Here is a 67,824-nt window from a genome sequence, read left to right on the forward strand (position 1 = left end):
GCATTAATTACTTAATAGTATTGTCCCTTTAAAATCCCACAAAAAGTTTCTCGCAGGAGACGCATTCTAAGCGGAGACATTGCTTATCTCAAGGATAAATTTATCAGCTAACTTAAAGTGTAACAAAAGTATGTGCAGGAGATGAGTGCTTAGTCAGATTGTCCTTCAAACCACCGGCATGGTTTCTTAACAGACAGGTCCCTCAAATGAACAAAAGCTTTGCCGTTATCATATTAAGTAGCAAAAAAGCTAAATATCATGTTATGATTTCTTGACATCAGTTTAGTATCTCATGGATTAATTAGGTTGTGAAGAACTGCCGGCATGTGATATTTAAAAAAAAAAAAAAAAAAAAAGAGCGAAGCAATTGGATGCGCTGGATCAGGTACTGTTTTATAAACTGTGGGAAAGAAGGTAGATAAAATTTTGACCATTCATCCAGCAAAGTTGGCAGTATACTACACTCCTATTAGACTGATTTCAGTTCTCGCCATCTTTTCATACATCTATCATATTTTATTATATGTTTTTATTTAAATTAGTAAAATTGTTTCTTGCTTTTATGTTACATTGTATTACATTTGACCGCAACAGAAATAAGCGACAGTATATCCATATTTATTCTGCATGTTGTATCCCTGATGGTTTTTTTCAGGTTTAAAGGCAAGTGCTCGTGTTTAAAGGTTGTGGTGAAGAATCATTGTCTCAGGCTGCTTCTTCACTAGAAAAATCTGCCAACCTCAGAGATGTGAACTACATGCAGGACATTTGCATAATCTGAATGTGAAGCCCAGAAAATTTACTTAAGTAGCTGCTAAACCTGACTCTGAATACGAGGAACTTTTCTTGAATAAATATTGACATAACCTTTCGATTACAGCCCTGATTTACTAATTATTATGTGAATATGAGGAAAACGCTTTCTCAAGACCAGCAGGTCTCATCTTGGTTATACAGTATATACAGTGCCCTCCACTAATATTTAACCATGGGCATGAGGTACTTTTCCATATGGCTACCTCTCTGTGTGCGCCAAAACCACCTCTGGTGTTTATTGCCAAGAAGTTCTATTTTGGTTTCATCTGACAATAGAAGCCGATCCCATTTGAAGTTCCAGTAGTGTCTGGCAAACTGAAGATGCTTGAGTTTGTTTTTGGATGAGAGGAAAGGCTTTTTTTCCTGAAACCCTTCCAAACAACTTGTGGTGATGTAGGTGACTTCGGATTGTAGTTTTGAAGACTTTCTGACCCCAAGACACTCCAGCTGTGATCCTTGGAGTTTTTTTGGCCACTCGAACCATCCTCTTCACAGTGCGTTTAGACAGTATAGACACACATCCTCTTCTAGGTTGATTCATAACATTTCCAGTTGACTGGAACGTCTTAATGATTGCCCTAGTGGTGGAAATGGGCATTTTTTATGCTTGTGCTATTTTCTTATAGCCACTTGACATTTTGTGAAGCTCAACAACCTTTTGCTGCAAATCACAGCTATATTCCTTGGTCTTCCCCATAGGTATGAATGACTAAGGGAATTTGGCCTATGTGTTACCTCATATTTATACCAATAAATATGTCATGGTTGAACAGTGTCCTGTTTCTAGTCACCCAGGTATACTAAAAAAATGTCAAATATCAATAGGAATATACTTCAAATATATTTTTCTCATATGACTTCATAGGGGTGCCAATAATTGTTGCACACCTATATTTAACCATTTTATTAAATATAAATCTGTGTTGTGTTTGTAATTGTTTGATATCCATAAGCGCAGAAGGTTTTTGTGATTTTTTTTTTAACAAAACGTCAAAAGGTTCAACAATAAAGACAACTTTTCACAGCCTTCTTTGCTCATATTTACAAGGGTGCCAATATTAGTGGAGGGCACTGTACATGTATATTTAAATATACTTTAGCTGCAGAAATTTGTGTAGAGATCTATGACGTCTGTAATAAATGAAATTTTGTAAAAAATCAGTGGATCATAAAGTGAGTTACAGATGTTCAGACCTACATCTCACCATACATTAGATGTGTATTGGCTTACAATCACCTCTGGACCTTTCTAATATGGCGTACACGTTGACATTATTCCAGAAGCTAGCAAGATTGGCTAATTTCCTATACCTATGTTTTACAATGTGTGCAAACAGGAACAATGCGACTGCAAAGCATTATTTATTAAAATGCAGCAACGATACAGTTTTGCAATCCGATAGAAATCACAAATTCCAAAGGGTACACCAAGGTGGCATTTTCTTCACAGGCGTAAGGTGACCGATCAAACGACGGACTGGACCAACACTGAACACACACGTGACAGCAGAACATACAAAAAAAATTATAATAAACCTACACACACATGGAAACAGAGGGCATCTCAAAGTCAAAGGTAATATTGTGCTCCTGAAAAAAAAATTGTTTAATCCATGCATTAGTATGAAGAAGGAGAAAACGTCAGCAGTGTCCTTGAGGGTTTTAGTGACAGATGTGAGCTCAGAGCTGCTATAGGGCGTGTCTTTGTGCATAGAGATTGATTTGACCTTTGACCTATGGCATGTCCTGCTTTTTGTCCTTTAATGTGAACGTCCACATGTACACAAACACATATAGACATGCATAACGAAAATTATCCATATACATGGAAAGACAATTATCCATACACTGGAAAGACAGAGAAACATATAATCTCACTCCCCCCCCCCCCCACTCACACACACACGCACGCACACATCTCAACAGTTCCATTATTATGCTATCCAAAGCAAACAAATGCAGCACATGGGTAAATGTCACAAAAATGTCCCCCTTTTTTCTTGCTTAAGTCTTTAGTTTACTAAAAGTTCTGTGTGTATTAAAACACATGCAAACTCGATAAAACAAAAAGAAAAATGTGCAAACTGATACAGTATACTAACAAGCTTTACGGCGATTTGTGTCTTTCACAAAATAGCATGTGCTGTCCGGTTTTGCGCGCTTGCCTTAACAAATATGCGATTTGGGACGTTTTTACTTAAAAGTGCTAAATACAGGGCGCGGTCGATGCAAAGAAATGAATTTATCACATGCAGTGTGATTTACTAAACCTGAAAATCCCTTCCCAAACAGTGATTGGATGTGCAAATTAATACGCGTGAAGGGCAAGTAATAAAGTGGCAGAAGTCCATTTCCGGCAGATGAAGACAAAATCATAGGTTTATCAAGCTCCAGTATCTCAAAATGATTAAAAAGTTTCTTAAAATAACAGCAAAAGTTAGTTTAATATCGAATATTCACCGTATGTTCCTATACCTCCTATGCCACCATATGTTCCTATGCCGACAATATTTGAAACAGTTTTTTGACACATTACAATGAATTTACATTCTATTGGACAAGAAATTATATATACGTGAGACAAGGGTTCGTTTCAGTTCCACTTTTCTGAGAGATCGGTACTCGTCACGGCTATCAGACTCAAAAACCTGATGTAAATATTGTTTTCTACCCCGTTTTCGCACGTGATGTAATTCACGCAATTAATCTTCAGAAATCATCCAAAAAACATCACAAATTGATGCTCGTTATTTTGGATCTTAGTAAATCAGAACCACAGTTTATCTTCATACCCGAGATGAGATAAATTTCTGATTAATTTCTAATAACTTGCAAAAGTCTATGGATCTCCCCCAAATTTATATTTATTTTTAAATTATGTGACATTTTATTCAAAGGTATCCTGTTGTCACAGAATTTCTCTCTTGTAGTTTAAAATTATGAATAAAGTAAGCTAACTTCAATGCTACGGAAACAACGCTATTGAAACAAGTTTTTTTTAAAGTTTTTTTTTTTAAGTTCAGTAAATTTGTAATCCTTTCCACCAAATATCGCACCACACATTTCCATTCTTATACATTATGAATCATTTTGTCCATTTTCTTCACATCATGGAAATTTTCCAGCCCTAATAGCGTGGCAAAGCATGAACACTATTGAAGTGGATTGATAGAAAGTTTTCCCATCCTCCTGATTTTTCGTGGTGTGTCTAAACAGACACGAGTGGAAATTGTATTTTTTTTAAACAGTTAGACACAGTATGGAGTGTAAAGTGAGGATTTATCTATACATAGTGACGGCTGGTGGTGATATTAGACGAGAGATCAAATGTAATATCTGTCAATATCTCAACAGATCGAGCAATCTAGGGGGTATGTCAGTCTATATAAACACCTGACATGACTGACACTGATTGGCTACGTGAATCTACAGCCTGAGCTAGAAAGAAATCAGCCCTAGCCTCGCTTCACACTTCTTCATAACAGTGTGTGTTTTTCTTACGACCATTGGTGGTGCCGTTGCGCTCGGTTCCACAAATATACTAAATAATCCGCTTATGTTTTTGTAAAGAGCGAATAATCTGACGTAGATGTCAAAAATGAAACATTATATTGATGTCTTTATAGCTGTCAGAGAGGGCTTAGTAATGCTAGCACGTTTCCACAAGCTGTTCCTGATCAAAACTTCCATCTTACAGAAATCATGTGCACGCTATATCACGATATGCTCTTTTATATATTGATTACAACATTTAGAAAACATTAAAACAAGCTCTTGCTTGTCCATCATTTCTTTTGTTTAGGGACCGTAATCATGTTATGCTCGAAACAGAATCAAGATGTACGATTGTTAGGGCTGATTTATACTTCTGCAAAGATGCATGGACTGTATGTAAATATTTTTGTGTCAAGACACAAAGAAGTGGATTGTGGAAAAGCAGAACTTATTGGTTGAGCAGGAAGGTGTATCTAGTAACAATATAACATGAGAGCAAAAACTCAGACCCAAACCAGAATCAGAAGCAGTACAAAAACAAAATGGAGGATCACTGAACGGCCAACATCGTTAATGAATAGATCATGGAAGCCAAACTGAAAAAAAAAAACATACGTTGACCACAAAACCCTAGCATATGTCAGTGGATGAGTCGGCTAATTATTTTTTTCCAGGAAGAAAATGGCAACATAAAAGTCCAGTCCAGTGCTACATACTAATAATAAGCAGCTCCTCCATTTTTACAGACACAAAAAGAACCCAAAGCCCCACCCACATGTTTTCTATTGGCTCCCAGACTCGTGAAGAGTCTTGTGATATATAGAAAATAATCGCTATCAGAAGCAAATGCACGTCTTTCTCGTCCCACGTTCCCTTCCACTGCTTTTTTGCTGGGGGGAATTTTTAGTTGAATATTTGAATATCAGGAAAAAAAGCAGAAAAGGGTCATTTTCAGGTCTCTCCCGTATCACCTTAGAAAGGATTTCGTGTTCGTAAATGCTACAGCTGAACCGGAAATAACAGCACCTCTGTGGAGTGAAAAGTACTTCACTTCTCTCAGCTCTACACTCTCCACAGCAGTACATTCTGGAGTTTGTATATGCGACACTGGCCCCTAGTGTACATGTTTATATTACATGTAAATATAATGTCAGATGCAGAAGCGTAAATCAGCCCTCATGTTCAAGTGCAACACATAAAAAAACCTCCACATAAACACACGTCAGAGATATGAGATAAAACAGTAACACTGAACTGGCACACGGCTGTGCTTATTCAGAGATTTTTTTCCATAGTCCAAGTGCATCTATGGTTCTCCACCGGATACTAGCTTCATGTCCTGAAATGCCCCAGGATCATGCACGGAAAAAAGTGATGAGTCTACTGAGTCTCTGAGGAAATCTGAGCTTTAAAAGGTGCAGTCGCTGGGGTCTGAGGTGAAGCCGGAGGTCACACCTCCTCTGCCCTTCTGGTAAACCGCAGAGGCTGATTTGGCTCTGCTGGGTCCAGCGTTGTGGTTCTGACCTCCAGGACACTTGTTGTTGTTCACTTCAGCATCCAGCGTGTCCGTGGTGATGACCCAAGTTGCCGGACGCCACTTTTTCAGAGCGTAGGGAGTCTTCACTCGTTTTTTAATCTTGTCTCCTGATTCCTCCTTCCCATCGTAGTCTGAGTGGCCTCCTGAAAGAAAGAGAGCGAGAGGGAGAATAGTTGCGTAAATTATGTCAGGTGAAAAGCATTAAATATTTAAAAGAGATTTTTGCGTTTTAATTGTCCGTAAGTCTTCCTCACCCAATAAGGGCAGCGTGGTGATGGAAAGGTCCAGTGAGTTCGGTCTCACGGGTCTGCGTCCACGGTTCTGTCTGAGCAGCGCCTCCCCCTGAGTCAGTGCCATGGGCATGGGTTCGGGCATGGACATGGGCGGGGCATGGAGGACAGGTGGGCATGGAGGAGGCGGTGCAGGAGGTTCTGTTACAGATGATGAGGAAGTCTCTCCGACTGGTGCAGTGCTCTCGCCGGTCTCTCCTCCCTCTCCGGCTCCTCCCTCACTCTCTCCTTCTCCCTCGCCGTCTCCACTGTTATTATTGCTGTTGTTGTTGTTGGTGTTGTTTTCCAGTTGCGTGTCTCTCCTCAGCAGAGGCTCCTGCTCGTCCGGACTCGTGGTCAGGATTCCGAAGCTCATCTCATCTGAGCTCTCACCGTCTTTACCCTGAGATTTAGCGGCGCTCACAGTGCCCCCTGGTGGCACCTGCGTGGTTAAATTCGACATTATTGACGAGACTGCATTGTTGGCGACAACCTTAACCGGGCATGGCTCAGGAGCGGATTTAGTTCTGGCCACGCCCACATCGGCTTTCTTCAGATTGCTTTTGCTCAGCTTGCCGAACTTCATCCTGAGAGATGAAGCCGCAGCAGGTTTAGAGTGCAGACTCAGACTGCTGGGTCTCTTCGGGACGTTTTGCTGCTTGGGCAGGACAGGCGTGGGCGTGGCAACCTGCGACCCCGTGATGTCAGAAGTCATGTCGGCGACCGGGTAGAAGGGACTGTGTGAGCTTGCCGTTTCACCAGAGCTGAACTGTTTTTGCGAGTGCTCCATCAGGCTCTCGTCGGAGCTCTCGCGCAGGTTTCGCTGCACCTCACTCAGGTCGAGTTTAGGGGTTTCCAGGTCCTCCTGGGTGAGCTGGGCATGGGGGGGATGGCCGCTACCCAAAACTGGGACAGGTATAGAGAGAGGGACGGACGTGGCACCGTCAAGCCCTGAAGTCCCAAATTGGGCCTGTTGACGCTCGTAGTTGATGCAGTTCCTGTTCTTCTCTGCAGCTCCTCCCATCAGCACAGGTTCTGTAGATGCAACACTGTGAGGAGGTTTAGCTCCGCCTTCTCTTTCCTCAACAACAGCTGCAGACAAGGTTTCTGAGTAGGTGCTGGTCTTTGGTGCTTGATGTCCATGTGACAAGTTCCTGAGTTCAAAAAATATTTATGATCGATACATATGGAGTCACTTTTACCAGAAGTATTAAATAAAATGTCAAGATCTACAAAATTTCAACATCTAAAGTAGATCAAATATAAAAAATAGCAAGAATTAAATATGTTGAAATCAAACTTAATTTAAAAAAAATGTACTTGCCTCATTATCTACTTTCGTTTCAGTAAATCGTTTATTGATTGATTTATTCAATCCATAAAGTTTTTTTTTGCTTATAGAATATTTTATTGCTTCTGAATTCTTGTTTATTTCTTGTAGAATCTTGAAGAAACGTCTGGAATATTTTAATGCTCCCAAATATTTTTTTTCTCGTTTTGCTTAAGGAATCATTTATTGCTTCTGATTATTTTGTTTGCTTGTTTGTTTGCTTATTAAATCTTTTAGTGCTGAATCTTTCTATGTATTTTTTTTTAAGCAGGCCACACCCACTCAGTGACTCAACATGGTCGACTGTTCTAGACTAAGCAGTTATATCCAACTGGATTCAGACATTAAAGACGTGCTGCAGTCACATGATTGTGTCGCAAATCATAAGTTATTTTTCTGAACAAAATAATTTGAGTGAATTATGATCCAAGTGTGAATGAATTAATATGTGTGAATTAGTCGTGACTGTACTTAGGTGATTTTGTTTATTAATATCCATTATAGATTACCTATGATTGTGCAGGGCTGTGCTAATGTTTACAGCAGGGCTTGTGGATTTTTCTCGTTCCCAGAGGATAAGCAGTTCAGCCAACCGCTCCTCTGCACACTGAGCCGTGAGCCGAGCCTCGGCGTCCTGATCCCAGCAGTCCTCCATCGTCTCCTTCAGAGAGCGCACGGCCTGTACACACACACACACACACACACACACACACACACGGTTATAAACACCAGCGCTAAAGTCAAAAGTACTCTAAATATCATCCAAAAGCATTACACTACTCGGATAAATCACGTAGATAGCAATTAGCTTAAGATCAATGTTTTTAGTAATGTGTGTGTGAGCTAATATTTTGGCACAGCTGTATCTAATTTAACAACAGATTTTCACAGCAAGTATTATGAGTGTACTTGTATTTGAAGTACATTAAATTATTAAATTAATGTGTGTGTGTGTGTGTTGTGCCCTGCGATGGATTGGCACCCCATCCAGGGTGTACTCCGCCTTGTTCCCGATGCGCCCCGCGACCCTGTAGGATAAGCGGTATAGAAAATGGATGGATGGATGGATGGATGTGTGTGTGTTTTTTTTTACCAGACTGTTCTCCTTCCAGGCTTCAGGAAATGTGGGTCTCTGTTTATGGCGGGACACCAGCACCTGCATTTCCTCTATGGTCGGATGATTCCCCGCCTCAGCCTGGAAGGCCAGCTGGAACGTGGGCACAGATTCGCCTGAAAGAGTAGGAGTAGGTCAGAGCAGATTTATGGATATGGAATGGTTACGACACACAATCTTATCATTAGCCGCTTTTAACAGAGCAGTACCTGGGAAGAGATCAGCACAGCGCATGAAGCTTTCCCAGTACAGCAGACCAAGAGCATAAACATCCACTTGTTTTAGTGCAGCCTCGCAGTCTCGCAGATTCACGGCTCCCTCCAGCACCTCCGGAGACATATACCGCACAGTGCCCACCTAACAACAGACACACACACACACACACACACTATATTCATAAAAAGAAATCTCTCTTTTATATCTCCTCATATATCTTCTCAATAGAGAACCAATAGAGAACACTGAATCAAGCAGAATCACTGAATCAGACTGAATCACTGAAATAATGAATCAAACTGAATCACTGAACGAAGCTAAATTCACTGATTTATGATGTATCATTGATCCAAGCCATTTCAGTCTGAACTACTCAAGCAAACTAAATCACTGAATCAATTTGACTCACTGACTCATGTTGTATCACTGAATCAAGCAGAATCACAGAATCGAGTTAAGCCACTGAAACAAACTGATTATTCAGTATGAATCACATTCGAACTACTGAATCACTCGATCAACCCAAATCTCTGAATCAACCTGTATTAGTGTATCAAACTGAATGACTGAAACAATCTGAATAAATGAATCACACTGTATCATTGAATCAAGTTGACTCACTGAATCACGATGTATAACTAAAGCAGAATCACTGAATTAGGTTGAGGCAAAGAAACATCTGATTATACAGTATGAATCACATTGAACTACTGAATCACTCAATTAAACCAAATCACTGAATCATCCTGTATTACTGAATCAATCTAAATAAATGCATCAAACTAAATTACCAAATCACTCAATCAAACAGAATCAATGATTCAAGCTGTATCACTGAATCAGTCAGAATTACTGAATGAAGCTGCATCTCTGAATCAATTTGAATAACTGGAACAATCTGAATAAGTAAATCAATCTGAATCACTTAATCAAACCGAATCACTGAATCAAGCTAACTCACTGAAGTATGCTATATTGCGGAAACAAACTATATCATTGAATTCCTCCGAATCACTGAATAAAGCTGTTAACCAGAACCTAGCTGTTAACACCAAGGACCTAAAATAAAAGAAAGCATTATTTAAATGTAATTAATAAATAATAATAATAATAATAATAATAATACTTTAACTTTTCACCTGGAAGCATTTTCAGAACCCAGAAACCTTTTCAAGGACCACAGAACCTATTCAGAAACGTTTTTGAAACTCATGCAACGTTTCAATAATTAAGAAATGTTTTCAGTGACTCGGGAATGTTTTTAGGATTCTAGAAACCTTTCTGGAACCCAGGATCATTTTCAGTAACTCATCCAGGAAATGCGACTTGCGCTGACCTCACTGATGGCCGTGTTGTCCTCCTCCACATGACCTGACTGTCTCTTTCCCGTCAGAGCCATGGAGAGGCCGAAATCACTGATCACACAGCAGCCGTCTGGTTTCACCAACACGTTCCTGCTGTTCAGGTCTCTGTGGGAGACAGCAGGCTTGTACACGTCTGAAAGAGAAAACATAGAGAAAGAACAAGAGAGAGAGAGAGAGATGAATATCAATGTTTCAGCTAAAGAACACCAGAGTACACTGCAGGATCTCTCTCTCTCTCTCTCTGTATGTGTGTGTGTGTGTGTGTGTGTGTGTGGGGCGGGGGGGGGGGGGGGGATGGAGGGAGGATATACTAGATCAGGGCCCAGGGGACTCAAGCCCAAGCTGCAGGGAGACCGTACTGACGGAAAGGAAAATCAACAAACGCTCTGTCGTTCTCTAACGGAGGAGAGAGGAAAGAGAGAATCTCACCATATTTATATCACTTCATCCTCTCACTTTCTCTGCACTTCAAAGTAACACACACTCCCCTCGGCATCCCTCAGATTTATGTGCACACACGAGCACATAATATTACATTAAATATTCAATGTATTTCACTGTGACTTCTGAGATCTTAAAAACGCCTGATGTGAGTAGAACCCGGAACTGTCAGAACCAATTTCATTGATCAAATAGTATTATTTTTATAATTCAAATAGTGATTTTCAGAGCTAGAGAACATATATCCTTTATCAGGAGACAGGCAACATTTTCAGGAACCAAGAAACATTTTCAGAAACTAAGAAACATCTTCAGGAACCAAGAAACATTTTCAGGATCCAAGAAACATCTTCAGGAACCAAGAAACATCTTCAGGAAACAATAAACATTTTCAGAAACTAAGAAACATTTTCAGGAACCAAGAAACATTTTCAGGAACCAAGAAACATTTTCAGAAACTAAGAAACATCTTCAGGAACAAACAAACATTTTCAGGAACCAAGAAACCTTTTCAGAAACTAAGAAACATCTTCAGGAACCAAGAAACTTTTTCATTAACTAAGAAACATCTTCAGGAACCAAGAAACATTTTCAGGATCCAAGAAAGCTTTTCAAAAACTAAGAAACATTTTCAGGAACCAAGAAACATTTTCAGTAACCAAAAAACCTTTTCAGAAATTATGAAACATCTTTAGGAACTAAGAAATATTTTCAGGAACCAACAAACATTTTCAGGAACCAAGAAACATTTTCAGGAACCAACAAACCTTTTCAGGAACCAACAAACATTTTCAGCAACCAAGAATCCATTTCAGGGACTAAGAAACTTTTTCAAGAAGCAAGATAACTATTCAGGAACCAAGAAACCTCTATACAAACCAAGAAAACTCTTTTCAGAAAGCCAGTAACTTTTTCAGGAACTCAGACATCTTTTCAGTGACCAGGACACCTTTGAAGGGATCAAGAAATCCTTCCGTGAACCAAAGAACCTTTACAGTCTCCCAGCAAACTTTTTACAAACCAAAAAAATTTTTAGGAACCAAAGGACATTTTCAGGATAACAGGAAGCTTATAATTATTTAAAATTTTTTACCATAGTCACGTATATGAGTATATTGAAACACACAACACACATGTCTTAAACTCTTTGGCTGAAGAGTTCTGAATAAATACATATTCATTTTTTTCTAATTAAATCTAAAACATTTTAGTAAATATTTTATAATTAAATATGAACAAACAAGTCACAGGAGACCATTTGGGATTCAACCTTAATGTATGTTACATATAAATATGGTAAACTAGGAATTGTTTACTGCATGCGTCACCAACCCATCCCCACAGTGAAGCATGGTGGTGGTAGCATCATGTTGAGTGTTACCCTCTTTTTTATTATATTTTCTTAATAAATGTTCACCTTCCATGGTTCCACAAAAGACACTGCGATTACTCCTTTCAAGTAATAAAAATTGGAACTTGATTTTTAAAGGACTAACTCACCTCCTCTCACCAGCTCCGTGTGAAGGTAAGCCAGTCCTCTGGTGACAGACATGACCAGACGGCAGCAGCTCAACCAGTCGACCATCCTCGTGCTCAGATACGTGCAGAGAGAACCCTGAGGAACACAGATACAGAGGAATAACACTGACCTGAATACAACACATGCAACACACAGAGAGAGAGAGAGAGAGAGAGAGAGAGAGAGAGAGAGAGAGAGAGAGAGAGACACTCTCATCTGTTCACACTCTCTCCTGGTGACCTGAAAAGCCTTTCAGGAACCACCCTGATCATGGGATGTCATCGCTATGGCAACACAGTCGGCACTAAGCTGCAGTAAGTGTAGATTGATGGAGTGATGAGCCCAAAGTAGTGAATAATTAAAAACTTTGCAGCTCATACAGAATTATACCACTTCCATACTTGTGTGTGTGTGTGTGTGTTTAGAAATAGGTCAGGCACAGAGGAGACTGAGACTGCACACAAATTTGTTAGGTCATACATTATCTCAACAGGAAGAGAAAGTTGGGACAGCAAGAATGAAAGAGAGATGATGAGAGAGAGACTGCAACAGCAAGATATAGGAATAGAGAGACAGACATAGAGAGACAGAAAGAAACAGGGTTGGAGAAAAGAGTGAGAGAGAGAGAGCAAGAGAGAGAGAGAGACAGTGTTATAGAAAAAGAGAGATATACAGAGACAACAGTATATACAAAGACAGACAGAAAGAGAGAGACAGAAAAAGAGAAACAGAGAGAGAGAGAGACTGAAAGATCAACTGGGAGAGACAGATGAGAATTGGAGAAAAGACAGAGAAAAGAAAGAGTGAGACAGACAGATAGATGGAGAAAGACACAGAGAAAGAGAGCGATATAGAAAAAGAGAACGAGAGAGAGAGAGAGCGAGAGAGAGAGAGCGAGGAGAAAACAGAGAGGCTTTCAGATGTTCAATCTCAATCATAGGGATAAATATATAAATATATGAGCAGAAATCTGAACTCTTCCTCCTCAGGAAGTGGCTCAGTGGAAAAATCCGACATGACACCAGATCCCTCACATAGATTCTTCCAAATATAACCCAGCACAGATTTAATCTCATTTAGTGAGTCACTCATATAAAGGAAGCAAGCGAAAGCCAAGCAGAGAAATGGAAAGCAGCAATACTGCAGAAGTTCAGCTGATAACACTCTATCTACCTCTACACCAGGTTTTAATGAGATGATAAAATATCGTGTTGATAAATGTAAATCAGCAAAACGCATTCTCCGTGCAGCTGATACACTGTACATTTAGCCATACCCACAACACTCCATAAAAGGCAGAGCTGAAAATGACAAAATGGCAACAAAATGGTGAGCGAGCGCACCGTAAGAGCAGCGTGCGCTAAATCTGCATCCGAATATCTCATCATATTTCGATATTACATGATATAACATATCATATTCCTTGTGTTAAGTCTCCTGATAATGATTTTCCGAATAAATCTGTGCGATAAACGACGCAAGGAGTTTAAAGTGTGAAAATATCCTTCCAAAGTCAGTGTGTTTTCAGAGATGCTCACATGCGGGTAGAAGTCCATGATCAGCAGGTACTCGGGCTGTCCATCGGTTCCGACTCGCTCCTCCGTCTCGAAGAAGTGTGTGATGTTGTCGTGGTCCAGCAGGAGCCGGTAGATGGAGCGCTCGTTAACAAACGGCTGCCGGTTGACGCTGGAGAACACTTTAACCGCCACGGAACGCTCGTCCAGGGAGCCACGGTACACCGCCCCGTACCGGCCACGCCCGATCAGCTGCAAGGAACAGACAATATCTCTTATCAGGTTCTTAAATAAGCGAAACGATACAGCGTACATTTAATTAGTTTATAGTTACATTTACTGTTCCACAAAACAAGTGCGTTCCTCTTCTCATTTAAGGTATCGATTCCCTCACTGGCCTCTCTCTCTTTTTTTTTTATTTTAAAATAAGAAAGAAAGCGAGAAACGGTAAAGGCGTATACACTCCTCTGTCCTGAAAATTTTGACTGTTACAAAGCGCTGACACTGCAGACTCCTTCCATAAATGTTAAATAATGTCTCTTTACAGAAAACCTTACCAGATCAATGATTACACACGTTTTTTAAATCTGTTTATTCAGAGCATCCGTCATGAATGTCATGTTGCTATAGAAACGATCATGTATTCATTTACAGCTGTGCTACGGTCAGAGCTGGTGTTATATCAAATTAATCAACAGCTTCTGAGCAATCAAAATCCAGAATTCGAAAGAATTTCGCTACAGTGTGAATTGTATTGAAAGATGCCTGGATTTTAATTCATTAAGAAAACCTAGACAGGGAATTATAATTTTACACGATGTTCTTCTTCTTCTTCTTCTTCTTCGAGTTTATTGGCAGAGTTGTAAAGCAGCTGTAGAAGTGTGACATCATGGATTTGGAAAGAAATTAGATTACTGACTGCCTCAGTGTAAACTGGGAGTTTTCCGAAGATCACTTTACTTAAGTGCACATAAACGCGTTGATTAAATTATTCCCAAAATCCATCAAAGCAGATGGAAGGAAACGCCGCTAGTGTGAGACGAGCTCACCTCCAGGAGCTTGAGATTGTCCAGGTCCAGCGATGGAGGAGAGAAAGCCGCCTCCAACATGTTCAGGTTATGGAGACTCTGTTTACCACGTCCTGTATCGTCCACACACACACACACATGGATAGACACAAAATTGTAATGTGTACACTAAATGTTTTAGAGTTATTCTGAGTGCTCTTATCGCTATGGCCACTCACCTCTCAGTACACGGAGGCAAAAAAAGAGCAGCACAATCAGGACAGCTACCATGGAGACAGTTGCCAAGGCAATCAAGATGGCCTCCTCTCGGTAGAGATGGCGAGTGGCTGGTCAAAGAGAAATGGAGGAAGTAAGAAAACGAGAAGGATTGACCTTCATCTCTGGAATATCGAGAATAATGTGTGTGTGTATGAGGTTGACTGAGCACGATGTCCTACGCACACACACACATCTCCAGAGTTTCAGCATGTAATGTAAAAAACCTTTTGTCACCCTTTCCTCAAATATAAAGCATGATATTTCAAATCGCATGATATTTCTTCTTCATGTTGATGAAATGTTATTCAGAGGATAAAGTACTTTATCTTGAACCCCCGCACACACACACACACACATACTCACGCTCACGGACTGGCGGTGTGAGGGTGGATCTGGGTGGGGGAAAGTCCTCGGTGAAGTTCAGGTTGCACATGTCTTTGCTACAACAGCAGAAACGGTAGGTGCCATTTTGGTTTTGGGAGGTTGGTTCCGTCACCTGGCAACGGTCGTCATGGCAGATCCGCTGGCTACCCTGGAACCCCCAGCAACCTGCATAAAAAAAATTTTAAAAAACAGTGTAAAATTATGAATGAAATATATTAAGTAATGCATAATATTTACAATTATGCTATAATTAAAAATATATTTTTAAATATATTGTTATGTGTCTATGTGATATGGTGTTTACATAAAAACATATGTAAAGTTAGTTATGACTCAATATATGACATATTTATAAAAAATAAAAAAAAATGAATAAGATATAAAAAAATAATTGAACAATAAAATGGGTATCGAGGAGACCATCTTGAGTTCCCAAGTAAGAATTCAGATTTGAGGGAGCGTTTTCATTGTTTTTTCATGGTCAGAAGTCAGGAATTACGAGTTATGGCCCCTAGTCAAATGTAGCAATCGTCACAGAGATGGGCGAGTCTTCACGGTGTACGCATGCTCGTCATGCTACTGCACACACCTCATTTTAATACAAACTGTTTGTTTTGACCTTTATTTTCGCTGTTTGTTTAGTCATTAGTACTGTAGGTCACATGACCATGACATGATATAATGCAGGCTGTACCTGCGCTAGGAAGCAGTAGCTTACCTAAATATCCCCAGAAGCATCACTTCACTGATACGCCATTTTTACTGTTCTGTGATTTAAACTCGAATTGGTTTTTGGTTTGGTTTCAGTGGAAGAGAGAGCACTTCCTGAGGTGTCTTTATACTGAAGAGAAATCTCTTTTCCAATGAAATTCATACAAACATTTCAGTTCAGATGGGATATATATGCTCTGTAGCTTGTACCTTGTTTGACCAGATGCACGCCGTTCTGCTTTTTCTCCCACAATCCATAGCACCGCCAACCCTGGCTACAGCGAATGGTGTTGTTTTCCAGGAAGACACGCCCTTCTCCTCCTCCATCAATGCGCTTGGACAGATCCTGCTGCTCCGCATATGCACACTCCCTCTCTTCACTCTGAGCGGCTACGGAGGAAGAAGGCAAACACAGATTCTCGATTCTCATAAAAATGTCTCTTTCATTTTTATTAATAACTCACACTGAGGTCGAGCCTCATTTACAACTAACGGGCAAAAAACAGCAGAGGCGACAAATGAAATTCTAAAAGAAAGAAGCAAAATAAACATAAGGGAATCAGAAAATGTCAAAGACAAACAATGATTTGTGCTGTTCTGGGAAAATAATCAACAACAGGGTGGGTGTGGTGAAGTGGATTCACTATTACCGTCCTGAAGTTTAGTATTTTCCAGTCTCAAAATGTTTTATTCCTTTTATATGAATGACAAATCATCATTTAAAAAAAAAAAATCCATTTATAGTTACATTTAATGCTGTGAAAGGATTCAACAGCTGTATTGTATATTAAACTAGGTATGAGCACAGTTTTCGTCTAGTGTGTTATTATTCTGTCTCTCGCTCTCTCTCTCTCTCTCTCTCAAGGCTGAAGCTGAATAGCTGCTGGGTTTCAGCGTAGGAGAATGTAAACACTGATAATGGCTCAACCTTGCCCTCTTATACACACACACACACACACACACACACACACACACACCAAACCACCATGACTCACACACACAAATATTCAGCCCAGAATATATAAACAACAAAACAACACATTAAAATAGCCTGAATATGCAATTATTAAAGATAATCAGAAAATTTAAAAAAGAATAACAGTAATTTCAAATAATAATAATAATAATAATAATAATAATAATAATAATGCCTGAAAATTACCATAATGGCTTCTAAACCTTTAAATGATTATCTTCATTAAACACAGCAAGATTTAACACTGTACACTGTATGAAGATGAATGAATCAACCTTCTGACCAATCAGATTTAAGAATAGGTACTGTAGCTCACACTAACAGGATCGCAACCTTTCCTGAAATTAATCGGAACACTTTAACCATGTCAACACACACTGTCATGTCTATAACTAGCTATGAGGACACTAGACGAGGAAATAGACGATGTATTGATGGTAAGATCTCTTTGTTTTTTAATATGAATAAATGAAATGCTCTGTACAAAATAGAGACATGTCCTCAATGTTGACGACACTTAATTTCAATAAGTTGACAAAATAAACGGTATATATTCCGGGCTATTTCTTTGTACAAGTGGTATCAATGTTCACGTAGGGATCCTGGACCACCAGGGGGCCCCATGATTTGTAAAATAGATATGTGGGGAAAAACATTAGCAGGGGTGGGCAATCTTATCCGGAAAGGGCCAGTGTGGTGCAGGTTTTCATTCCAACCAAGCAGAAGCCACACCTGAATCTATTGAAAGCCAAGATCAACTGATTAAACAGGTGGAATCAGGTGTGCCTCCTGCTTGGTTGGAATGAAAACCTGCACCCACACCGGCCCTTTCCGGATAAGACTGCACACCCCTGAACATTAGTATCATTTGGTGAAAGTATTTATGCATCAGCCAGTCGCAAAGGGGCCCTTTTGTGGTGTGAAAAGAATAGAAACTTGTGTAATTCAATAATTAAGTAAATACATTAGGTAAATAACTTTACTAACATCAGATCATGAAGAAACGGCAGTCATGAAGTGTTTGTGTCTATCTGGAGCAGAAAAAGAATCCAATAATGCTGGTAAGAAATGAATGCTGATTCATTAGGTTTAGTGTATTTGTCTGCTTTCTTGCTTCCACTTAAAGTAGTAACTCAAATGAAAAAAGTGGCTAGCTAGTAACTGGTGTAAAAAATTTTAGACTTGTTAACTTAACACATGGTAATTTTCTAGGTTATTACTATTAGCTATGACAACAATAGCCTGTTTAAAGATCTTTAAGTAACCTTTAGAGATAATTAGCATTTAGGAAGTTGAATCGTCAATCACCTAAAGTTCTTGAAATTTCTCAGAAATGATTTTCCTGAGTTCAAACTTTTCACCATGTGAAGTAGCCTAATGGGCTTATGGTCATTTTTAAGATGCTATAAGGAAATATTTCGGGCTGTCAGTGATGCAGATATACTATATTTTCAAAATAATAGGATTGGTGTTTGTGGGTGGGGCCCCTGAATATATTGTCTCTTAGGGCCAGCAAAATGTTCAGCCCTTTATGAAATTCATATACAATGTGCTCCTTTAATATAAAGTCAATTCACTGTGCCAGTGTGTCATTTTTAAGATTTACGAAAGAAAACTTCAGAAAAAGACACGGTGGAATTTCTTATTGTGGGAGGCTGAAATCATAAAGTAACTAACAGCTCTAACTGTGATGAGTGATGTGTATTTTCCTCCTCAAGACTGTGAACTGTAGAGTCAGTGTCACAGATTTAACAAGCGAATGTGTCTGTATGTTGATTGATCTAAAGCTAATAGTTCTATATACTTGCATATATAAAGGCAATTTTGTTTACGCTGTGCGCAGCCATGTTGATTTTTCATCATGTGCTGAACTCGGGGTTGAGGAGGCCATCCTGACTTTCCTAGTTCAGAGGGAGTTTTATTGGGAGTTTTTTGTTCCAAAAATACAAGTTTCAGTCAGCGTTCTATCACTTACAGGATGAATAATCTTAGATAACGAAATAACCCCTTAGCAGTTCTAAGATCCCGAGGTGATTCTTGATCCCGAGATTCATATCGTTTTTTTTTTTTACACCTTTACATCACGCCAAGATTGCGAAATTGTGTTTCCAGCAAACATTAAAAACATGATACCATGATACTCAATAATCATTTAGCTTTATTATAGCCTATACATGCTTCTGCTATCTAATTCGTAGATTTGTATCAACCGTCACAGATTTGTAGCTATTTCCTTACTGATTGTACATATATTAGTTAAATCTTTTCAATAGATATCTAAATTAGTTTTTTTTCTATTGTTGCTGTTATTATTATTATTATTATTATTATTATTATATGATGTATTAATAGTATTCCACTGAAGCTGAATTTAAATCATGGTGCAACACGACCGCAAATTTAATGAGGCATGCTGCTGAAATGAGTGATTAATGATTAATTATTTATGCTCTTCCTGTAGTTCACACTGCAACAGAGCAAAGGAACTTCAAGCCAACTCGCTAATCTGTCCATCCATCCATACTTTCATCCATCTGCTGTGCTCGGCCAAGCTACAGCACATCCAAACTCAGAGAAAACATTGTGTATGTGTGTGTGTGTGTGTGTGTGTGTGTGTGTGTGTGTGTGTGTGTGTCTCTGTGTGTGTATGAAAGAGAGAGTGGTTTCATCTTCACAATGAAGCTGGAAATATAAAAGCTTTGTGACTCATGACTTCATATGAGGTAGAACTGACGTTTCTATGGTAACAAACATTTTATAAGTGTGCAAAGATTTGTGCGATGAACAGAGTCTGTGGTCCTTCATGACAGCACACACACACACACACACACACACACACACACACAGTCACACACTCACACACACACACAGATTAACTGATGCTGAAGAAAACTGCATTGTAAATCAGAGGCGAGCCAGCCAGGAGGCACGATTCAACATTCAGAACAGGAGTTTTCTATCATTTTTCCCACCTTTATCTCAAAGCTACTCAGTACATACAGGACTGTCTGGTGTTTTTAAAGTCTTCTGTCCTCTGCAGATCTAGGTGCAAAATTATTAGCACCACATCTTCCCAGGAACTAAACATTTTAGGCCAATAAAAAAGGAGCCGTCAAATATCAGTCTCACAAGAAGCCGGTTTCTTAAAACATGTGGTCATAATGGACTTCATATCGAGGCTACAGCCAGTTACGGTTGCTGCTTGAAAGACAGCATGATTCATTGGAGTGATAACCATCCTAAATATAATAAGGATTCAGCCCCTGCTGAATTCTTAAACCACTTTGTGCCAAATCTGTCACAGCACTGTTCCAAAAAAGCACTAATGTGCCATTAGATTAATGGCAAACAATTTAGATTAATAACTTTTACACCACAGCAACGGCATGTACAAACATATCCTTTGGTTTCTGATCACATAAGCTGCAAAGAGGTTTTTAGTGAAACAATAAAAGCCATTTTTATTACCTTTTGCGCTATAATTTCACTGCACAAGTCAATCCAGTGGCTGATCAGACATACACAAATGGTATTTTAAAAGCTGAGGTGAGCCAGACAGGAGGCATTGTTTAAGTTTCAAGACGTACCTTTTTCAGTAATCCCATTGCAACTGTTATAAGCAATCAATCGTCAATCAAACATTTGATTAGTTGTTGACTGATCTAACCAATTGTGGGTACCTGTTAGTATGTGGAAGAGGGCAGATTTCACTTCCGAGTGTGTAAGCATGAGCATCAGTTAGAAAAGATGCAGTTGCCTGCCTTCATGTGTCTGGAAGGACACACGTGTTAGCCTTCTGCTTTCTTGTTTGATAGCTGTCACTTGATAGTGGGTGAAAAATCCCAGAAAAAAAAACTGACAACCCTTTTATTAATCTAAGCAGATTGTGAGTAAACAAATAATTATTCTACATATGCATACTTCAGAGATCGCTCTTTTACAAACCAGCAAATTACATTTCAGATGGTGTGATACAAATTCTAAATAATAGCATTCAAATTCAAATTTTTGCATTTAAAGTAGAATTTCTGATTCTACCTCAATAAAAACAAACCTACTTCATTTGAAAGCTACTTGAACAAACCGATGAAATTCTATACAACCAAAAAAAGTGGTGACTCAAAAGATAGGCAAATGCTGCGAGAAAGCAAAGACCTGTCTGCCTGTATTGTCCCTCTTTACATACATCTAATATCGTTATAATATCGAAAACCATACTGATGTATTAGGCGAGTATGGAAGCTGATTGTAGACACAATAAGCACACTGCAGCACCAAATAAAGACCTCTTGCTCTGCTTACCGTGCAGATCTCCAACTATTTCCGTCACGTCTCACACACACACACACACACACACTTCATTCCTTTCCTGTCCACAAGGGAGGTCAGTGCTGAGACTATTTGCATGGCGAACAATGCCAGGCCTTCTTGCACCTCCTTCTGGAAGTACTGTGTGTGTGTGTGTGTGTGTGTGTGTGTGTGTGTGTGTTTGTGTGTATGTGGTGTGTGTGTGGTGGGTGTGGGAATAGCAGGTCCTCTTATTTTCTGTACAGTAACATCCTTTCACATCAGAACCCACAAACACACAGCTTATACGGTTAAAAAGTGACATTGCAGAGAATAAGAGCTGAACGACACGACAATGTGATGTCATAATATCGACATTAATTATGAAACCACAATACGTTTTTATAAGATATAATCATACTTTTATACCTCTGACTAAGTTTTATAGCTTTGTTAATTCTTATGAGAAGCATTTTATATATTTTTTGATATAATCTATCAGTAGTAATATCGTGTACTTCCTGTTTGACTTTTCCATCTTTTTTATTCATGTTAAATTACTATTGTATGTAATATTGTACTATTGAGTATCATCAAACTCACAGTTATGTTTTAACAATATTTAATACTGCTTTGTCATTAGACCTGAAGTAGGCCTATATCATGACAAATATTTTCCTTTTTTTCAATATTACAATTTCACACCCATACTGAGAATAATTTTTATAAACAGAGTTGTGTGTCTATTATTATTATTATTATTATCATTACTATTAATATTATTATTATCATTATTATTATATTATCATTATTATTATTGGACATTGTCGGTTGAATATTTATGATATTGTTATGTTATTATTAGCTTTTTATTACATCTTTTTATTTCATACAGGAACTATTTAAGAACAAGGACTTACCAGTAACAGGACTGAGCAGAACCAAAGCAAAAAGGCCCACATGGAGGACTGTCATGTCTCCTGACCGTTTTTTATCCATCTTCATAGAATAAAAAATATATATTTAAAAAAAAATTCAGGTTGTTTAAATTCTTTCACAGTAAACACTGAAGTTTCGGGAACATGTTCAGAATGTTTCATGGATTTATTTCTTTTCTTTTCTTTTTTAAACCCACTTCATTGTGAATAATATGCGCTATTATTGATTAATTGTTAAGGTTAAGATGAAGTGGTGGTCAAGTTTAAATAACGGCCCAATGATGCAGGCTGGTTTTGTGAGTCAAGAAAAAAAGAAAAAGAAGAAGAAGAAAAAAAGATCACATGTAGGTGTAATTCTTTCACGCAAATCGATGCAAAAACACAACTTTGCCGTTTACATTTGTTCCCGATAAATGATTTCGACACACAGTGTAAGACATGAAAGTATCCGTAAAGCCGGAATCATCTGGAAATGATTTCCACAATCCAGGATCCTCCTTCTTCATCCCCGCTTTAAGAAAAATAAAAAATATATATATATAAAAAATAAAATAAATAATAATAATAATAATAATAATGACTCCGATTAAAAAGAAACAGCTGGGAAAAAAGAATCCTGTCCGGCAGACACGGGTCTGTGCTTCATCCTGGCCGCAATCCGCCCGTTTTCATCCTCATGTTGGAGATTTAAAGCGTTAAGGCGCTGCATGGCTGCTCTGCGCTCATCATGTCGTCGGTCACGTCGGAAAAGCAGGAGAGCAGAGGAAAGAGCTGAGCTGAGTGCTGTCGGGAGATCCGGAGTCCAGACGGCGGCTGGAAACGCCTCGATCATCCCGTAGAGTCTCCAGAGAGCCGATTGTTCACGCTATGCTATTACAGTACGCAGACTGTAGTGACAGCCCTGCAGTGGCGCCGTCTACCGGCACAGTCCTGACATTACCACAAACAACTGAGCTCCGACTTGTAAATCAGGGGCTGTCCAATCTTCTTCACAAACAGCCTGGTGTGACAGCAGGCTGTCATCCCAGCCAAATTAGAAACGCACTTGATAATTGATTGGAGACTGATTAAACAGGTGGAATCAAGTGTGACTTGATTGAAGATTGAAGACATTTGTTTTAAGGACTAAAAGGTTATGGGTGCGTCTCAATCAGCTCCCTAGGTGGTGAATCAGTAGGCTATATTGTGTACACGAGTTCGGGCACTGTACACTACACACCGGGACACTGACTATAAGTTTACATGGACAGCAGTAATTGAATTATTTACCTTTTCTGAATAAGACAATATTGTGATTAAGGTGTTTACATGAGTTGTTTGTAGAATATTCCTTTCATGTCCCTGTTTTACATGTTATAGAACATAGAGCGATTAACGGCACACGTCATTACGTCCCCACGCTACACCGTCCGACGTTCCCTCCAGAATGTCACGTATTAACATACAGTTTGTCTTCGTTATGGTACCGTATACAGTTTTGGCTGTATACGGTAAAGTTCTTGTTACCGCGTACTTACCTACTATATAGTATACAGAAATACGTGTATTTCGCCTACTATATAGGAGGTAAGTACGCGGTTTCGGACACAGTTGTGCGCTCTCCTTTGCCGTCAAACGGGTGAGCACTGCCATGTGTGTACGTGTCCTGTCACAAAATGCGGTGAAAACTATCACACAATGTTAATAGGGTGATTAAGGTGTGTACATGTCTATAATTCAGGTCGATAACGCGACTAAAACAGGAGTACTCTACATGTCTTAATTCGTTTTGTGTTTACTTCGAGTATGACTTTAGTCAGATTAAGGTCATCAATAATCAATTTTTATATGGTAGTTTCTTTATCAGAGTATTGTCTTAATCGGGTCAATATCACATTATTGTTGTCCATGTAAACGTGCTGAGTGACTATGATTACATGGACAGCAGTAATCTAATTACTGACGTTATTCTGAATAAGACAGCATTGTGATTAAGGTGTTTACATGAGTCACTTTTTAGAATATTCCTTTCTGTTATTCATCTTAAAGTGTATCTTTCATTTACTACTATGAATTATTCAGTAAGTAGCCTACAGTCTTACAAAATTAACCTTAATAGATCATTTGGGTGAACATCATGTCAAAGCCTCTTTTTTTTTGGAAACTAAGACTCTGTAATTATACAAAAGAACATTTAAAGAACCTTTTTTAAGAGTGTACAATAAAACCAGTAGGAAATGTAGGCCTATTTATCCCTATGTAGTGAATAACAAGAATAAGAATGTTTATAAAATAAACAGAGTGTAAAAGTTTGCACACCCCACTTTATTATTAAAAATAATAAGAAAGTTCATGCAAGTCATCATACAGATGAATATTCATCATCACAAGTAACAAAATTAGTCAAAACTCTGGGTTTTTTTTTTTTAAAGAAAGGAATAATAAATTTAGTGTGTTTTGAATGTGATATAAGTGCTGGGTAGTTTGGGATTGTTTAGAATTTCTTTCTTCCATTTTACGTCGTGTACATTTTACAGAGATGGGAAAGAATTGAAAAAGACATTTCACAGTTCTTATTTTGCCTTCTGGTTTGTAAACACGAGTTATTCCGGGTCTGATGTGTCTGCTTCCGCCCCCTGCTGGTGATATTTAGTACTACACCATGTACAGGAGTAAACAAATACAAGACGATGCAGGAATTTAGGTGTGTATTAGCAGTCAGGATGATAAATATCCTTCTATCTTTCAGTCCCCAGGGATAGAAAATATTACACGTCGTTCTGTAATAAATAAAATGATGCAATCACTCACTTTTAGTAAGCATTTTATTCTGGTCAGAGTGGCGGAAGATTAGGAGTTTATCCCAGGAACGCTGGGCATGAGGTGGGAGGTATCCAGGGAATACATCCTGGATAGAACACCAGCATGTTTTTGGAAGGTGGGCAGGAACTAGAGAATCCTGAGGAAACCTGGTGATCATGCAAGAAAACCCCATACAGAACACGAAGTAACCCGAGCTCCAGATCAAAGCAGGAACGATGGAGCTGTGATACAGTGGCACTGCCATTGTTGATTCATTTTATATAACAGCACACACTGTTTTTATGCAGTGTATAAAAACATCCATCCATACAAACATTTTCCATACTGCTTATCTTACACAGGGTCATGGGGGACCCTGGAGCCTACCCGGGGAAGTCAGGGCACAAGGCGGGGGACACCCTGGACAGGGTTCCAACCCACCACAGGGAACAATCGCACTCACATTCAGTACGTTTACATGGACAACAATAATCCGATATTAACCCGGTTAAGACAATACTCTGATTAAGAAACTAGCATGTAAAAAGCGATTATTGACTACGTTTACATGGACAGCAGTGATCTAATTATTGACCTTATTCTAAGTAAGACAATATTGTGATTAAGGTGTTTACATGAGTTGCTTTTAGGATACTCGTTTCATGTTCCCGTTTTACATGTTATAGCACATAGTTTGATTAACAGCACACATCATTACGTCCCCACACCACACCGTCCGACGTTCCCTCCAGAATTTCACATATCAACATACAGTTCATCTTCATTATGGAACCGTATACAGTTTTGGGTGTTTTTATTTAAAATTTTTATGAACGCTTCAAGCGCAGTTAATTATTTGTCATGCTGTACGTGCAAATAAACGACTGCATGAAGCCATGGGCTGCGTCCCAAACCGCTTACTTACCTTCTATACAGTAGTCAAGATACATGTATTTCGTCTACTACAGGCCTATAGTTGGTAAGTAAGCGGTTTGGGACGCAATCGTGCTCGCTTGTTTGCCGTAAAACGGTTTGTATACATGTTTGTAATACATGTCGATAATGCGACTAAAACAGGAATGCTCCACGTCTTAATTCGATTTGTGTTTACTTCGAGTATGATCTTAGTCGAATTAAGGTAATTAAAAATTGCTGTTTACATAGTAGTTTCTTAATCAGAGTATTGTCTTAATAGGGTTAATATTGGATTATTGTTGTCCATGTAAACGTACTGAATGATGACCTTAATCCGGCTAAAGTCATACTCGAAGTAAACACAAATCAAATTAAGACAAGTGGAGTATTCCTGTTTTAGTCGCATTATCGACATGTATTACAGACATGTACACATCTTAATCACATTATTAACGTCGTGTGGGAGTTTTCACCGCATGTTGCGACAGGACACATAAACTCACGGCAGTGCTCAACCGTTTGGCAGCAAAGAAGAGGGCACGGCTGCGTCCAAAACCGTGTACTTACCTACTATACAGTAGGTGAAATACAATACTATATAGTAAGTACGCAGTTTCAGACGCATCCCATGGCTTCAAGCAGTCATCTATTTGCACATATAGCACGGCAAATAATTAACTGCACTTGAAGCTTTGGTAAAATTAAAAATTAAATACCGAAAAGTATACAGTTCCATAACGAAGACGAACTGTATGTTGATACGTGAAATTCTGGTGGGACGTTGGACGTCGTGGAGTGGGGACGTAATGACGTGTGTATGTTCTATAACATGTAAAACATGTACATGAAAGGAATATTCTAAAAGCAACTCATGTAAACACCTTAATCACAATATTGTCTAATTCAGAATGAGGTCAATAATTCGATTATTGCTGTCAAAGTAAACGTAGTCAATCACACACTATGGACAATTTGGAAATGCTAATCAGCCTTCAACGCATGTCTTTGGACTGGGGGAGGAAACCGGAATACCAGGAGGAAAATCCCCAAGGCACATGCAAACTCTGCGCATGCAGGACAGAGGCGGGATTCAAACCCCCAACCCCAAACATCAAGTATATTTAACAGTGACGTTAAGTTGAACTGATCACAAAACCAGTAGGATTGTGCTTCACTTATTTGGACAACATCACAATTTTGTTCCCCACTCTACAGCTTTAAAAAAAAAAAAAAAAAAAAAAAAAAAAAATAGCACAGACAGTATACAATCTGTCCAATCTGGCAACACAACACATCCCAAAACAACACAACACCGCACAGCGCATCCGCGTCACTTTAATGCGCATCAGCAGCGCGGCGACGCCCATAGCAACCCGCTCACATCCTCCTCCTCCTCCTCATCCTCCTCCTCCTCCCTGTTTTTCTCCCAGCAGCTGCTTACGACCGATTAATCCCTCTACATATTAGCGATCTCCGTTAGCTGCATCCTGTCTTCCTTTCAGCATTGCGCTGTTTTTAGCCTATGTCTTCACAGCGCCATGAACATTTCCGCCGCATCTGTAAAAGGTAAGATCTAATCCTTTATTAGCTATAATCCTTCATTATCCTTCTTCATTATTTATTCTGCTAGCCTATAACAAATCTATCATTGTTGTTATTTCGGATATTATTGTCACTTAATATATATATTTTTATCTGTATTCCATGATTTGGGGATGATGCATTTCATTTGCGCTTGTTTTTATGTATTTCATTTGCGCTTGTTTTTAGTGTGTGTGTGTGTGTGTATGTGTGTGTGTGTGTTATTTTTTTCATGCATATGGCGGCTCGTGCTGCAGAGATGTCACCGATGCAAATATCTCTCTTCACGCTACACTAAAATTCATTTATTTACATGCTTATATTCTTTACACACTGCTCACAACACTCTACAACCTCATTTTCCATCCTTTGCGTTTCATTATTAGCGCTTTTTATTCCTATAGCCTATAGACGACCATAATACGAATTTATTATAAGGAGCTGCAGCATCCGTGTGCGGCAGCGGACTGAACCATTAACGCCTCTGACAGGGGTGCGTTGTTTTTCTCAACTGTAACATTCAGTTTTCTAGTTGGTTTCAGTTCGTTTATATATTACTCTAATAGTGTACTGGTTGTTGATGCCACGAAAGTAAGCAACAAAAGTAAGTATTTTCGTATTTTCAGTATTTAAGTCGGTAGTCTTGTAATCTGTTTCCCCCCGTACTCCTGCGTTATTCATGTTTACAGGCAGTAAAGCTGGTGTATAAATCCGCGATTTTGCTCAAAATAGTGTCACAGTTGCTGCTGATGGCAGGAGTTTTATTATCCCTTCTGGATATAGGCTAATCATCATCATCATCAAGTTTCTGTTATTGATGTTATTTGCCCTTCATATAACCAGCTATAAAAATCTATTTATTATTATTATTATTATTATTATTATTATTATTATTATTTTACATGTGAGGCAACACCATATAAGATATTAAAAGGTTTACCATTAAGACATCACTGCAGGACAATTAATGACACACCGAGTCACATTTGATGAAATTAGTCGTCCAAATTTTGGCGGCATTTGAACACTTTGCCAAACTCAGATCCTACCAATCCATTTTCCATACCGCATATCCTGGAGCCTATCCCAAGCACAAGGCCACCCCTGGAAGGGGTGCCAACCCATTGCAGGGCACAATCGCACATACATTCACACACTATGGACAATTTGGAAATGCTGATCTTTCATTTAAAAGCACACACTGTAAAAAACATTGGGTTAAAAAACAACCCAAATTGGGTTATTTTTAGCCCAATGGCTGGGTATTTACCTTATATTTATAAGACAGAACACATTTTGGGTTAAACTAACCCATCAAGTTGAGTTGTTCATTTTAACCCAGCAAATCGGTTGTTTTTCAACCCAAAGGATGGTTTCATTTTATTTCATAAATGGGTTTATATTTTCATTTGAAAATGTCAAATATACCACATTATAATCAAATATGTCAACATGGTATCTCCTTTATTTATACACAGGAAAGTGTTCAGAAATGTATTGCTAGAGCTGCTAAAGTGGTGCTTACAGTATATATAGACTTTGAAGTAAATTACTCAAATAAGTCATATATTTAAGATGGAAATGTCAAATTTTTATCAAAAGGAGACGTTTAAAACATCCAAAAAAACAACAACTGAATAACCAACTTATGATCCAGTGGGCATTACAAACAAGTAAGCCAAAGCTAACGAAGACATCGGTACATTTAATGTCATGTAAACTGGACTGTTATCGCACATTTTTGCTTTTTCTAGTGTACACTAATGGTTTTATGAATAAATATATTGATAAGAACCTTCACTCAATCATGTGTTAATTTTTAACACACCTGCGTGTCTAGTTCAGGACAACACATTTTGTGTCGCAATTAACACTATCAGTGTGTTAGTACATTACCACATAAAGATGTGTTAAAAAATAACATAAAAATAACCCAGATCTTTTGTTTCTATGTTTTTCCCAACAGTTATCCTAAAATGCAATTTATTTTCATTCTGATTTCATATGAAATTCAGGTGACATTTATTAAAATAATTAAAAAATTTGACAGATGTAAGAATTGGAGTTGATGCGTCTTCTTAGAAATCCCCCTGCCATCTGGGAAGACAGGAGTCCCACTCCCTTCCATTTGAAAATCTGTAAAAGAGCAAAAAGAGTGTTGGTTAATTGTTAGCTTCAAAATATGGACAAATGCCTTTGGGCTTTAACTGAGAAATTACGTTATAAAATCCCAAATTGTGTAATTTTGGAAATGTGACCTCCACTCTTCTAATGAACAAAATGGCACTGTAGACTCACCAGGAAAATCTAGCTAACTTGAGAATATTTATTTTCCAGCCTTTAGCACCACACGGCCAATTTTTTTGCACAACCTAATCAAGTCATCCAACATTACAGAGATAGTGGAATGCATTACAACCTACTGTAAACCTCATCCTCTCTTTTTGTCACGTTAACTTTTGTGAAGAACTTGGCCTCGACATTACTGAGCTAGCTAAGTTCCTTTAGCCACTGACTGTCTGCACCTGTTAAACAGCATTAACCTTCACTGAATACATGAAGAAACACCTAACTCATCCTCCTAATGCTAATTACTACAGCTTGCCTTGTCCAAAACACTTGCTAAACGTAGTTAATGTTAACCCACTCTCTGTATTACATCATGGTGAATAGCTGTAATGCTACGTTATCATTAACTTTCAAAAAGGTAAAGGGAATGTCTAACATTACGGCGAGCTGTAGGCTAAAGTAATGTTATCAGCTCAGTTGAGCATCTAGGTTAGCATCACTCATCCCTACTGGTGAAAGCATCCAGCTAGTTAACCTTAACTCTGAGCCTCAGAATAGATGTAGACCCAGAGAATTATAACCTCAGTCCATATTTCACAGTGAACCTAAACACATGATACTAGTAGTGTAACGCCAACACAAAGGAAGCAGTACATGATATTCACCGTTGAAGCCGTTGCGATAGGTAAAGTTAATTATCACTTGCTGATTTACTGTTTTCCAATGAATACATTTTCGAGAGCTCCCTGCCTAAATATCACAAACTCGGCCAGGCATTTTCAGCAGCATTAATGCTAAATAGCAATGAACGCTAACTTAACGGTGGTTAAGGGCCACAGGACTCCGACTCCGCGGTCACATTCAAAAGGTCATAGCAACAAACATTAACTTTGAGGGGAGTTCAGAGTTGGATGATGACATCGGCAGCGCAGTCCGCAACGTGACTGGACAGTAATTTAACACATGTTGTGTTGGTCACTCGTGTGATATTTTTTCTTCTTTTTTTTTAAAAACCCATTTATTGGATAATTGAATACATCATTTGTTGAAATAGTGTGCAGGATATTAACACATACTTTCTGTTTGTGTTTCTCCAAATAAATCTAACGGTCTGTCCGTGTGAAAACCGCCACCTCCACCTGCGGCGAATTCAAACAGTATGCGCTGAGTTGTTTTGTCCCAAGGAACTGGGCTAATGTGTCGGGGTGGGGGAGGGGTGCATTGACTCAACTTTCAGTGAAAATGATCCAGCCACTAAAACAGGGATTGGGGTACACAAAACTACCCAAAACTGAGAAAATAACCCAATTAAACATCCCAAAAGGCTCGACACAACTTTTTGGGTAGAAGAAAATAACCCAGTATTTTTTAGAATGCATGTCTTTGAACTGAGGGAGGAAACTGGAGTACATAACTTTAACAATTTTTTTTCTTTCTGGCAAGAGAAAGAACTCAACAACTTACTGGTGTTATTATTATCGTTGCTATAAAAAGATGATTATAGTGATATATTCAGCTGAGATTACAATAAAGACTTAGCAGAAATAAATAAAGTGTCTCACACCAGAGGGGTTTATCAGCTGTAAACAGTCGTTTCCTCACCATCCTGTCTTTTTACTCTCTTGAAGTTAATACAACAAAAACAAAGTGCAGCTTGTCATGCTACCGAGAAACCACAAAAGCAAAAGTGTAAACTCCTCTGTCCTGAATATGTCAGAAAACTTAAAGTTACAGCTTTACCTTTGACTGTTACAAAGCGCTGACACTGGAGACCCCTTCCATAAATGTTAAACGTCTCTTTACAAAAAGCATTCATCATAACAATGATTACAGACATTTTCCAGTCTGTTTATGTGGAGGGTCTGCTGTACTATAAATGAGCTCAGATCAACAAGAATAAACAACCAGAATAATCTTAAGTGTCCAAATACAGTATGTCTATTATTTTCATATTTTTAAACATAATCTATTTTTTTGGGGCAGAAATGGTTTGCTTGAAAAGTGTGCTCGGGGTATCTTTACTTAAAATAAATGCCACTTGATGTGTTGTTTTCTAATGCAGTGAAATTCATACAAAGAAAACATTAGAATCCCCAGTGCTGAATTAACACCCTACAGTGTTTATATATATGTCCAGTGGGACACAAATGAACTCTGAATGTGTTAACACTCTGGGTGTTAATTTGTAAACGTCGTTTAAGTGTCCATATATTTTTTGGGGCCACTGTATTAGTATTATTAGTATTAGTGAACAATCAGAATCCAGAATTCCACAGCGCTGTGGTTTAACACTCTCTCTTTCTCTGTACTTTAGCCACACCCCATTTTCACAGTCCTGAGTCTAGCTGAAAGAAAGGCCACACCCCCCATCTGGACTCACCTGACCGATCAGGGAACTGGCAGCTCCGCCCACTCCGCCCTCTCGATGAGGGACAAAGCCACCCAGGTAGGCTGTAATGTTTATGACACTGTTTATATGTTCATGTCATTAATTCAAGCTCACAGAGAAACAGTTCATGTTTTTATATTATATATATATATATATATATATATATATATATATATATATATATATATATATATATATATATATGTATGTATGTATGTATGTATATGTGATGTTAATTCCTATGTATTGTTCACCATCTCTCACCTGTAGACCCCCAGGGCCTGGGTAGATGAGCGCAGGAGGGGCTCCCACAAGCGATCGGCATCCTGCGGCAGCACCGATCAGCTAAAGGAGGTAAAGCCAAAATCGATTCCTCCAGGCATCAAGATTCTCTTCTGAACGATTCTGCATTAATCGCCGCAGTCACACTTTTATATTTTCATGCATTATTATGCATGCATGCAGTTTTTATTTAATTAAATATCTATTTTTCAAACATTGCCATGCTATATATTATCAAAGGGCTGTCATATTGTGTAAGTACTGTGTTAATACACTATCAAAACTCCAATTACAATTAATACAGTATATGAACACACTACTTACATTACATGGCTAAAAGAAGAACATGTGAATTAATTGTGGATTACCTTTTATTTTGCCTCTGAATAATGTTATGGATAAACACAGAGGGAATTTGAACAGAAATGCTTTATTTTATTGCATGATGGATGGAGATGATGATATACAGGGTGCCCGAAAAAAAAACAAAAAAATACCAAGAAGCACCATCTCTACCCTTTCATCCAATGTTAATGCCATTTTTCACCTGGAAAGACAAAAATAAATATGAAAATAAGTATAAGTAAATAAATAAATAGATAAATACAAAACAACATGTATATGTAGTTTACCTCCAATTGGTTCTGGACACCCTGTATATAATACCGTATATAATGTTCATGGTTTGAAATCAGCAAAAGGTTTAACAAGAAAAACAATGTTGTCTTTGACAAATAAATAATAATTTTATCCAAAGATATTTCAACTCCAATTTTCTGCTGCTCTTTTTTATTTTATGCATTTCATCGTATCTTTTTATCTTTTTTTTTTTTTTGCCGCTCCTAGATAGCAAAATTGCGGCAGCAGCTGCAGCGCAGCAAACGCAGCAGTCGCCATCGACGCGATAAGGAGCGCAAATCTCCCTTCAATGGCAACCATGCTATTATCCAATCACAGGTGAGTGTGAGTGTGAGTGTGTGTGTGTGATTGTGTGATTGTGAGTACCCCCAATAATGACCTGACTATTATAATCTATCTGGCTGATGTATAGTTGAGGTCATAAGATTACATACGCCTTGCAGAATCTGTAGAATGTTACTAATTTAAGTTTAATTTCAATTTAATAATTTAAAAACTAAAAAGATGATAAAAATTGCATACACTTTTTTTATTTAGTGCTGCCCTGAATAAGCTATTTAACATAACAGATGTTTACATATAGTCCACAAGACACAATAATAACTGAATTTACTCAAATGATCCAGTTCAAAAGTTTACACACACTTGATTCTTAATACTGTGTGTCGTTACCTGGTGATCCACGACTGTGTTTATGTTTTGTGATACTTATTCATGAGTCCCTTGTTTGTCCTGAGCAGTTAAACTGCCCACTGTTCTTCAGAAATATCCTCCAGGTCCTACACATTCTTTACTTTTCCAGTATCTTCTTCATATTTGAGCCCTTTCCAACAGTGGCTATATGATGTTGAGGTTCATCTTTTCACACTGAGGACAACTGAGGGACTCGTACACAACTATTACATAAGGTGCAAACGTTCACTGATGCTCAAGAAGGCAATACGATACATTAAGAACCAGGGGGGTGTAAACTTTTGAAAAGGATGATTGGTGAAAATGATTATTTTGTCTTCTGGAAAACATTTAAATATCTTATGTAGATTCTGAAGGGCAGTACTAAATGAAAAAGAAGATCTTTAAACAAACTAATAACAATTTACACCTATCACCTTGTTCAGAAGTTTACACCCCCTGGCTCTTTATGTAGTCTGTTGCCTTATTGAGCATTAGTGAATGTTTGCACTTTTTGTAATAGTTGTGTATGAGTCAACAACTATCACAAAACATAAAAAGTGTTGATCATCCAGGTAACAGCACACAGTTTTAACAATCACGGGTATGTAAACTTTTGAACTGGTTCATTTGTGTAAATTCAATTATGTCATTTTCTCTTGTGGACTATATGTAAACATCTGTTATGTGAAATAGAGTATTCAGGGCAGCACTAAATAAAAAAAACAAACTAAATACAATTTTTAGGTGAAACATCTGTCGAGTTTTCTGACGCCCCACTTTCCTGAGCATTTGTCCTACTTACACATCTCCTCTGAAACCTTCAGCGCAACATCTCCGAGGACAGCAGCCTCGTTTAAAATGTGTCATGACGTCTAAAGTCATCAGCGCCTGATGAGTGACTGATGAGCTTTCGAGCCCTACTCAGTCAACAATACTACAGAAACGATAACATATTAGAATAATATAAAGCTGCGATTTGCCGGCTGCACTATTGTTACAGAAAATTTGGCAACCGTCATTTCTTTAATCCTTCAATCATTAATCTGTCTGTCTTTCTCTCTCTTCGCACAGTCTCAGATGCCTAAAACTATCCTGATCCCCATCCCCATCTCCAAGTCCACTCCTCCTCGCTTCCGCAACAGCATTGAGGGCCTCAACCAGGAGATCGAGCGCATCATCATACGAGACACGCCAGAGCGCGATGAGGTCATCATTGTGAGTCACCTTGCTTTCTGGCAGACACTCGATGATGCTTTACATTGAGTTACATTGTTTACATGATTACGCTTTGGTTACGATGATGTAAATGAGTAAGAGCAATGATGATGAGTGAGTGAACGTGTGTGTGTGTGTTAGCCGCAGGATGTTCCTGACGGACACCGTGCGCCCCCGCCCCTCCCTCAACGCAGCAGCAGCACACGCAGCATCGACACACAGACACCCTCAGGAAGAAGCCTGGGTGGTAACCGTAGCAACAGCAGCAGCCGGGCGGACTCGGTGTCCCCGTCGTACCTCAGCATCCTGAACGATGCGATGGGAAACAGTCCCCTAAATAACGATGACACACTCAACGAGAGCAGGGAAAGAGGTGACACACACACACACGCGCACACACACGCGCGCGCACACACACACACGCACACACACGCACACACACAGAAACGATGGCACGGTTGAAGAATGTCATCTCTCATTCTTTTTTGCATCACGTTGTTGCTGGTGTGAAAGCAGGGTATCACATATACATATCTGTAAAAGTGAGAAAATGAAGAACTTTCCTCCATGTCTGTAGATCTGGGGCTGTACTCACCCCTGCCCAAGTACGCGTCCTCTCCCAAACCCAACAACAGCTACATGTTCAAGCGGGAGCCTCCTGAGGGCTGTGAAAGAGTCAAGGTCTTCGAGGAGAACCAGTGAGTAACATTTCACACTGCAGCCTCACTGGGTAAAGAAAACATTTATTTAATTAAATCTTATTCTATTGGCAGATGCTTCTTTCTAGAAAGTAATCCTTAAAACCTAATACTAGATACATTTAACTATAAGGTACATTAATAACTATTATTAAAATACTTACGTAGTAATAGCATAAGTAGCATTACTACTATTAGTAGTAATAGTAGTGTAAAGTAGTAATAGTCATATTAGTATTCACAGTAGTAACAATAGTCATATAAATACTAGTAATAGTAGTAGTAGTAGTGTAAAGTAATCATCATAATGGGAATAATATTAGCAGTAGTACTAATAGTACTAATAGTACTAATAGTGGGGGCAGTGGTGGCTTGATGGTTAAGGCTCTGGGTTACTGAGCAGAAGGTCGGGGGTTCAAGCCCCAGCACTGCCAAGCTGCCACTGTTTTGCCACTGAGCAAGGCCCTTAACCCTCTCTGCTTGAGGGGTGCCGTATCATGGCTGACCCTGCACTCTGACCCCAACTTCCTGACATGCTGGGGTATGCGAAGAAAACAATTTCACTGTGCTGTCATGTATATGTGATCAATAAAGACTCATTATCATTAGTAGGAGCAATAGCAGTAGTGGGACTAGTCCTACTAGTAGTAATAGGAGTACATTTACATTTATTCACTTAGCAGACGCTTTTATCCAAAGCGACTAAAAAATGAGAAAAGTACAAGCAAAATAGAGGTAGTAATAGCAGCAGTAGTAGTAATAGGGGTAATAGTCCTTGTAGTAATACTGTTACTTGTAGAAACAAGAGTAATAGCAGTAATAATAGCAATAGTGATTGGAAAAGTAATAGTAATAATAGCAGTAGTAGTAACAGTAGTCATAGTAATAGGAGTAATAGAGGTAGTAATACTACTAGTGGTAGTAAAAGGAGTAATAGCAGCAGAAATTGGAGCAATAGTAATAGAAGTAATAGCAGCAGCAGTATTAATAGGGGCGGCTGTGGATCAGGTGGTAGAGCGGGTTGTCCACTAATCGTAGGGTTGGCGGTGACTCCACATGCCGAAGTGTCCTTGGGCAAGACACTGAACCCCAAGTTGCTCCCGATGGCAAGTTAGTGCCTTGCATGGTGTGTGAGTGGGTGTGTGAATGGGTGAATGAGACACAGTGTAAAGCACTTTGGATAAATTTAATAGGAGTAATAGTAGTTGTAGTAGTAATACTGTTAGTTGTAGAAACAAGAGTAATAGCAGTAATAATAGCAGCAGTGCTAGGAAAAGTAATAGTAATAATAACAGAAGTAATAGCAGTAGTAATTGCAGTATTAACAGCTGCTTAATTTCAGGGCCCTCTGCACTACAGTGAAAACATTGTATCTGTGGATGGAGCTAATTTCTAGGCTAACAAACACAAGATAAAGAAATTAGCCAGAACAGTTGCATGATCATGTTGTGAATCTTTGAAACGATATGATTATTCTACCGCTTTAGTGTGATTTGATTCGCTGCATAAGCTAATTGTTCTGTGTGTTTGTTCAGGCCCAGGCCTCTGCAGGAGATCCCTCCGTACCTGTGTCCAGACCGGAACAAGGTGAACTTCATCCCCAAGAGTGGCTCGGCGTTTTGCCTTGTCAGCATCCTGAAGCCTCTGCTGCCCACACAGGAGCTGAGCTTCCGCGGCGGTATGACTTACCGCAGTCTCTCTCCCTCACTCGTCCCTCTGAGCGGGGTCGGGGTGCGCAGCCTGTCCCCTTCCCTCGGCCCCGTCCTGACACGAGGACGCCAGTCCCCTTGCCTCCCACGCCATCTGGAGGAACCTGAGGGTTAGATTTCCTCCAGGATCTCCACCAGTTGAGGAATTTCATAGCCTGCATCATTTCCAAACAGACTCGTTTCCTCATTCGATCCAAAATCTCAAAGCTGTGACCGCATCAGGGCTCGATTTGTTGCACCGATCCAAATCGCTAGCTGAAGCTTGAATGTGAGATCGTTAACATGATGCTACTGTGTCTTTCTTTTACTGTCAGCCAGGGATTCGGATGAGGTGGTGAAGTGTACGTGTGTAGTGTTTTTTTCTCCTTCTTCTTTTACTTACTTTTGTGTTTTATCACAGTTGACCATCAAAGCCTTTGAAGAGCCAAGGTTCCTTGTACATATCCCTCTAACTTTTTTTTGGACTGTCAGAAGAATGTGGGACTCCAGTGTGTTGTGTGTATGTACAGTATGTGTGTGTTATGAGTAGTTAACATGCACAGAGGAAAAAAAAAATGTAGCTAATAACAGGGACGGACGGAAAAAAAAAATCCCGATCCCATGCCTGATACTCACTGTCTGTAGCAGCATAATACCTCTCCAGGGGTCTCATTTATTACATTCATTATACATTCAAGAGTGTATAAAAGTCTTTCTGAATTTATTACAAAAACTAGTATTTATAATAAAAAAACAAAACTTTGCATACAGTTATACCCGATGAATGAGAACAAATATCAATACCCTGTATATTGCTCCACTTGAGCACAGCCATGTTTGCATAAAAAAACGCCCCCCGCCCAATTTACCATATATGGTAAACAACTTCCTTGAGCTAAAGCATTCTGTCAAAAACAAACAAACTCCAGATGATGTGAAAATACAATTCTGTTAAACAAAAAAGAGTCTGGACCACCAGATCAGAGAGGGTAGTTTTGTTTTTTAAATTAATTTTAACTTTTGTGTAGACCGAACAAAACTAGATGAATTTGAATGAAATTAAAAAAAAAAGACTTTTTTTAAATTTATTCTTTTTAAACGATTCGGCAGGTTTGCGATCTCAAATGTTTGACCACAGCTCTGTCGAATTCCTTTGGTAAGGTGACATTTTCTGTAAGGAGACGTTTATCTAATATTTACGGAAGGAACAGTCAGGTAAATCTGTAAAGTTTACGCTTTGTGGTTTCGTAGTAACACGATAAGCTACGTTGGGTTGGGTTTTTTTTGGTCAACTTCAAGACAGAGAAAAAGAAGGTCATGACTCTTTACAGCTGCTACGACATAAGTGATAACAGGACTAGAAACAGATTAAAAGTATGATGCGGTCTATCTTTAACAAAGGAAAATTATAGTTGCTGTGGAATAAGAGGAATAAAATTCTTCAGTACACACGCCATGCACTGTCTGCATGCACCATCTGTAAATGAGACCCCTGGTTCCTGATTTACTCCACAGTGTATAAAAAAAAATTGTCACTTTTCCCTTCCTCGATCATACGCTTTATATGAAGCTGCAGGTGAAACAGGAGGATCTGGTGCTATGTAATGTTAATTGTACTGTTCTTGTTTTGGGCTGAAATGGAAGAGAGCGGATTTTATGATCAGTGTTGAGTGGATACAATTTGACAAATATGGCAGAGGAGAAAGAAAGAAAGAAAAAGATGTTTCCATTCAAATGTTTTGCAAAATTGTTGGAAAGTAACTAATGTAACATCATTTTTTAGGACATAGTACTTAGCTCATTTTTGTGTACAATTAGAGAGACTAAATTTAAACATAATTAGGAATAAAGTACATTATAAATAACGTGCAATGATCTATAGACAGTGTTTGGATACCAGTTACTGGAACAAGAACTTTGAGAATGCTGATTTGTTTTTCATTTAAATTATATTCTTTTTTTTAAAAAAATGGAGTGAAGCTCAGAAATATATATTACATGATGGATGAACGTATGTTTTAAAACCAGAAGGTGGTTTTCCTAGACAAAAATTCAGTAGAGTTGGAAACGTGGATGGAAACGGCACTAAACGGCATCTCTGGAGATGTTCTGAGAGGAACCGTAGCATTTATACTGTAAATGAATTCACGCATCATACTGTGAAGCTCACCTTTCTTCCTTTAACAAGAGTCAGATACGAGAGGGAAAAACATGTGTACTGCCTTAAAAATACCTAAATATTTAAATTAGAATATTCAATTTAAGTGGCTGTTCTTACCACACAAACGAGCCAAATGATGCCTCTAGCACTGTTTCTGTGTGTGGATCGTCTTCGGGATCAAAAGCTACGTCCTAAAAGCCTTCCATCAGGAAAATGACTTCCTGAAAAATTTGTAAAATATACAAACAAACAAAAACACACCAAAAAAACAAACAAAACAAAAATGAAACATCTGAACCAATCTGGTCAAATACAAGGAGTTTATTTATTTATTTTATCGTCTGGTCGGTTGTCACTTGAGTACAGTCACTGTAGAGATCTCATCTGTTCATAATCTTGTAAATTGTTACATGATCAGTTGGGGGGGAAAAAATCATTACTTGCATAAAATAAATCAAGTCAAATGCAGCCATGTGTGGTGCAGGGTACATTCTTTATGCTTGTGAAGTTAAAAAGGTTTTAAAAACAATGAAATGTGCAAGGCAATATAGAAATCTTTTTTTCTTCTTCTTCACATTATTACATTTCAGAAAAAAGTATTGATGTGTGCATTCAGGCATGAGTGGAATGTAAAGTTGTTTATCAGTTTGCATACATTCGTGAAACAAATGAATAAGAATACAAGAGATCGGTAGAGTTCAACCGATAGGTGCCAATACTTTTACAAATGTTAAACAACCCCCCCCAAAAAAAGAGTCAGACATCAATGACTGATATATTCACACATGGGTGGAATCAGATGCGTAGTTTGAATAAAGGCCTGCAGCTGTAGGCCTTATATGAAAGTAAAATATTTCCATGCAAAAGTTTGTGCCCCTTTATTTATTTTCATATTTTTATTATGATTATTACTGTTATTAATTGTTTGGCCATTTTGCCAGATAGCTTAGCTCTCCCCATCAAATAGATTGCTAACAGCTAGCATGTGCATCTTTTCTGCTTATTCTACGTCACTCGGAGAGCAGTGCTATCTGCCCTCTTCCGTATACATGAGCTCACGGAGACACATGATTGGTCGGTAACGCTCAGATTGACAGGAGTAACGCCATCCCTCCCACCCAAACAGCACAGAATTTTCCCAGTATTGTTCTCTTGGACACTAATCTACTGACACTCGCTCTCCAGAAGACATTGTGTGTGTGTGTGTGAAAAAAGAAAAAAAAAACCTTATATAAACCTCTTTATATACTATTACTATATACTAATTACATGTGATAATTCACAGATGAATGAACTAAATACATGAAATTCAATTTCTTTACCATCATATATCATTTTATTTAGTGACAAGGTGGCGCCAACTTTTGAACCTAACTGTATAGGTTGCTGGAGATCTTGTGGTGGCAAATACCAAATTCAGATATAATACAAAATTCAACATACACACACACACACACACACACACACACACACACACACACACCCCTTTCCATCCAGTTAACCCCTTAAACTTCATGTACTCACCTTAAAGCAGGTTAAATGAATTGAAAGGTTAATAAATATAAGAATATCTCATTTCCAAAGCAGATACTGTGCAACAACACATGAGTATACATATATTTGTTGTTTTATATCTTTTATTTAAAGCCATAACCAGGGACCTGTGATATTTTGTTTCTGGCCATGAATTTGTGATTAAATATAAGCCAAAATATATGATTTTTATTATTTTTTTAACACCCGTGCTCATAATCAGAAATCCCTGATTCTAGCTTTAATTTTTTATAGCCAATTTTCTTCCAGTTTTACTTGTGTCGTTCCCCCCGAGCCTAGCATTCAGACAGACGGACGGACACCTGTCTGTAAAATAATCTACAGCTGATTAAAAATACACGTTTCCGACTGGGTAAACGTTTCTCGTGTGATTATTTACAAAACATGTGAAGCTTGCTAACCAGTGTAGAATACAATCTCCAAACACCTTCATTTCCCCTCAGTGACTCTTCATCCTTATCGTAAACTTTCAACCTCCATCACAAGATTCATATTGAATATATAGTGCAGTCTTCATTAAAAAACAATTTTTTAAACCCACGTTGCTGAGGAAATGTAAAGCGGATTTGCACTCTCTCTCACTCACACATACACACAGAGATAACGGCTGATCGATGTTTTTCCCGGATCCATCCTTGGCTCAATGGGACTCAGCACAAAGAATATCCAGCTGTTGTTTTTTTTTCCTGTACAGTGACTGAGGAAACCTGATAAAAAAAAAAAAATTAAAAAAAAAAAAAACCACAAACACATTTTATAACTTATAAGCATACATACATTGTATATATACACACACACGCACACACACACACACACACACACACACACACACTGATTAGAACATGAATTAAATACTCCATGTTAACAGCCTGTAGTTGATTATTGATTATTAATGCCACAGCGATTCTAAACAATTAAAATTTTTATTAAAGAACTTTTTCTCCACTTGCAGTTACAGTTATTAAACAAAACAAGTCAGCTCCTGTTCAGATAGTATGCAAGTTCATACACACACACACACACACACACACACACACACACACACCCCTCAGGCGTTAAGCAGCTCTTCATCGTTTCGTCCGATAGCGTCGGGGTTGGAAAGAGGGTCCAGGTCAGCGAAAATGTTAAACCACGCAGACATGTCCCGAGCTCCACCTTTAGGAGCTACAGACCATAACATTATGCATTATTCAAACATGAAATAACTTTTTTCTATCTCTAAAAGCGTACGTACCGTTATCCAATATTCTGGAGCTGTTCTGCGCAGCCGGGACCTGACCCGCAGTGGGTGGAGCTTGAAGGGGAGGGTTTTTAAACATGGGAGGAGTCATCCATCCTGATTAACAAGGAGTGAAAAATGGAATGCAAGTTAACGGCAGTAGCAGGGTTTATTTTATACTGTTTTTAATGCTTTTATTTGTTGCTTGACATACAAACTAAACAGATCGTTAATACAGTGAGAAATCAAAAAGTAAAATAATTCCGTTAAATGATACTATACTGACATTTACAGAGGTTTATTCGTCATTTTATTACTGTGAAAAATTGTAATGCCAATGGTACCAAATATAACGGTGCAGAGCTGTAAAATGTATATTAAAAATAAATTCAGATAATTAACTCATCACAATTAAAACATACTTTAATATTTAATTAGTAAATTAATTGATTTGTATACGTAGGTAACAATTTTAAAAACATTAACTGATGTCTTATATTTTATATGGTTTTAAAGCAATAAGTAGTTTTACTACAAATAAAATATATACTGTATCCTACAGAAATGAGAAATAAATACCAAGGTGGATTCAGATGCAGAAGAATTTATTTATAATTCCAGCACTAGGTGGCAGTGTGTGTGTGTTTGTTGTGAATTCTAACCAGTGGTGCTGATCCCATGGTCAAGGAGCTGTGAAGGCAGGAAGCCGGTGGGACTCGGAGGCTGTGAGGAAGAGCGAGTTGGGGCGGTGCCGCTCGCCGCAGCAGCGTTTGTGGAGCAGGGGGCACTCGCAGGGGCCTCAAAGCAGCCGAAAGCGTCCTGCCACGCCTTACTGAAGTCATCTGTTCCGCTGGAGGCTCCAGGACTCAGCAGATCCTGCAGGAAGTACAGGTCACCTCGTTCTGCCTCTTCCTCCTCCGGGCCAGTGTGTGGCACGAGACCCGAGAGCAAATCCCTGCCAACTGGAGTGACAGAAACAAAAAAGTCTATTAAAGAGTAACTCCGATAGACTGTATTCATGAGGTCAGACCCAGATTTGCCTCACTGGCTGCTGGACACCATGACCTAACCATGCTCTGATAGAGACTTTTGGTTATCTTAAACACTCACGAATACTTTTACTCCGGCTATTTGCAATGTGTTATATTGGCATCTTTGTTTTTGCTCAATGTGTTATTTTTATAAATGGGGAGGTTTTAGGGGCATGGTTTTGCGGGAGGGTGGTGTATGGGGGTGTTAAGCTGATTAACAAGTTTAGTGCGCCGTGTGTGTGTGTTAACGTAAAAGTGTCCAAGTTGATTTATTTATTTTTAAGTACTATATTCCATCTTTTTCTTTGATTTTTTAAAATACAATCGGTGCTGAAATCAGAGACAGCTGCTCAGAGAATGACGTCGACGCGGACATGGAAAACTTTTCGATGTAAAATGGAAAATCAAATAATTACATTTTTTTTTAAAAAAATCAACACATCCCACATACATCTCCCTCTCTGAAATAAAAAAAACAACCGTTTGCTGGACTGTTAGCATAATAAAAATCCAACCGAAGTATCAAACGCTTCAGTGTTAATCAACACAGCCTTTTATTACAAATGCGCACATTGTCAAGATTCAGACATGATCAAAATAAGTGTTGTTCTTCAAGTAATAAACGTAGAAAGGAAACTCTCAGCAGGCAAGAAGCAAAGAAAGAAGTGGAAAAAGAACATGTCCTAGATGCCTCCAAATGAGGACAGAGAATATTTTTGAAAAGCAGATGATTCTAGAAAAGGATCTGATAAAAGAATATAGTCATCCAAAATGAGAGTTTTCAGACAGAGGAAGCTTGGACATAAGCAAAAGAGCCAGCGTGAGGAAATCTAAACTCTACAGTCACGCTGAAGAAGTGGGAAAAGTCAGAGAACTAGTGTTTAAACAGAATGCTTTAAAGTACCCCTAAAAGCATTGCTTTAAACCACAAAAATTAAGTAAAAGTCCCCATGAAATCAAAAGTGAAGATTTTTGGCTTTTAGCATGAACATGTCAGCCTTAAGATTATCTATAAGCTAATGCGCTCCAAAACAATGACAAAATTCACATTTAGAAGATATATACAATCAAAATTTACAGTCTCGCTCTACCACCAATACGGATCAACATGATGATGACGACATCGTTCTGCACTTCAGCTTCTCATCAGATTTTCTGTCCAATCAAATGCTCTCTAGAATCTGAATTGTCCCGCCCGCAACATTACAAACATCCATGCTGCTAACGGCCAAGTACAGCTTAGCCCGGGCTGTGAGGCAAGCTAAAAGCTATTGGCTATTTTAAAAGGGGGAGAAGCCACTCGAAACATCCTGCCCTGACTTCCTATTTCAGTGGAAATTACGTCAACACGTCAAATAACACTACGCCTTTCAAGGAACTTCAAATAATTAATTGACCCAGGAAAAATCTCAACACCTCATTAAAAATGCCAGGATCTAAGAATATACATTTGATGCAAATTAGACATATTTGCTTCTGGAAACTTCCACACACTTCATCATATCAGCAATTACGTGGTTTTTAAATCTGATAATGCATAAAATAGAACAAGCACATTCACATAAACCCACAATCTGCAGCTGCACTACTATCAGACTCTACATCCTGAAAAAAATTTACATATCGCACATGATTGGTCTACAGCCTTGGAGCTTATTTAGTGACATCACAAGCTGAGTAAGTGCTGGGGGAAAAGTGAATTTAGTGCAAATACTAATCATATGAACAGAATAAGACATTTCTGAATACAGGGGTACTTTAAGGAGAGTTGGATCCTGCTTTTCGGTGCAGAGAGAGAGACAGGTTTGGAACAGTGGAAAGGGATTAAAGGTGAATGCAGGTCTGAGGGCAGAAGAGGAAGCTGACTGAGTTTATACCCTTCTCAGACAGTGGTATAGTGACAAAGGACTCCATGCTTTGTCCCTGAGACACGTCCCACTGGACCACAGAGGGCAGTGCGGTCGCTGGGTGGCTCTGAGGCTGTGGTATAGGCAGAGTTGGGGTCATGGCATGGCTCAGGGTGGGGTCAGGGTTCATGACTAAGAGGTCATCATCCGTGGTGATTGTGCTGACGGGGCCCGAGAGCTCAAACAAAGCTGCAGCACAAATGGGGCAAATACAGAATACTGTAACATCTAGTCAATAACCTCCATTTTACTCAGTTATGCAAACACATTACTGAACAACAAAGCCAATTTAAAAACAGAACATCAACAACGTGTACGTTTTTCGTTTTTGGGAAAGTTGATGATTAATTTAATTTAGCTATACAAATGTAACCTACTTTAAGCTTTAATATAATAGTATAATAATAAAATATGCTTCAACAAACACTAGTGCTAATATTACGTATATAAACCCCAGAAGGTGAACATTTTGTTGCTAGTTTTATTTTCATTTATACATGCTAGTGTTTTTTTTCTTGTTTTATTAACACAAAAAATCCACCACCAAAATGGATTCCTATTCACTATATATGCTCACTATGCAGGGTATAACGTTATGATAACTTGCTTTTCGGTTGTATTTTAATGCCATCTGACAAAATTGGCACTCAGAGCCTTCTTCATTTTCACTAAAGTCTTTGTCAAAAAGTATTGGTACCACAGATAAGTTTACAAATTATGTTACAGATATTTGTTTTATGATTTTTTTAATAACAGAGCACTAAAGCGTGAAACTTACCCGAGTCTAAACTTGCTGGTAAAGAGCCGTCAGAATCTCGGTCCTGATCAAAACCTGCAAGGGAACCTGTACCAGAAGAAGAACGTTTCGTCCCATGAGGTACTCATTGTAAAGGCTTTTAGAGACATTAGAAACAGTCTGAGCGATACGTACCAGCTTCAAGCACTGATTTTCCTGTCTTTTCCTCCTCCAGTGACACAAGACTGTTTAAAGAAAACAATAATAGACGGTTTAATCTCTGATTTGCACACTGAGGGACATATGGGTGGCTATTTCAATGTTTTGATGAATAAACATGTGGATTTATGGTCATCTGACACTGTTATGAGTAAGCAGTTGGCAAAAGAGACACAAAATCTACTTTATCTGGAACACACAGCCAAACACTGTTCAAGTGGTGTCAGTGTTTCTTTTAACCTAATTCTTTTAAACCAATCCCTGCCTGCAGGGGGCATCTCAGAGACATGTAAACCCAGACACTGCATCTTTGCATCACAATATTAAATTATTTGTGGTTCTTTTTCATCATCTCACCTCTGCCAGATGTGTTTGTCTCGCTAGACAGGTTAGCTGCGTCACTTGCTGCAAGCTGCCCACGCTCGCACTGCTCGTTAGGCTGCCCGCCTCCTCTTAAGCCCCCCCAACGGCTGCCCGCCTTATGGACTTGACTGAGCTTGGTGCTTCGCAGCCATGGCACATACTACACTGCCTTCAGCTTCCGCCAGGGATAACGAGTCTCATGCCTGCTCAGCTTTTGGGGAGTCTCACTCGATGTCACTAAGACCCGGGCAGCTCACTCTGACTAGGAGTGGGCTCCTTGTAGCCTTCCTTTCTTAAGCCCTCTTCTCTATCTTGAAGCTTGGGCTGTAAGGCTTCGCTTATTCACGTCACCAGCATGTCCTTCATGTTCCACCTGAGTACCACTATCACCTTCGTGCACAGTGTTACTAGGCATATCATTTTTGGATGCGTCAAGCACCACCTATCTAGGTGACCATCCCCTGGCTTACAGGACCTCACTGTGAGTGTGGTGAGCAACGGGGAATTGTCACATTTCTCCCATAGGTGGATCTCGAACCCGAGATGATGAAAGAGAACAACAGGTTACTGTCCATAACCCCGGGTTCTCTGAAACATCGAGTGGAGAGATCCACCAAGCTTGCCCCGTTTGCCACGAGAAGCGAATTTGCTCACGGAGGAAGAGGAGCGCATGAAGGTCATTTATGCCCTTGCCTGCCCTTACCTGACATTGGACACGCACTCCTGTCTATCACAGCCAGACTTGGTGCAATTGGATGCTTCTACAGAGGTGAGGTACGGATGTCTTTCCTATAAGTGGATCTCTCCACTCGATGTTTCAGAGAACCGGGGTTATGGAAAGTAGCTTATGTTTTTTTTTTTTTTTTGCCATGCCTGTAATTCTACAGTGAAACAATCAAAAAATCTGAGGAAGGATGAGTCCTGAGTGTGTACTTATATTTGCTCACTTGTCTGCATTCGTTTCCTTTTCTTTATCCTTGTCGTCCTCCAGTGACGGACCTTCCAAAAGGTGCTCCAGCGGGTCCCGTAACTCCTGCACACACACATTAATGAAGCTCATCGATATCACGGATACACACTGCACTTCAGACAGCATCTCATGATTGCAGATTTGCCCTAAAACAAACCTTCAGGGTGGTGAAGTTGTATGGCACGTATCCCTTAAAGGCTTCGTGGATGCCAGACATGATGTTTGCTGTCTTCTCCCAGAACTGCAGGAGTGTTGTCTAAAAGAGAGAGAGAGAGAGAGAGAGAGAGAGAGAGAGAGAGAGAGACACACACAATCACACTCGGCACAAACATGCCCACATACTGTGAGAACAGGCTATAAATAAAATATTCATTTATAGAAACAGACCAGAGAGAAAAAGTGAGAAATATGGATGGAGAGCAAACAGAAAGAGGAAATAATGAGTGCATGCATGGTTCCTGAATTAATTGGTGAATCAGTAAAACAGTGAATGAAAGAATCAGAGCATCAGTGGATGAATCAATGGGTTATTAAATGAAAGAACTGGTGGATGAATCGGAGAATCTGTGGATGGAATCAGTGAACCAGTGAATGAATCAGTAAATGCATGGTTCATGAATGAATCAGTGAAAGAATGAATCTGTTAAATAGTGAATCACTGAATGAAACAGTAAAACAGCAAATGAAAGAGTGAAAGAATGAATCAGTGTATGAGCAAATCAGTGCAGTACAGATACCTGGTAAGTGCACAGGGAATGAGAGAGCATGTTGCAACGACTCGCCCCCAGCATGTCCACTTTCTGACACACATCATTATTCAGCTTATCAAAGTGCACCTTTGTTCCCCTCACCTGTGCCTGCACCTATACACAGACAGACAAACACGTACAGTATGTGCTTTAAATTGTATAGTGAGACAGTTTTTGATACTAGGTGGGGGTGTGAGAGAGTAGGTTCTAATTCAGTGGTATTAAAATAAAAAGCACCATCTCGTCCAAGTGTAATTATACCACATTCATTCTGTTAAGAAACAGTTGAAGCTGAATATGTCACAGCGAAAGTTATGGTGTCATAAAATACAAGAGCCAATCATGTTCCTGAATACAAATCAAGGTCCGGGAACACTGATGTACCCGAAGAAAGGGAGGAGCATTAGTATTTGGGTTGTTCCTAATTTGACTTCTTTTTTTTTGTTGTACAAATCCACCGTCACCCAATTTATGATTCAATATAGGGGAAAAATTCACAAGCTTTAAAGAAATACGTTTTGGGTGACTTAATAAAAAAAATAAATAAAAGTGTGAATGAATGTTTAGCATCAACATATAAAAATTCTAGCATCAACATATAAAAATTCTAGCATCAACATAGACACGTCTTTGTGCATCAGTCTTCCTCAACCCAGACAAACCTCTAATGCAGGGGTCTCAGACTCGCGGCCCGGGGGCCAATTGCGGCCCGCGGAACGATATTTTGTGGCCCCCTACATGAAATCAAGTCTTAGTGTTAGTGCAGCCCGCGTGTTTTTTCTCACATGCACCTGCGTGAGTCGTTGCCCTAGGCGTTTTATATTTTTTAACACTTGTGGGCTACCATAGCTCAGGCTCGTGACAACAACATGAATTATCAAAGTTGGTCACTTGAAACATGTTTCGGGAGTGTCACCCAGTGCAAATACGTTTTTTGTCACCCAGTCATGTCTTTTTCAAAACCTGCCGTGACGAGAACGGTTGGCGATGAGCACAGACAATTTCAGGAGAAGTGGGAAACGGAATATTTTTTTGTAGAGCACAGGGGCATTCCGACGTGTCTAATATGCACAGATAAAGTTGCGGTGCACAAGGAGTATAACATCAGACGTCATTACTCAACTAGACATGCTGAGGAGTATGCAAAATACCAGGGAGATGAGCGAGAGGACCGGGTTGCCAAACTTAAAACATGTCTACTGAGGCAACAAGATTTTTTCAAGAAAGCAAGCAAAGAGAGTCATGCAGTAGTCGAAGCTAGCTACGTGGTGAGTGAGATGATTGCTAAGGCAGGAAAGCCATTCAAAGACGGCGAGTTCATCAAACAGTGCATGTTACAGGCTGCAAGTATAGTCTGTCCAGAAAAGAAAGGTCAATTTAGCAACATCAGCCTTTCAGCCAACACACTGGCAGAGCGCATTTCGGACCTGTCGGATAACATTTACGATCAACTACGTGAGAAAGCTAAACATTTCCATTCATACTCAGTCGCTCTTGATGAGAGCACAGATGTCACTGACACTGCGCAGCTCGCAATATATGTCAGTGGTGTTGATGACAATTTTTAAGTGATGGAGGATTTACTCACAATGATTCCAATGCATGGCCAGACCACCGGTCAGGAGATATTCCGCCAGCTGTGTGATGTCATTGTTGATGCCGGCTTACTATGGAAGAGTTTTGCTGGAATAACAACCGACGGAGCGCCATCAATGACGGGGAGGAGAAATGGACTGGTGGCACTTGTTCAAAGAAAACTGGAAGAGGAGGGTGTGGAAGAGGCCATTGCTTTGCACTGCATTATCCATCAGCAGGCCCTTTGCAGCAAATGCCTGAAGTTTGACAATGTGATGTCTAATGTTGTGAAATGCATCAACCATATCAGATCCAGGGGCTTAAAGCACCGGCAGTTCCGCGCCTTTTTGGAGGAAATAGAGTCAGCATATGAGGATGTGCTCTACTTCACCGAGGTACGTTGGCTTAGCAGGGGGGACGTCTTGAAGAGGTTTTTTGAGTTGAGAGGAGAAGTGAAAGCCTTCATGGATAAGGATGGGATGGCTGTTCCTGTACTAAGTGATCCCAAATGGCTAATGGACTTAGCTTTTCTTGTTGACATCACACAGGAGCTGAATGTACTGAACAAGAAGTTACAAGGCCAGGGCCAGCTTGTCAGTACTACATATGACAATGTCAGAGCATTCTCCACAAAACTTGTGTTATGGAAAGCCCAGCTTTCTCAGACAAACCTCTGCCATTTCCCAGCATGCAAGGTGCTCATGGATTCAGGCACACCATTCAGTGGTGAGAAGTATGCTGATACCATTGTAAAGCTACAGGAAGAATTTGATCACAGGTTTGCAGACTTCAAGACACACAGAGCCACGTTTCAAATTTTTGCTGACCCCTTCTTCTTCGATGTGGAAGAAGCCCCCCCTGTGCTTCAGATGGAGCTAATTGACCTGCAGTGCAGATCTGAACTCAAAGCCAAGTTCAGGGAGGTGAGTGGAAAAACAGACAAGCTTGGACAATTTATGAGAGAATTGCCCCCCACGTTCCCTGAGCTTTCCAAGATGTTCAAGCGAATCATGTGCCTTTTTGGGAGCACCTATCTGTGTGAAAAGCTCTTCTCCACTATGAACTTTAATAAATCAAAGTTCAGGTCCAGACTTACAGATGAGCATCTTCAAGCCATACTGAGGGTCTCAGTTGCTTCCTCCCTCAAGCCAAATGTGGCTCAGCTGTGTAAGAGGAAGCGCTGCCAAGTCTCTGGCAGCAAGGAGTAGGAGGAAGTAAGAGAAGCCTATGTTCTGAAGAACCGTTCATGTTCTGCATGTTCTGAATTGTTATTACTAAAGATTAAGAAGATTGGATCAGTTGTACTGTTTTTGGAATACTTGAAACCCTTTTTTTGTGGAATACTTGATGCGGCCCAGCCTCACTCAGACTCTACCTCCAGCGGCCCCCAGGTAAGTTGAGTTTGAGATCCCTGCTCTAATGTGTCTGACACACTGAATATATGTGTGTCTGTGTGTGTGTGTGTGTGTGTGTGTGTGTGTGTGTGTGTGTGTACTGGGTGATGGCAGGTTTCGATTACTTTGTCCTTTGTACACCTACTGGCCGATGAGGAAATCAGAACCCAGCTACGGAAGCCCTCCCCCTCAAACCACCACCCTCGACCTATTACCAGGACTTCAGTCACAGATACTCGACACTACAAAGCTTTTGCTTTCTCTTTAAACCATCTCGCTCTCACGCAATGTTTCTCCCAATCTGACCTACGACCAGTGTCTTCTTATACCACACATATGCCTTCTGCCTTGTTTAAATGCTTAAACATCAACTACATAATACTTAAACAAATACTAATATATAATGGAGTTGTACTGACTTCCTGTGGACATAACACACAATGCTACGCAAACGGTGAATTCAGTACTTGAATACTGCCACCTATATGGTGTTAACCGGTGCCCACTATTTCTTATACACCTGTTGACACTCAATTCTCTTATTAGTCATGAGAGGCAAAAAAAAAAAAAAAACGCTTTTAGCCGCTAAAATGTCTCCGTTTTTGAGATTGCCGTAAAAGCGCCCCAGACAATGTCGAGGGTGCCGATACTTCAACCTCGTTGAAAATAGAGAGAGTGTTGACCTTGCGGAACTTCTCCAGCTGTTTATAGGTGTCGGGGTCCAGCTCCTGGGAGACGTCCTTCATCCAGAGCAGAGCGCCGCGGTACTCCGTCCTCGCCTTCTCCATGCGGCTCACGGTCAGCAGTGTGTCGGCAATGGCCCTCCTCCGAAACGTCTCCATCTCCTGCTCCATCCGCTGCAGCGGGGCACAAAGAGCCAACCTGCACCCGGGGGGGGGGGGGGGGGGGGGGGGGGGGGGGAATAATCAACGACTGGGTGGTGTGTTACTGAAGCTACTCTTAACATCCCCAAGTTGACTATTTTCCACAAATTATTTAGCAAGCAAGCTCATTTAACCCTCAAAGACCGAAACCGCCTGCGGCTAATGATAACTGTTGTTCTAAAATGTTTAATAACTTTTGAACCGCTAATCCAATCTGTATGATTTAAAAAGTCCCGTAAAGTGGAGATTCTCAGCTTTTCATGTGATAGAAATTAACATTTATCTCCCTGAACTTTTATGGACACATCTACATTGTCTGTAAATAAAATACCATTTGTTCATTGGGAAAACACCAAGAATAATATTATAATAGATGGCAAAAACTTGCTAAGGGAATGTTAGTTGAAGACAAAATTTAATTTGGAAGTCTAAAACATCCAGGTATAACTTTCTAAGGGAAAAAAACCCCCAAACTTCAGGAGGTTTTGTTTGAGTTCACATTAAAAAACACCAAATTGTTTCTGGCATTTTTCTAAAAGTTCTGCATAATTCATCCATTCTCAGACAAAAAAATAAATAATTGGGACTTTAAATGAGCAAGATTGAAAATGACAGTTATCCTGTTTAAAATGATATATGGCACTTGATGATGACTGCTAGAATAGGTTAGAAAAACAAACAAATTAAAAAAAATACAGGAGAGTCAGATTTCCAAAAAAATCGATCTAGGTCTTTAAGGGTTAATGTCATCCTGTTTAAAATGGCTGAGACAGTTCTGTGTGCAAGTGTGTGTACATACCTCTGTTTGGCAGAGGTGCACAGGGCCTTGCTCGTGGCATTCATCATGCTTCCCGCTTTAGTTTTGTCATGCTCGGCCTGGAAGCGCAGGAACAGTCCCAGCTCGTTCTCCTCCTGAGACAGGCCTGCAGGTCGAAGGTCAGGCATGTGACAACTTACTTCTATATTACTTTTATTTTGGGCGTCCCTCCCTCACTAATATATGATATGATAGCACTTGAGGGTGCAAAAACAGAGAGATAGTTGAGCGGGAAACTTTTACACAGGTGTGTATAGTTTGAAGAGGTTAAAGATGTGTGTTTAGTGTATAAGTTGTGTGTAGTTTAAAAAAAGTTAAAGATCTGTGCAATTTAAAGTGGTGTGTGTGTGGTTTAAAAGTATAGTTTATAAAAGTGTGTGTAATTTTAAAAAGTTAGAGGTGTTTGTAGTTTATAAGAATGCAGTTTATAAAGTTTGCTGCGATAGTCGTGTTCCCGGTGTTACACGGTGTTCAGCTGCACACCGATTACATCACTTGCCCATCGGGGCACCGCCCCCACTATAGTTTGGCTTTTTTATAGTAATAAAAATGATTTTGTTCAGTTAGAGAACGGACGCTACAATTAAAAACTGAACACGTCTGCTCAATTCAGCATGAGCCAAATGAGTCAGAGTCACAGCACAGATCAGATTTCATTCATCATGTAACGAGAGTGAGGAGAGCTGCTGACAAGAAGAGTTAATAAAGCAGTCTTATTTGTTTTGTTAATAAAAGTTCTATGTTTAACATAAGCGAGTTTGTCATTGTACTGTTTTGTCGTTGGTGTTTTTCATTAAGAATAATAATTAACCCACCATTCATGCAATTGCTGTTCCCAAACTGCCGCTTATTCGAAAGCGATTTAGAAGTGAGAGGGAAAAGCAAACACGTTTACAGAGGGGTGTGTGTAGTTTACAAAGGTGTGTGTAGTTTCCACTCACGTGTTATCCTTTGCTGGTATTTTTCAATCACTTTCAGCAGCTCTGTGCAGGTGGTCTGAATCGAACGAAAAAACTGTGGAAATGACAAACAAGAGGACATTAAGTCAGTCTCTCTCTCTCTCTCTCTCTCTCTCTCTCTCTTTCTCTCTCTCACACACTTTATTCATGTTTGTTATTCTAATCCGCATTACAGTAAACAGAGGCGGTGATCACACACTGCTGCTGTACAAACACACTCGACGCTGACAAAATGGCAAGTTAAAAAAAAACAAACACACTATGTTTGGATGCTTCTGAGGAACTGAATTAAACCATTTGGAATTATCACCATGATTCATCAACCTACAATACGTCATTATCTCGGATTTGTTCAGTGACGTAGGAAGAAGACGGTGATTGATTTTTATTTTAAATGTGCATGAAGGTTGTTTGAACTGTGCTACAAAAGACACAAACGAAACACATCGTCTCTTATTTAACCTCCAGTGAGGATTACACGTGTCCTGTTGTCATGGTACCAAGTCAATTTGAGTCCATTTCCCTGATTTAAGTTTTGTATACACGTGTGTGTGTGTGTGTGTGTGTGTGCGTGCGTGCGTGCGTGCGTGCGTGCCTGCGTGCCTCACGTCAAGATGAAACCTGACTCAGAGTAGAAGAACTGCTATAAATGAGTCATGAAGGTTGGCGAGGCTCTTAAAATAGACAATATGTTCCCTGGAAGCACAAATCGTGCACATACACCAACACACACATGTTCATATAGTAGAAGAGGTCGAGCTACAATACACTTCACATCCACCATGAACAAGGACACACCGACACTCCCTGGTGTGTCCATGTTACTCATTAACTCTCTCTTCAGGTCTTTACGTACACACACACACACACACACACACACACACACACACACACACACACACACACACACACACACACACAGCATAGATGCTCACGTGCACTGTTCAAGACTGTCTCTTCAATGCATACTTGAATAAAGTCTTAAATGCAATTAAAAAACAATAAATATCACTCAATGTAAGTTTGCAATTTGCTTATTTTCATTAAAAATGGGCTTTTAAAGCTATTTTTAATAGCGTATAAATGTTAAAGAGGTTAATTTCCTTGCGGTACATCTATATAAAGTGTGTTCGGTGTTTGCTGCAACACTCAGTCATGCTCGAACAGGAAAATATTCAATGACGGATTTGTGCGATGACGCAGAGTCAGTGTTACCGTGCAAAAACTGATTATTTTCCAATAACAATGTACCCCAGAAGTGCTTTATTCCTCTTATACTGCACGGCACTTCATTACGTCTTGCATTATTACGTCTGACACAGGAAACTACTTCCAAAAGTAAACGTTAAACAGAAGCCGCCTTACAGAAAACGTAACCGAAATCACATTCCTATAAATGAACTGTTACTATAGAAAAGATAGCTGGGATTTGCAGCTGAACTGCTGTCAGAGCTGCCATTAGAGGAAATTAATTAATTCTCTCTGACCAACCAGAATCCAGAGTTCTGGACAATGTTGAATAATAAATTGGCTAAACAATAACAGAAAATCTCGACACCTGGAGCCTCGTTAAAAGTGCCAGGATATATGCATATACATCATTAAGCAAACTGGATCCGCTCCCTGAGTCTCAATTTGCCTTGTCATTTTCTCAGCCATTTATATAACAGCAACTACGCATGTCTGAATACAACATTACCATAACACGATTTTTTTCGTTAGCTAAGCTGCAGAATCTGTGGCTAAAACCTGCAAAGAAAAAAAATAAATAAAATAAAAAATCATGCATGAATCGTATCATGTGTCATCAGAAACCAGGCTCAGACTGTAGCCCCGCCCCTAAACGCGTTATATACAAAAGTAAAGAAAGATCTGCTTTACAATTTGAGCAGTTATGAATCTGTATAATTCGAATCAACATTCAAGAGAAGGAGAACAAAAAATAAATTAATAAAAAATGTTTTGTTTTTTTTTATCAATATCGTGACATAATTTATCACATTATGCTTTTCTGAGGTATCATGGATGACATGATTTTTTTTTACATTTACATTAGACTATTTTGTTGCCAGTGGATTTATAACTAAATATAATATAATAATTCAAATAATTCTATTGTTTCCCATTAAATCTTATTAAATACTTGTATTATGGAGTATATTTTCATTACAAAAGAATATTTTCATAGCAATTTATTAACAAAACCTTCCCAAAACTGTAAAATATAGCGATACACATTATGCTTAATCATTGTGATTTTTTTTTCTTTGATGTCGGAAAACTTGCATGTACAGCTTTGCTTCTGACTGTTACAAACTGCTGACACAGGAGACTCCTTCCAAAAATAAAACATTAAATAGACACTGCCGATGATTATTTATTTATTTTTACCAAATCTGCAATTTACTAACACACATCGGCTCTTTCGTCGACCGTACCTCCAGCTTTGCATCCAGATCAGCGTCCGACGCCACCACGTGCTCATCCTCCTTCTTTCCCGTCGCCTTGATCAAAACCTGTTTCGTCTTCCAGAATTTCTTCTGCATGCGTGCCATGACGGAGTGGTCCTCGCCCAGAACCGGACTCGAGAACCTGAGACATCGGGATGACATCCAGATCCAGTTTAGGAAACAGTCAAGCCAACAAGCACACAACCAATTATTATTGTTTTTTTTAAGGAAGCAAATGTTGCATACCCATAGCCATCCATAGTGTTCAGATCACCTGCTCAGTCCTGCAAACAGAGCCCACGTTACGCTAAAATGCCTAAGGACGCACCATAAACTCTACAAGTACTATTTCTCCTTGTAGGTGCTAAAGATGGGAAAAATAATCGATACGACAAATTACACTGTCTCAGATTCGCTTTTATTTCCTTCCCCCACATTAACGTTTTCCTCCCGCTGACATTCAGTTCTATTTTACATTCTGTAGGCGCACCACGTAAATGTCCGACATTTTAAACTCGTCTTTACTCACGAATTATTCACACACCTCGACCAAATCTTAAAATTGTACAACATATCAGCTCAGCAGTACCGCCGAGTCCCGACAAAGTCTGATCCAACTACATGAAGTGTAGCTACACAGTTCTGGATTCTGATTGGTCAGAAGGCGTTGATGCATTTTCTAGAACAGCAGCTCTGACAGTAGCACAGCTGCTTTATATTAACCTTTACATTCATGTAAGTATAAACAGATTTTTTAATGTGTTATTCTTCAACAAATTTAAAAAATTGTGATCGCTCAAAAACAGTTGTGCTATAAGAGGCAGATTTCAAGATCCAGTACAGGATTTCGCAGAGTTTTTTTTTGTGATGCAACTGGCGAAGTTTTTTGTGGAAAACTATTGAATTTGGCGAAATCGCAAATGCCAAATTGTTTTGGTCTTTCGCAGTGATGTTTGTTGGTAAACGAGACCTTTTAGCTGTACTCATGTTCGACACACGTAAATCAAAGAGAGCTTTGACTGTGTGCGTGTTGTGATGACGTCACATGACACGTCTCTGCAGAAAACCTGCGGTAATTTTGAAAAATCGCAAGCTCCTCCGAGTATTGCGGAGTTTCCTTGATTTTGGGTTTACTTCTGCCATCGCAAAATCGTGAAATCCTGAAGTGACTGAAAAGGGAACAAAACGCTCAGGGACATCCTGTTATGGGAAAATGATCAACGGTGGGAACGGGAGGAAACGGTGACTTCATCACACCTCCACCTCCGTCACACCACCTTGGTGTTGATTATTTTCCTATAACAGCACGACCCCGAGGTGTTGTACTCCTTACTTAATGGAGGGATTCTGAAAAACAATGGAAATACATTATTTCCAAGGTCATGGTGGAATCCTCAGGTGATTAGCAACTCCTACACAACTTACCAGACTTTAACGACACCTTTATATTAAAAATAAGATATTTAGCAAGCTTTAAGTGGGTCTTAATGAGCAAGAAACGACAGAAATGAGAGAACTGCTTCCAAAAACAGTAACAGCTGTTGACTTGGATGAGCCTTAACATTGTTGTATATAAAACTTTACACACAAATACATAAGATTTACACTGACAGACCATGATTTTAAATAAATAAGTGAAAATAAGTGTGTTTGTGTGTGTGTGTGTGTGAGAGAGAGAGAGAGAGAGAGAGAGAGAGAGAGAGAGAGACTGCCATTTACCTCAAAAGGCCTTACATAAAGAAATGTCCTCTTCAACACCAGGACACCTGTCTCTCTCGGACTGTACGATAAATTAGACAAATACGAAACAAAATTTTCGACTTTTATTACTCTTGTTTGAAAATTAACAGCTACAATACCAAAACTGTGAGCTCTAGTGTTAAAGCGTTCACAAATAAATACATTGAAACGACGTGAAACGTTTTAAAACTACACCCGAATCCCAAACCGCTTCATTCAATAACGTAGTGCACTACATAGTGCGCAGCCGTCATTATTCACTACCCTATGTAGAGCGCCTATAAAAAGGCTAAGATTTGGGATTGAACCCAAGGCGATCTAGTCATCCACATCTCATCCCATCCTTGTTCCTAAACAGTTTCTTGAGGTTTACGACATAGCAATAAAGGTTGTGTTGTTTTATTTTGCACCGTTATTTGTTCGCTTTGCGTTAGGGTGAGGGAAAAATTCGTCAAGATAACTAAACGCTGAAAGAAAAACATATTAAATAGAGAAAATACAGTTCTCCTGCAAGGAGCCATTTAACGTCACAGCCCCAAAATGCACGTCTCACTCGTCGCTAATGAAACCGAAGGAACGAAACTCAAATTCAGACGGGATATTCTTACTGTTTTTTCTCCTCCCCACGTAGTTTTTCATGAAAAATTCGACATTCAGCGCGACGTGAAAGGATTAGCCCGTGTTGTTTCCCCTCACAGCCGCTGACGTTGGCTTAACAACCAGCAGGATACGGGGAGCGTTCACGCGCGTCACGTCTGAGAGGAGCAAACTGCGCATGCGCGGAAAGAAATTCGATTATCGGCACCATTTTCTTGCGTTTTGCTAATCGCGTTGAGCATTATATTGAATTAACGTACCGTAACAGGCGTAACCAATAAACATCCTATTTAATAACACATTTGTTTTTATAGATATCGCTACACCTAAACAACAGGGTGACTGAACATGCATGAAGAACTTTAGCAATTGGGAAAAGTTCACCTGTCATTTCAAATAGCATTTTTTTCATGTAGAGTGCCAATAATTCTGAAGTTGACTCTGTCATGATATACTGATTTTGATTCACAGTTACATGTAAGAAATACATTTTGAAAATAAAAGTGCTAAAAAGAATGCAAAACTAACCCCCCCCCCCCCCCCCCCCCCATCAAATGTAAACTATTTGCTAGAATCTTTGACCAAGGCAAAAAACAACTCAAAATAAAAGTGCTAAAAGGGTTCCTTTTTAAAGCCTTATGTTTTATGAAAAATTATTAAATAAAAATAACTAATTTTGTATGCTATATTTTGTGGTTAACCTGCAAACAGGAAAAAAGTCTCCTTCCATCCACAAGGTGGCAGTACTAACATGGCTCTAAGGGACGATAAATTGCTAAACCTCTAGATGTACACTGTACAGCCTGTAGGTTATAAAAGCAGCAGGAGGTTACAAAAATAACACAGTCAGATATTTAGTCCACCAGAGGACAAATAAATCTATCATCATGAACACTGCAGCACTTCTTTAAATTTAATTTTACAGTATTTATTATCGACACTGACACTCCCTGTTCTTCCAGCACTGTTTTGAATGCTGTTAGCAAGCTTGTTGGGGGCATTTTCAAGCTATTTTTGTGCATAAAAGACAACATTTGTGTTAAGTTATAGCTTTCTCTGAATCGGTTTAATTCATTGTCAACTTTAGAGCTAACTGTACATTTAACATGTTAGAGTACATACTGTAACATGGACAAAAATGTATATTCTGAGCCAATTTAGCTCATGTAGCTCTTAAATATATATTCTGAGCCAATTTAGCCCATGTAGCTCTTATTTATATATATACATATATATATATATATATATATATATATATATATATATATATATATATATATATATATGTATATATACTGTCCATGTTACAGCCCGTGTTACAGTCCATGTTACAGGGTTATGATTTTGGCGCAGACACAAATGTATAACTACGCAAATGTGGTTAACTAGCATCTATGCTAATGACATGAGGAAAATCTAATACTTGACTTAAATGTGTTTTTTTAAATGAATAATTTACTTTCAATCTATACATTATTATATTGTATCTACAGGGTTGTACATTCAAAATTACCATCAGTCAATATCACAGAATGAAAATAAGGGAAAACAAGAACAACAGAACATACTTTTCTTCATCCTATGATCTTCAGGAAATTTGGATTCAACTTCCAGTTGAACATGTGACGACTTTGGGTGAAATTTGTTCAGGTAACAGGGTTGAGTGAATGAACCAAAATGTAAATTTCTCATAACCTATAACGGATGACTCTGGGAAAGGGATGTTTCGAGCATTAAATGGATTTGAACTGTATTGCAAAAATAATAAGATTGAATGATTTAATGATTACATTCAAAAGTAAAGTGTAATTTAGTGGGCTGGGGACATGCAAAAATGCTGTTTGTTAATGTAATTATAAGTTTTATTAATGTTGTTCTGGACAGAGCTATTGCAAAGTTACAGGTTAAGGCTAGATTTAGGGGGTGTGGTCAGAATTTGCAGATTTTTTCAAATTGAACAATAGCTGCAGGATTTTGCAAAACTTAACTTGCAAATAAATGCCTTCTGATTACTCAGTTTGTGTGTCAGTATTCGAAGTATGTGGCCTTGGGTGAAAAAAAAGGCATGTTACACAACTGGTAGTAGAAAAAAAGCAGGAAATCAGCAGACTGTGAGCAGGTGTATGGAAAATCATATACGCTCAATAGCACACAAAACCACAGGAAACCACACCTTAAAGTCGAAGTTTTGAGTACCAGCCTGCAACCACAAGACTGTGTACACCAGTTCTCTAGATAACCTTTAACACTTGCTCCAGCACCCTGACTATCTCTAAATTCTGTATTTAATTTCACACACAGAGAGATAAAAAAAAAAAGTGACAAAGCAGTTACAAAATCAAGACCTGAGCAACATCATCCATCATCAACGTGTTTAGACACACAGCAGGCCGAGATTTCTCAGGCTTTGAAAGTGTCTGGTGTAGACTGTGGGTTTGAGGTGGGTGGGGTCACGTTTCAGCAACACCCCAAAAAACACACACCTATATCCTCCGTCTGCTGTGGTTTTAATGTCTGCATGTCTGCTGGTCCATGCATGTGTGACTACATGAGAACGCTTGTCTGTCATTTCTTCTCTAAAGGCAATTTTTTACTTCTCTGCTCCTAACACACCTGTTTCAGTTAATTAATTAATTATTAACCCTGTCTTCAGGTGTGTTTAGGGTAGCTACACCTTGAAAGAGTCTGAAACAAATGTATGTTCCAGGTCCGGTCTAAAAAAAAAACCCTCTTGAACGAGTCGGCTATGTTTAGGTGTGTTTCGATTAAATATATTTTACTAAATGCAGTGCACAGCAAGGGTGGAAAATATATCAGTAATTAGGGGGCCAAGCACCCTATTGTTATTCTACCTTTTCTTCTTCTTCTTCCTCATCTTCTTCTTTTTCTGGAAATTTATCCATGGCAGCTCATAGAACTGTCTGGTAAAAGTTGTGAAATTTTGAAATCTGAAAGGGGAGGGTCTAAGGAACATTAAAAAAAATTTGGGCCAAGTGCTGACAACACTCTAGCACCACCATTGGGTCAAATTTAGGCCTAATTTGGAAGTATGTTTATGGTCATAACCTTTGAACCGTGTGTCCAAAATTTTAAATCTAAATCCACCTACAAATTTTGTCCAATCATTGCCAAATTTGGCAGACGCCATCTTCATAGTAAGCTTCACAAAAGTTATCAAACTAATTTAGAATATTCCAAACAGTTTGTCCGTAATGGGCCAATGAATCTGACAGCGAAGCAGCCAAACAGAAAGTGAGACTGTATCTCAGCAACAACTTGGTCGGCCTCTTTAGGCCCATGACCTGAAGCTATGCAACAAATTTTGTGCCAACGCACAAAAATTTATATTTTAAATTTTAAATTTTCTAGTAATTTAAATTTCTTTGCTAATGTGTCTTGGCATCCATTCCCAAAGGTATTTTAAACATTAACCTGCAAGCCAAAATCTAGGTTTGCGTGAGCTAGCAGAATATTTTCCTTACGACTGATTGCTTAGTGAACTAGCTAGTCACGCAGGTTCGGGCATGATGAACTTGTGCTCAGCTCTTTTCATCATTTTTCATTACTTTTATTATTATTTATTTATTTATTTATTTATTTTATTTGTATAGCGCTTTTTACAATAGACATTGTCTCAAAGCAGCTTTACAGAAATATCAACATGGTATACAGATATTAAAGGTGCAAATTTATCCCAACTGAGCAAGCCACTGAGTGGCGACGGTGGCAAGGAAAAACTCCCTAAGATGTTTTAAGAGGAAGAAACCTTGAGAGGAACCCGACTCAGAAGGGAACCCATCCTCATCTGGGTAACAACAGATAGTGTGAAAAAGTTCATTATGGATTTATATGAAGTCTGTATGGCCTTAGGAGCAGCCGTAGTCCCAGCAGTCTGGAATTAGAGAAGATTTGAGCTCCATCCAAGAAGATTTGAGCTCCATCCAAATTTTACTTCATTACTTTTCACTCTTGAATACTTGAGTATGTTTAAACATTGACAATTTTTGACTTTCATTCTAGTAGATATTTGCCTCCATACTTCTACTTTTACTGTAATTTAATAAAATTTTGACACAATACTATTACTATTATTATTATTACGGAAGTACTTTCTCTGTATGGTTTCCATCCCTGATGCCATTTTTTGAATTATAAGGAAAATTAGGATTTGATAAAACAGTTTCAGTCATATTTTGGCCAAAAAGAATTATCACAAGATCTAAACTGTCCGGTGTATTAGAAAAAAATGCCCCGTTCTGGAACTGAAAGAGTTGACTCTTATCTGATACGGATAATGATGCTGAGAAAACCAGACGTGAACTGTTGAGAATCGTTGACTGTTGCACAGAATCAGGGAGAGGTTTTTTCAGTATCACTCATCAACAGATCATTTTTAGTGGCTGAATGTCAGAATCTGAATGACTCAGAGTTCTTTCCTACTTGAACATCTTAGCAAATGGTTAAACGGTAAAGAAAAAAAAGTGATGATGGTGAAGAGAAGGGAATATTAATTTATGTATTCATTCATTTATCGTCAGTAAGTGCTTTATCCTGGTCAGAGTTGCGGTGTATCCGGAGTCTCTCCCGGGAATACTGCATGTGAGGTGGGAATACACCCAGGATAATCACAAACCACCATGCACACACACATTCACACCTAGAGCCAATTTATCTCAGCCAGTTCTCCTACTGGAATGTTTTTAGGAGGAAACCGGAGAACCCACAGGAAACCTGACACCAGGAGAACGTGTGACAATAACTCAAGCCCAGGATCGAACCAGGAATCCTGGAGCTGTGAAGTGACAACCCTATCCAATATTTCTCCTTAAATGCAACACTAATATTAAATAGCGAATATTAATAAAATATTCTTATAAGATTTACATATTCCAGTTGACTTAATGCATCTTCCACTGTACAGTGCTGGTTATTATTCCATTTACCATCTTACCTACTAAAAGTATGTATTTCTACTAGGGATGCCAGAGAGGTCTCAGAAAAATCCTTAGATTCATTGGTTTTGTGGGTGGGGGGTTTGTTGGGGAGTTGGGGGGTGGTGTTATGGGCTATTCTCAATCTGGCAACCTTGATTTCTACATAACTACCTTTATTGTAAATTTATGTCTATATATATATATATATTAGTTAATAATTAGTTAATCTAAGTGAGAGGGAATTTAATTAAATTCAAGGATTTTACAAGGATTCTTTTTATATTAAAATGAACTATGAGAATATGTAGATGTTTGTCTCACACACAGAATAACAGAGACGTCCAGGGTGTGGGGAAAGGATATGTGTGTCACTGCTGGTCACTCAATACCCCCTCACCTCTCTCTCTCTCTCTCTCTCTCTCTCTCTCTCTCTCTCTCCATCTAACAGCTCCACACACACACACACACACACACACACACAATCCCCCCATTAGCGGCTACTATTCAGAGGTGTAGAGGATGTGGATGTGAGGAGGAAGGTGATTCCATATCAGCACAGAAATCAACGCTGCTAATCCTCCTATAGAGTTGCTACACACCCCAGCACCATTCTCCTCAATCTGGATCACATTTCAGCCCACAGCCCACGAGGACAATGGCTGAAGGAAACACACACACATACACACACACACATACACACACACATGCTCGAGCACACACACACACACACACACACACACACACATGCACACACACACAGAGAATATCCATTTTACTAAATAATTATTGGTACACTTTTATTTATACCATACTCAATATTTATACCACACTCACACATATTTATCCACTTAAATAAGGAATAACATATGATGCATTATACGAATATAATCCATGTGCCTGTGTATTATTTTCAACTTTCAGTAGTGTGTTATTCTGCTTATACCAGAGCAGTATCATGCATTTTATAAAGAATTATAGTTACATTTATTGTCATGGAACATTCGGTGAGAGGTGAGTTAGTTCCTGTTCTATATCCTCAATATATATATATATATATATATATATATATATATATATATCTCTGTAAAGCTGCTTTGGGACAATGTCTGTTGTTAAAAGTGCTATATAAGTAAAACTTAGTTGAATTGAATTGAATTCTTACTCACATTATACTGTAGCTGCAATAAACAGTTAATACTTCACCAGCAATACTTCTCTCTCGCTCTTAAAAAAAATGTGAAGCACCATGACTGTTCACTGAGACTGGAGACTCCTTCCATAAATGATGAATAAATGTCTTCTAACCAAAAAATAAACGTCACCACATCAACGATTAGATGTTTTTCTTTGTTAAACAACACATTATTTATGTTTTTAAAATCTGTTCATTTTTAGTCTTAAATGAGGTAATCTAAATAACGAAATTCTTTAGCCATCTTTAGCCAATTCAGCCATCTCTGATGCCTCCTTTTAGCTTTATTTTTCTTCATAATGTACATTTAATAATACGCATTTAATGAGAGGACGTATTGGACAGGATAAGAAGTTTTTTTGTACGAAAGTGTACGAAAGATTCACCTGTCGCTTGTTAACGATGAACCCGCATGACGGATAGACTGCATTTCTCTTTCATTCTACACCTAATGGCTTTACAGCCGAGGCCATGATGAAGCGCAAAGGGGAAAGAAATAAAAGAGGTGAAAGAATAGATAGATAGGGGGGAGGCGACGCTGCTCAAACAGGTGTCTCCTGTTCCATTCCCTTCCCTCTGTTCTCCTCTCTCCTCCTTTCGTTCTCTTTCTTGTGTCTCCTGCTCTCTCTTGCCCTTTAATGGGGCAGCAAGGCGGTGATTTGTTTTTCAGCTGCCCCAAGGCTATGGCTTTTGTGGCCCCCCATACAGACTTCAAGGCACCAAGCCATTGCTGAGAAACACCCCCCCCCCCTCCCCCTCTGGCTATGCAAATAGACCTCAGTCCATACATGTATACAGAGAGAGAAAGAGAGAGAGAGAGATCCCAGGGAACACAACAAGCATTCACATTAGGGAATAACCACATAACTCATTCATCACGCTATAACTACCGAGGACTAAAAATCAGTTCCACAGGCAACTTCAACTCTGCAGTGAATGAACTGAGAGATAAAGCCCGCAGGGCTACAGAAATCAAATTCTGGAAACAGCTAAAACTCAGTGACACCCAATTATATCTTTACAAAGCCCTGCAATACCAAGAGCTAATCAAAGCAAACCGCCCCCTCTCTTCACCAGCTTCACCAAGCCCTGAAGGATCACCAGCACCTACTAACCCCCACCACACTGACACTCCAGACCAGAACAACAATGTCAAACACATGAAATTAGACCAAATTACAACACAAATTAAACAAAACTATTGGGAAACCCAAACACAACAACAGAGTAAAATGCAACACTATTTAGACCTAAAGAGACACCATGGCACAGTGACAGATAAAACTCTGAGAAACAGCTTGACCAGGTACAGACTCAGTGGACGCGCCCTAGCAATAGAAACAGGCAGACACAGGAAAACATGGCTCCCACAGGAAGTAAGGTTGTGCCTACACTGCAACTAAAACACAACTGAGACGGAGCTGCACTTCCTAACAGAACACACAAAATACACAGAGAAGAATTCTTCCCAAAAACTAAACACACACCAAACATTTGACAACCGATCCAACAGTGAAAAACTCCCTGTCCCACCAGGAGAAGATAAAGACTGCTGTAATAATAGCAGCACAGTATGTCTCAGCCTGCCACAATATTAGGGACAGTGAGTGATCTGCCTCGCCCTTGTGTTTCATGTAATTGTTGTGATCGCTCTTCTTTATTATTATTGTTTTCTATTTTTTTCTTACCTTTATTAGTAAATTCACTTTTATCCTGTAATTTTACGTTATCCTTCTTTTTTCAATTATTCTGTATATAGTACATTCATTTTGTCCTTAATTTGTACAATTATGTTCATTGTTTGCACTATTTTTTTGCACTTTTTTAAAAATTGATCTATTAGTATTTTATTCAGTTTTATTCAGTTTTTTTTACCCTTCCCTTGCACTTTGGCAATACAAATGTACAATTGTTGCAAATCATGCCAATAAAGCACATAAAACTGAAACTGAGACAGAGAGAGATGATGATTTAAAGATTCAGGGTTTTATGGTTGAATTGTGAAGCAATAAATCAAATGATAGGTGGAAACACACACACATACTCTCTCTCTCTCTGTCGCTCTCTCTCTGTCTCTCTCTCTCTCGCTCTCTCTCCCTCTCTCTCTCTCGCTCTCTCTCAATCTCTCTCTCCCTCTCACACACACACACACACAATTGAGTCGTTTTGCTGCTTTCCTTATCTGGCCCCATCATGCCTATTGTATTCTTATCAATGTCCCTCTGCCCTGTCCTAAGGGCCATGTGTGTGTGTGTGTGTGTGTGTGTGTGTGTGTGTGTCCTTGCACCTATCTTCTATTTGTTTTATCCCCTGTGCATTGCCTCTATGCTAATGTCAGATTCAAGCACAAAGTCTTCATGTCTCTCTCTTTATGTCTGTGTGTGTGTGTGTGTGTGTGTGTGTGAGTGTGTGTGTGTGTTTTGTGTGTGTGTGTGTGTGAGCATTCATGTGTGCCTATGTGTGTGAACCCCAAAGACCCTGAAATGCCCAAAAGCTAGCGGTTGGCCGCTTTTTCAAAGGAGCAGTCTGTGCAATTTTCCAATTTTCCAATTTTCCTGGCCTCTCAGGGGATTTTTAGGAATGAAAAGCCTGGAACGAATTATATCGTAATTACAGCTGCGGAGACAAACATAAACACACACACACGCACACACAATGCTTAGACTGAATGATTACTCAGCAAAACATATTTAAAAAATGAAAATTGCAAGAAGCAAAGCAATCATTATGGATCCTAATTCCTGATCACGTTTTACGTGCGAAAAATGTGCAAATCAGTGTTTCTGAATGAAATATCGTAGCTCAGTATAGTGAGGGGGTTTATGTTCAGGGGGTGGGCCCAAAAGAAAAAGCTACACATGTAACTCTGTCAAACTCTGCACTTCTCTAATAATTCATGTGAAACATCAGCTGAGAAGCTTACATACGTGACAAGTTTACACGCTTTCATACAACATTTTCGGTTTTCGGTTGCGAATTGTACAAAGTTACAGAAAAAAAGTTGTGAATATTATAAAGCTTTCT

General features: G+C 39.1%; 3 protein-coding genes across 5 annotated transcripts; 1 reads left to right on the forward strand and 2 right to left on the reverse strand.

Moving 5' to 3' along the window:
- Positions 1-2,162: 2,162 nt before the first annotated feature.
- bmpr2a (bone morphogenetic protein receptor, type II a (serine/threonine kinase)) lies at positions 2,163-23,163 on the reverse strand. The gene is made up of 13 exons (XM_053638265.1): positions 22,180-23,163; positions 16,207-16,386; positions 15,265-15,450; positions 14,862-14,969; positions 14,665-14,756; positions 13,640-13,867; positions 12,083-12,197; positions 10,114-10,274; positions 8,771-8,918; positions 8,541-8,677; positions 7,957-8,126; positions 6,103-7,271; positions 2,163-5,991 (listed from the first exon to the last, which is right to left on the reverse strand). The coding sequence occupies exons 1-13, from the start codon at positions 22,262-22,264 to the stop codon at positions 5,720-5,722; spliced, it is 3,051 nt and encodes a 1,016-aa protein (XP_053494240.1). The 5' UTR covers positions 22,265-23,163; the 3' UTR covers positions 2,163-5,719.
- A 4,207-nt stretch (positions 23,164-27,370) lies between these two features.
- On the forward strand, positions 27,371-37,650 carry fam117ba (family with sequence similarity 117 member Ba). Its single transcript, XM_053637982.1, has 8 exons — positions 27,371-27,459; positions 32,078-32,209; positions 32,423-32,506; positions 33,281-33,391; positions 34,820-34,963; positions 35,105-35,336; positions 35,541-35,661; positions 37,197-37,650. The coding sequence occupies exons 2-8, from the start codon at positions 32,189-32,191 to the stop codon at positions 37,483-37,485; spliced, it is 1,002 nt and encodes a 333-aa protein (XP_053493957.1). The 5' UTR covers positions 27,371-27,459; positions 32,078-32,188; the 3' UTR covers positions 37,486-37,650.
- Positions 37,651-38,083: 433 nt separating this feature from the next.
- ical1 (islet cell autoantigen 1-like) lies at positions 38,084-58,886 on the reverse strand. Of its 3 annotated transcripts, XM_053637979.1 has the most exons (17): positions 58,686-58,881; positions 58,057-58,117; positions 56,584-56,621; positions 56,326-56,479; positions 53,870-53,942; positions 52,911-53,034; positions 51,911-52,109; positions 48,247-48,372; positions 47,667-47,765; positions 47,487-47,572; positions 46,153-46,202; positions 46,000-46,065; positions 45,192-45,410; positions 42,946-43,245; positions 42,299-42,400; positions 42,110-42,228; positions 38,084-41,771 (listed from the first exon to the last, which is right to left on the reverse strand). In XM_053637979.1, exons 3-16 carry the CDS (start codon positions 56,595-56,597, stop codon positions 42,113-42,115), a joined length of 1,728 nt encoding a protein of 575 aa, XP_053493954.1. In that variant the 5' UTR covers positions 56,598-56,621; positions 58,057-58,117; positions 58,686-58,881; the 3' UTR covers positions 38,084-41,771; positions 42,110-42,112. The 3 variants fall into 3 exon arrangements, with proteins under 3 accessions (XP_053493954.1, XP_053493956.1, XP_053493955.1); XM_053637981.1 differs by lacking the exon at positions 45,192-45,410 and having other exon boundaries at positions 58,686-58,886; XM_053637980.1 differs by lacking the exon at positions 58,057-58,117 and having other exon boundaries at positions 58,686-58,882.
- Positions 58,887-67,824: the final 8,938 nt, after the last annotated feature.

Source organism: Ictalurus furcatus, chromosome 12 (genome assembly GCF_023375685.1).
Source record: "Ictalurus furcatus strain D&B chromosome 12, Billie_1.0, whole genome shotgun sequence".
Taxonomy (NCBI): Eukaryota; Metazoa; Chordata; class Actinopteri; order Siluriformes; family Ictaluridae; genus Ictalurus; species Ictalurus furcatus.

What these genes read in the sequence shown, in the direction of transcription:
- bmpr2a (XM_053638265.1), bottom strand. Translation starts at nt 22,264, where the DNA reads ATGAAGATGGATAAAAAACGGTCAGGAGACATGACAGTCCTCCATGTG. An exon ending in CACACCGCCAGTCCGTGAGC is followed by an intron (nt 14,970 to 15,264) that starts GTGAGTATGTGT and finishes CTCTTTGACCAG; the next exon opens with CCACTCGCCATCTCTACCGA. An exon ending in CCTGGAAGGAGAACAGTCTG is followed by an intron (nt 8,127 to 8,540) that starts GTAAAAAAAAAC and finishes GTGTGTGTACAG; the next exon opens with GCCGTGCGCTCTCTGAAGGA.
- fam117ba (XM_053637982.1), top strand. Translation starts at nt 32,189, where the DNA reads ATGAGGGACAAAGCCACCCAG. An exon ending in TGAGGGACAAAGCCACCCAG is followed by an intron (nt 32,210 to 32,422) that starts GTAGGCTGTAAT and finishes TCTCACCTGTAG; the next exon opens with ACCCCCAGGGCCTGGGTAGA. An exon ending in GCACCGATCAGCTAAAGGAG is followed by an intron (nt 32,507 to 33,280) that starts GTAAAGCCAAAA and finishes TGCCGCTCCTAG; the next exon opens with ATAGCAAAATTGCGGCAGCA.
- ical1 (XM_053637980.1), bottom strand. An exon ending in ACCAGCAAGTTTAGACTCGG is followed by an intron (nt 45,411 to 45,999) that starts GTAAGTTTCACG and finishes TTTGTGCTGCAG; the next exon opens with CTTTGTTTGAGCTCTCGGGC. An exon ending in CTCCAGAATATTGGATAACG is followed by an intron (nt 42,229 to 42,298) that starts GTACGTACGCTT and finishes TATGGTCTGTAG; the next exon opens with CTCCTAAAGGTGGAGCTCGG.